This window comes from Perna viridis, chromosome 15 (genome assembly GCF_037379345.1).
Source record: "Perna viridis isolate PV_CMFRI_1.1 ecotype Kerala chromosome 15, ASM3737934v1, whole genome shotgun sequence".
Lineage (NCBI taxonomy): Eukaryota > Metazoa > Mollusca > Bivalvia > Mytilida > Mytilidae > Perna > Perna viridis.
In genome coordinates, this window is record NC_142459.1 from 12,342,124 (window position 1) to 12,414,212 (window position 72,089).

Sequence of the window (72,089 nt, forward strand, 5' to 3'; positions counted from 1 at the left end):
TTTTTGAAAGCAAATTCATATTCCTTGAGTATTCTGCCTATTCAAGTCCTTCCATGTATGTTGTGTTTGTCTATATAAAAGCAGACAGAAGGTTGGGAGGAAAAGGAGGCAAGAAGAAGGGAAAATCAGTTAAAATAAACCTTCCACAAGGCTAGAAAAACCAAGGGAAGGCATGTGCAGCAGCAGACCTTATTCTGGTGTGGGACTCACATCATTCCAACAAGATAACCATATTTTCTTTACTATTCTATCAGGTCTAAATATCTAGCAAGATCTTCTACACATTCTAACAAGCTAGTAAAATCATTTTCATCGCTAAAACAAGCTAGCCAGGTCATTTACACAGTTTCAACAACCTAGCCAGGTCACTTAAACTGTTCAAATAAGCTAGCCAGGTCACTTAAACTGTTCAAATAAGCTAGCCAGGTCACTTTAACCGTTCAAATAAGCAAGCCATTGTCAATGTCATTTAAAATATAATACAGTTAATACGGTTGACTAAGATGAGCTCTGTTCAAAAAAGTATACACTATATGTTACAATTCTTTCAGCGTTCAACCATTGTTTAACATTTTCTGTACTGTATATTGTTTTCAATATAGTTAATAAATAGTTTTGTTCTATTGTTGCAAGGATAAAAGATACATGTACATGTAGATGTTGTCTTTTACAGTTTGGTATTTTAAAACAAAAATAGATCAAGACAGAAATTTCCATTTTTTTTTTTCAACAGGAAGTGGATGTCCCACAGCTTAAACAGGAAGTGATTGTCTCACAGGCCTGAAATCAGATCCTATACCTGATGCTGGATACCAAATATTAAGTGTTAAAAATTCATTCCCCGCCCTTCCTATCAACATTCACCATACTATAACTATTCTCACTATGTAATATTCAGCCAGAAATAGCATTTAGGTCAGGCCACTCCTACTTAATTTCGGTGTCTTTTTTTTCAACTCCTCTCATACAACCAATTCATATTTACATGTATATGTGGATATTTACCAACATTTTTTTCCGGTTTGAAGGCATTACTACATACTCCATTGATAGACTGTCCATGGCTTGTCAGTAGTCCAAAGGTTGCAGTTCAAAAAGTTGGAAGATCCGATATTAAAAATATAATCGGCAATTTATTTAAAAATAAATCACTAAATAATTTGTTGTATAATGCGTATGTGTTAACTAAGTCAGGAGCAGTGAAGTAGTGAAGTTTATGCTGAAATGTTATTCTTACAGCAGCTAGACTACAAAATGTGGGTACATGTGTACTTAACAAAGTAATTTGTCATAAAAGTGGAAGTCTGTTGCCTACTTCAATCATGCTTGATGAATGTTCTAAAAAAGTTGCATCATATTCAAATTTCAGGAATGCATTCATTGTCCTATATTTAAGTTACTATTTAACTTTGGACCATGATATTGCTTTTTGGTATTAATTGAAAATTTGGTCCATGTACATGTATTTAAATAGCAGTCTCTGTAAGAATCATACAAATTCCATATATTATTCATTAATTATATGCTACAATTTTTATTTTAGTTTTTAAGTTGCATCATGAGTATGTCATGTCTATGATGAAATATATTATTCATTCAAATCAAATTGTTCTTGAGAGATATTCACATTGAAAATCCAATAGCTTTTATTGTCTTTTAAGGTCTTTTACAGAGTTAGATCCCTAAATTTTGAATTCAACAGCACATTTTATATGTACATACAGTTACAGTTTGTTTGCGTCTACAAAAAACATATGTCTCCCCGTCTCACCAACTGTCTGAGCATTTTTGGTAAAATAGTTTCAGAGGAGTTGTGCTGATGAGGTAATTTATGAAAATTTTTGGCAAATTTCTAAGTTCAAAGGGGCATTACTGCTACAAAATTAGGGGATCAAAATTTCTTGGTAATATGCGCAATAACATATGATGTTATTGCTACATACAAAGTTTCGTAAAATTTGAATTACGAACAAGCCACAAACAATTTGTCTCGACAACAAAGTGGGGGGAGACATAATGAACTTGTAATTTCTATCTCCTAAGAACAAGGCTTATATGATTGATTGATTGATTGTTGGGGTTTAACGTCCGAGCAGCATTATTTCAGCTATATAAAAGTCACAAAACGATAATCGGTATATGCAAAGTATAGGTATTAGAATAAATAAACTTTTCCAAGAATACCTAATCATTGATGTAGAATATACAAATATGGTTTCATGATTCACAAAAAAAATGCTGCATCGTAATACGTCCACTGAACAAATCATAAAGTATAACTCACTAGAAAAAAGGTCATGACTAAAATTTTCCCTGATCTGAGCATAGCTTTGACCCTTAGTTCAAATGTCAAGGACGAACCATGCTTACCTTTCAACTATCCAAACATAAGTCAAGCTACTTAAATATGTGACAAGGATAACTTTGGATCGGAAGATGACATTCATGAGGTATAAAATGTTATGCCCCTTTTTTCTCATTCATCTCGACATTTATAATGCTATAAAAGGAACAGAAATCATATTAAATTGTGTACAAAAGAAATACTAAATCTTAAATGTCTCAGAACATTTTTTTCGTCGGTAAAGTATACGTACAGTTTCATGTGACCAACGTATTGTAAACGGAATCATGGACGTATCGTCAACTAAACAACTTAGCTGGACGCTGCTTCCTGGTGCAACTATTTCACTGAGTATATGTCAATTAAACTGGTTTAGCTAAAATTAATAGAAAAGGAAATTTAGATATTAAGTGTAAGTGATTGTAAGAGTCAGGCAAAATGGGAAAATTCAGAAACCCCACTGATCTGACAATGTAACGTCACTCGATATCTTCCTTATTTGAAAAGACCATTATTTAATCTCTGCATCACTGGCTTTGCACGAATATTATTCAATATATTTTTTGAAAAACGAGTTTTGTCAGAGTTATCTCCCATTATATGATTGATTGATTGTTGGGGTTTAACGCCCGAGATGCAATTTTTAGCTATATTCAGGTGATGAAAATGAAATGATGATGATGATGATGAAATGAAAAATTGGATGAGACTAAAGATGATAGGGTCGACAAATTTTGATGGCCACTAGAAGTGGGTAGGGATGAGTAGGGTCAGGCAATTTAGCTCAAGGCGGAACGCAAGGGTTCCTACTCCAATCGAATAACACTTTGTTTGCTTGTTTGCCGGGGTTTAACGTCCGAGCAGCAATATTTGGCGTTAAACCCCAACAAACAAACAAACAAACGCAAGGGGTGGAAAGTAACTAAGAGAAATAAGTTTGTTTCAAACAAAGGACAAGTCATTATGCAATCAGTTTTCTGAAAAGGTGAGTATTGTTATGCGTAGGAAGCATCTGAAGCGCCTATGACTATCCTCGATCTACGCGAGGAAGCGATTATGTGGTCTGAAGAAGAGAAGGTCAATGAAGAGTTACCTGAGATGATAGTCAGGGAAGAAAAGAGTACATTGGAACTAAAGTGTTCTGATACAAATGTAGTTGTGATCAAATGAAGCAGCTTTTTGAAATAATGAGGAAACAAATTGAGCAGATTGGTGCGTTAACAGAGATCGTTAAATCCAAGTCAATTTAAAAAAAAAACAATTTAAAGCTTGCATTAAAGATGAACATTGGAACACTATTGACTATGCCAAAGTATTATCGTTCTCCTGCACGTAAGCCTGCTTCGTCTGTCGTTGAATAGCACAGGACCTAATCATTCGAGACAATATGATGCCTAAATAGAACCATTTAAATCTACAGCCAAAAATGGTAATTTTTCATTTCGAGTCGAAAACCTAGGAAGTGATCATATTTATATTGCATCAAAAACTAGAGGTATTCTTTTGAAAGGAAAATTTGAGCAAAGTATTTGTTAACATATCGAATTTGCTCTAAATTATTCTGTTGAAGAAATTATTGTCAATAGTGAAATACCATATTCTGGTGTTCTTAATTTTGTCAGGGTTATTGATTATGAACAATTTAAAATGCCGGTTGATTCAAGTCATCTTTCTGTTGACAAAATTGAATTGAACGCGGTTAAAAATTTGTTCTATAGACACAGATGTTTTCCCGAAATATGATTGTTGGGGTTTAACGTCCGAGCAGCAATATTTCAGCTATATTCAGACAATGAACATGAAATGGATGATATAATGAACATGAAATGAAAAAAAAAAGGATGGGTCACAAGGATAATAGGGTCGACAAATTTTGATTGCCACTGGAAAAAGGGGGATGGGTAAGGTCGGGCAATTTAGCCTCCTGTGGCGGAGCGCAAAGGTTCCTACTCCTATCGAATACCACAGCAGGGTTCTTTAACGTGCAAGGAACGTGGCATCTTTCCCAACACGGTGCACCACTATGGTTTGCGGTCAGGTTTTCCGTATTATAGCCTGACAACCCCAGCATGTAACACGCCAGGGGTACCCCATTCCACCACCTGGGGCACACATCCCAGTTGCTCTGTGGGCAGATCGCCTAGCCCCCGGCTAGGTTTCTGAGCACTATTTAGTCGCCTTTTACGACAAGCTTAGCGCTGCTGCATGCCTATTCTTTTAACACCCGGACCTGCACGGGGCTCCCGAAATATGATAATGATTTTAGTTTCACTACTACTGTCAAACATAACATTCGATTGCAAGATGATACACCGATAGTACAACCATACAGGCATATACCGCCAACACATTACGAGGAAATTGAGAAAAATATCAAAAAAATGCACGAAAATCAGATAGTTCGTGACAGCATCGCCTATTGTTTTGGTCAGAAAAAAAAAGATAACTCTCTGAGGGTCTGTGTCGATTTCCGTTTACGTAACTCGAAAACTCAAAAAGACGCATTCCCTCTTCTGCGAGTTGAAGAATCTGTTGATTCTCTCAGGGGAGCTAAGCTGTTTTCCACTATAGATTAAATTTCAAATTACAACCATATCGCCACGAGTGACAATGGTATTGAGAAAACTGCATTTACTACTCCCATTGGTTTGTAAGAGTATATGCGTGTGCCTTCCGGACTTCAGGTCCGGTGTCAAAAGTTTGTTTGTTTGTTTGTTGGGGTTTAGCGTCCGAGCAGCAATATTTCAGCTATATTCAGATAATGAACATGAAATAGATGGTGTCAAAAGAAAAGGCCCACAGCAGTGTTAAGCTTGTCCGTAAAATGCGACTAAATAATGCTCAGAAGCCTTTCGGTGCAACCGGGTTGTGTGCCTCAGGTGGTGGAATTGGGTATCCCCATCCCCGGCGTGTTAAATGCTTCGGTCGTCAGGCTATAATACAGAATACATGAACGCAAACCATTGTAGTGCAACGTGTTCCTCGCACGCTAAATAACCCTGCTGTGATATTCGAAAGGTTTGTTTGTTTGTTTGTTTGTTTGTTGGGGTTAACATCCGTGCAGCAATATTTCAGCTATATTCTGACGATGAACATGAAATTGATGATAAAATGAACATGAAATGATGAAAGGAACAAAGGATGGGACACAAGGAGAATGGGGTCGACAAATTTTGATTGCCACTGGAAATAGGGAGAGGTGGGCAGGGTCGGGCAATTTAGCCTCCTGTGGCGGAGCCCTATGGTTCCTATTCCGGGAGAATACCACAGTAGGGTTCTTTAACGTGGAGGAACGTGGCATCTTTCCAAACATGGTGCACCACTATGGCTTGCGGTCAGGTTTTCCCTATTATAGCCTGGCAACCCCAGCATGTAACACGCCAGGGGTACCTCATTCCACCACCTGGGGCACACATCCAAGTTGCTCTGTGGGCAGAGCGCCCTAGCCCCTGGCTAGTGTTCTGAGCACTATTTAGTCGCCTTTTATGACAAGCTTAGCGCTGCTTCAGTTTGTTTGTTTGTTTGTTGGGGTTTAACGTCCGAGCAGCAATATTTTAGCCATATTCAGACGATGAACATGAAAAGGATGATAAAATGAACATGAAATGAAAGAAAAAGGATGGAACACAAGGATAATAGGGTCGACAAATTTTGATTGCCACTGGAAAAAGGGGGGATGGGTAAGGTCGGGCAATTTAGCTTCATGCGGCGGAGCGCAAAGGTTCCTTCTCCTATCGAATACCACAGCAGGGTTCTTTAACGTGCGAGGAACGTGGCATCTTTCGCAACACGGTGCACCAGTATGGTTTGCGGTCAGGTTTTACGTATTAAAGCCTGACAACCCCAGCATGTAAAATGCCAAGGGTACCCAATTCCACCACCTGGGGCACACATCCCAGTTGCTCTGTGGGCAGAGCGCCTGGCCCCCGGCTAGGTTTCTGAACACTATTTAGTCGCCTTTTACGACAAGCTTAGCGCTGCTGCAGGCCTATTCTTTTGACACCCGAACCTGCACAGGGCATTGATGATAAAATGAACGAGGGATGGGACACAAGGACAATGGGGTCGACAAATTTTGATTGCCATTGGAAATAGGGAGAGGTGGGTATGGTCGGGCAATTTTGCCTTCTGTGGCGGAGCCCTATGGTTCCTACTCCGGGAGAATATCACAGGAGGGTTCTTTAACGTGGAGGAACGTGGCATCTTTCCCAACACGGTGCACCACTATGGTTTGCGATCAGTTTTTCCCTATTATAGCCTGACAACCCCAGCATGTAACACACCTGGGGTATCCCATTCCACCAGCATGGGCACACGTCCCAGTTGCTGTGTGGGCAGAGCGCCCTAGCCCCCGGCTAAGGTTCTGAGCACTATTTAGTCGCCTTTTACGATAAGCTTAGCGCTTCTGCAGGCCTATTCTTTTAGCACCCGGATCTGCACGGGGCGCTTATAAAAGGCAGGGGTTCTCGGTTTGGAAATCAGTATCAGCATACGACGGTAAACGAATACGTTTAGCCATATCTAAATGAAGCCCAACGAAACAATGTCATCGGTTAGAAGCATTGGAATCACAGACAGATGTACCCACACCCTTTTATGTGTCCCAAAGGTACAAGTTTCGAAAACATCGATCATCCTGCGACCCTGCAAGGTCAGGGTCGACCACGGGTGGCAACTGCAGCTCAGGATCGCTAGATCAGAGTACGGTATTTGCGTGATCGCTTCATCATAGCATCTTCTACTGCTTCATCAATTTCTGGAATAAGTAGAATATCAGATCAAACAGTCCGAAACCGTCTACAAGATGCTGGGAAAAAAACTAGACGTCCTGTTCGAGCTGTCATTTTGAACCAACGGTATTGCAAAAAAAGACTCCAATGGGCTCAGGCACATGTAGTATGGCCACATCAGCGCATGAGATCAGTCTTAGTTAAGCGATGAATCCAGATTCCTGTTACAACGTGCAGGTGGAAGAGCAAGAGTTACAGGAGACGAATAAAAGTTTTGCTGCTATCTGTGCCCAGGAACTCGACTGATTCGGTGACGGAAGCGTAATGATGTGGGTAACCATATCCCATACTGGAAAGACCAACTTGGTACACATTAATGACAATCTGACAGCTCAACAGCATTGTGACAAAATTGTGATGTCAAATACCTTTCCAATTATGCAGAATTATGGCAGAACCTTCCTACTTGACAAAGTCAAACTGCATGCAGCTCGGATAACTGCGAAAAAAAAAACAACCTTCCATGGCCATCCAAATGTGCAATGACCTGTGAAGAACTGAACATTTTAATGCTCCCAGATTTTAGTGGAGTCCGAGTTGCTCATTTGCTTTTGTTACTTTGTATGTATGATTTACTTTATGTTCTTTGTTGTGTATGTCTATTTTCCTTGTCTGGTCGTTGTCCCAGGATTGCATTATTTTGATTACTGATATAAGCTTGATTACCCTTTCAATAGATCAGAGATGGATTGATTGATTAAATGCTGGGGTTTAACGCCCGAGCAGCAATATTTCAGCTATATTCAGGCGATGAACATTAAATGGATGATAAAATTAACATGGGACACAAGGACAATAGGGTCGACAAATTTTGGTTGCCACTAGAAAAAGGGTAGGTGTTACGTAGAGTCAGGCAATTTATCCTCCTGTGGTGGCGCGCAAAGGTTCCTACTCCTACCGAATACCACAGCAGGGTTCTTTAACGTGCGAGGAACGTGGCATCTTTCCCAACACGGTGCACCATTATGGTTTGCGGTCAGGTTTTCCGTATTATAGCCTATTTTCCCAGAATAGGAACCATAGAGCTCCGCCACAGGAGGCTAAATTGCCCGACCCTACCCACTTCTCCCTATTTCCAGTTGCAATCAAAATTCGTCGACCCCATTATCCTTGTGTCCAATCCCATTTTTCATTTAATCATCATTTCATGTTCATTTTATCATCCACTTCATGTTCATCGCCTGAATATAGCTGAACTATTGCTGCTCAGGCGTTAAACCCCAACAATCAATCAATCATGTTCATTTTGTCATCCATTTCATGTTCATCCAGGGTTTTTTTAATGTTCACCTTTATGGTCATATTTTCCGTATTCACTCCAGCACGTAGCATGACAGTGGTACGCCATTCAACCACCTCAAACACAAACCTAGTTGCTTCGTAGTCAGAGTGTCTAACCTTGACCGGATTTCTAAGCGCTATTTAGTCACCTTTTACAATAAGCTTATCGCTCCTCATGTTTTATTCTTTTGACACATGGACCTTAACAGGGCAATACCGGTAGACAATAAAGAACGAGTGTCTTAATATAGATACTGAATAGCAAATTTATAATTGACACAATTCGACAGAATCGAAGAATGAAAAATTTAGCACGTAAAGGCAAGAAATTCATATTCCTGGGCTGAGAACTAGTCTTAGATAACAGCAACCGTACAATAAAAACACCCCCCAAAAACTACTTAAAATCTAACGAAAAGAATCACTTAACTCTGAAGTTTGAACAAGATTACTAACAAACACCAGACGCGTTGTTTCAACCAATTAATAAATAAGTAGAATGTTTTTATTTAAATCCTTGACCTGCACTAAAAGATTGTTTCTATTGAGCTAATAATGAATCTGAACAATATGGAAGTCTAAATATCTTTATATTATGCATTAGAAATCGTCCGTGACTGGACAGGAGTAATTACCCAAAACCTACAAAATAGGAATAAAATAGTTATGTTTCGACCCTAGTCTTTTTTTTTGTATTTGATTTTAGTCTATATGTATATAATCAGTTACATCAAGTGCTAATGTTCGCAATCTAGATTTACTTAAGAGGAAGAATCACTCATTTAACGAGTTATCTTTTTATAGCCTAGTTGGTTGAGTGGTCTAGAGTGTTGGACATATAGCAGGCGGTGTTGCCATAGAGGTCAGATAATAGGGGTTAGAATCCCGCTGAGGGCGCGACCAAATTAGCATCGATTCTAGACGAATTTTCGCAGGTTTAAAAAAGGCTAAAACATCAATTTCGTGGTATTTTTCTTCCCGAAAATAGCAAATATTGATACACCGCGGAAATACTTTTACATCATAGATCTGCATGGTGGTTGTCTTTTACAAATCATCCTATGGTAAAATTTTTGCGTTATCTATTTTTCGACAAAATGTGACATACTAGGAACAGGAGGGGTAATGATTGCTGTTTCTGACACTTCCCCATTAATGTTCCTGACATTACACTTCCAGTATCCATAGTGATCCTTTGTTATAACCATAGTAACCATCTGGTGTTCATTTGAGTATGTAACATGAGGGTATGTTGTAGTATGATAAACCTAGATTAATAACATTCTAATATAACAAGGTGTAAAACAAAGAAATGTCATTTGACGACTCACTGTAGAATAATTAAATAAATTATTGCGCAACGTATGTATAAAGAAGTGAAAGAAATCTACTTTAATTGTTAGTATTTCATAACATCATTAATTTGACTATAATTATGGAAAGCGGGTGGTTGTATACCGTGCTAGAGTGTAATTATAAGTCTATGCAAATACATTTCGTATTCGTACTTCGTAAAATCTTGCAAAGGAATGCTTTGATTCTTAAACGTGCAGTTTCATACATCAATACATGAGCACTTATACACTTGCTATATATCATTCTAACTAGATTTCAATTATTTTATATACATCGAATTCGGGTATAAAAACTAACAATGGTATTCGAATCTTCTGAATATATAAAAAAAATTAAAAATCAAATTGACACCCCGCTTTGGAGAGCATATTTGTTTACATTGCTTATGTTAGAAACACCAAATTAGTGTTCTTTTTTGTTTTTGTTTCTGTTTTTTTTCTCCATCGCCTTTAACCTTTAATAGCACTCTAGGTAAGAATTATGCAACATGTGAATCATGGTTTGAAAGCTTGCATATTTTAATTTTTGATACTTTGTGTAAAATGTTATAGTAAACAGAAATTAACATGTAGTTTTTTTTATATAACCCTTGTTCTTAAGAGATAAACATGATGATAGAATGTACCTTAGAATTAAAATTAATTAAGATAGTTATTTTAATGACACTAAAATACAATAGAAACTTGGTTTTCAGTGTGGATTATCTCCTTCAAAAACAGACGGATTGGAATGAATAATACATTTCATCATACACAACATAATAACAAAAATAAAATTGTGTATCCTTCTTTGGGGGTGTATCAGAATTTGCAAGATTCTTGTATTAAAATACATACATTCTCGTGAGACCATTGTACTGTAAACGGAAGATTACTAATATGAGCAACTTCACAATGTAAATGGACAGTACTTCCCAATGGTGCAGTCTGATTCTGAGGATATGATAGTAAAAGCGGTAGTGCTGAAACTGTGAAGGAGTTTGATTATAAAATATCAACAGAAAATTCTAACATTATATTAAAAAAAAACTGTAAATTAAAAAGCTACAGTACTTCAAGCAGAACAGTAGATGATCTTTTATAAGGTACAGGTACTTGTTCCTTTTTCAGAGTACACACCGATATTTTGTTTGGTTTGTTCTGTATTGTTTAAGGTTTTTTCTGATGAACGATTTAATCTTTTTCGAAATTTTATAAACTACCTAAAAATGCTTCAAAGAAAAAGAACTCTGAATAAATAGGGCAAGTATACACACACATTTCAAGCTTGACACAAGACTGAACTTTAATTGCCATAAATGTTTGATCCAGGATTAAATATGATCAATATCCAATACGTGACCTTTTTGCCCCAAACTCCTTAACAGTTCAAATCAACTCCAGTCTTTTTTTTTAAAAACATCTTTTGATGCACTGTCAACGAGCTCTGTTTACACTTTATCAAATAATTGTCAATATATAATAAAAATGCTATTTTTTTGTCCCATCAACCTGATCAAGGACGATAACGTCTGCAAAGTGCAACAAATGCCCAACATCTGATTTGATTAAAAGGTCTGTTATTGTTTCAGAGTCAGAGACAAAAAGTGATTTTTTTCTGTTGGTGTTTGAAATGAAAGCATGATTCATTCCAGTCTAATACTTATAAAGACAGCTGCTTCCGTACATTCACATTTGTTCATTACTCCTTCATTTAAGGAGGTAGACCTAGGGTAAGGGATAGAATTCTTGAAACCAATGGTGTTTGTATCATATTCAATTTCACCAAAGCCTACCAAGCTTTTATTTCAAATAGAAGGAAATTAGTCCAAGTTACTTTGATGCTTACACAAGATTGATGTAAAATGCTGACTACGAACGTTCCAATGATTTGTAAGATTTGTGTCATTTACCCAAGGTCTACTTCCTTATTTACTAACCTGCTTCTTTACAAAGTTTGTTGTTACATCGACTTTCATTGCAACATTTGGTACAAAATGAAGAACTATTTGAAGTTAATGGAAAAATATCACATGCCTGAAACAAACACGTTTGTAAACATCGTAAATGCATTTTACATTCCTATATGATCAAAGATATATTTTAATAACGACCACCTCAAAAAAGCTGGTAGGGCAATCAAGTATTTTTGTGCAGCAATGACTTTGTTGTCCTAATCTTTTCACTTTATATTCGGAAAAAATGAAAGAAAATCATCAATTTTGTGAAATAGACGATGGTATATCAAAAGTATGGTATTGCGATAAAAGGATTTACAGCTTACTCGAGTCTGCAGTAACTGTATATGACAAACAAGCTTTTAATGTTACGTCTACTAAACAGCATTCATGATTATTGCGGTACGATCTGACTTATAACTACATGTAAACAAATTTAAGAAAGAAAGCAAGAAATTAAACCAATGATAAAATGCAAATGTGCAGTAACAAATAAAAGCACAGCACTAGACGCCACTAAAGCGTACCACTGTTGTGCTCTTATCCGTCTACGTCATAAACGTTAGTGCACCGGCGTATGCGTTTTACTCTATCAATTTGTATTTCCTTGACACTAAATGTTATTGTTGTTTTTCACCTAAAAGGTTCAGTTTTGTTTGTTTGTTGGGCTTTAACGCCCGAGCAGCAATATTTCAGCTATATACAGATGATGAACATGAAATGGATGATAAAATGAACATGAAATGATGATGAAATGAAAATGGGATGGGACACACGGAGAATGGGGTCGACAAATTTTGATTGCAACTGGAAATTGTTTGTTTGTTTGGGTTTAACGTCCGAGCAGCAATATTTCAGCTATATTCAGAGGATGAACATGAAATTGATGATAAAATGAACATGAAATGATGATGAAATGAAAAAGGGATGGGACACAAGGACAATGGGGTCGCCACTGGAAATAGGGAGAGGTGGGTAGGATCGGGCAATTTAGCCTCCTGTGGCGGAGCGCTATGGTTCCTACTCCGGGAGAATACCACAGTAGGGTTCTTTAACGTGCGAGGAACGAGGCATCTTTCCCAACACGGTGCACCACTATGGTTTGCAGTCAGGTTTTCCGTATTATAGCCTAGCAGAGCGCCCTAGCCCCCGGGTAAGGTTCTGAGCACTATTTAGTCGCCTTTTACGACAAGCTTAGCGCTACTGCAGGCCTATTCTTTTTACACCCGGAACTGCACGGGGCCACTGGAAATAGGGAGAGGTAGGTAGGGTCGGGCAATTTAGCCTCCTGTGGCGGAGTCCTATGGTTCCTACTCCGGGAGAAAACCACATTAGGTTTCTTCAACGTGCCAGGAACGTGGCAACTTTCCCAACACGGTGCACTACTATGGTTTGCGGTCAGGTTTTCCGTATTATAGCCTGACAACCCCAACATGTAACACGCCAGGGGTACCCCATTCCACCACCTGGGGTACACATCCCAGTTGCTCTGTGGGCAGAGCGCCCTAGTCCCCGGCTAGGTTTCTGAGCACTATTTAATCGCCTTTTACGACAAGCTTAGCGCTGCTGCAGGCCTATTCTTTTTACACCCGGACCTGCACGGGGCCATTGGAAATAGGGAGAGGTAGGTAGGGTCGGGCAATTTAGCCTCCTGTGGCGGAGCCCTATGGTTCCTACTCCGGGAGAATACCACACTAGGTTTCTTCAACGTGCCAGGAACGTGGCAACTTTCCCAACACGGTGCACCACTATGGTTTGCGGTCAGGTTTTCCGTATTATAGCCTGACAACCCCAACATGTAACACGCCAGGGGTACCCCATTCCACCACCTGGGGTACACATCCCAGTTGCTCTGTGGGCAGAGCGCCCTAGTCCCCGGCTAGGTTTCTGAGCACTATTTAATCGCCTTTTACGACAAGCTTAGCGCTGCTGCAGGCCTATTCTTTTTACACCCGGACCTGCACGGGGCCATTGGAAATAGGGAGAGGTAGGTAGGGTCGGGCAATTTAGCCTCCTGTGGCGGAGTCCTATGGTTCCTACTCCGGGAGAATACCACACTAGGTTTCTTCAACGTGCCAGGAACGTGGCAACTTTCCCAACACGGTGCACCACTATGGTTTGCGGTCAGGTTTTCCGTATTATAGCCTGACAACCCCAACATGTAACACGCCAGGGGTACCCCATTCCACCACCTGGGGTACACATCCCAGTTGCTCTGTGGGCAGAGCGCCTTAGCCAGGTTTCTGAGCACTATTTAATCGCCTTTTATGACAAGCTTAGCGCTGCTGCAGGCCTATTCTTTTAACACCTGAACCTGCACGGGGCTAAAATGTTCAGAGACCTACCACTTTACGTGTACATCCAAGCTCGTACCACAGTGAGAAATCTGATGGATGTTGTTTTTCTATCGTGCTGCATTCCTAAGCAGATAGAAATATATTTTGCATAAATACAAACTGCAATTAATCTGATTTTACAAATAGTCCTGTATTTTCCAAACCGCATTTCAAATCATAGGGCCATGAAACATGACATTCACATATTGAATGAAATTCATTAATTGCCACGATAAGTCTATCTATGCGTTTTTAACACCTGGTCGCAATCGCTAAAATTCCATGCATGAGATAGAAGAGAAAATCAGTTTGAAGTATTTTCTTTAAGCGTTACTCGTGTGCGCTAAAAACAGTAATTACAATTGGCTCTTCTTTTGGCCTAATAGGATCAAGTCTATCTCGATTTTCAAGTGTTGCAAAATAATGGAATCAGTTATTACATAGATAGCAGTGATTTACCGAATGTTCTTAATATAAAAAATCGATAATTCACACTGTGAAATAAATTCGGTAATTTCTCACTCGCACTTTCACCCGCTAAATCTTCTAAACACGAATATCAATCCGCCTTTCAAAAATATTTAATTCATATTGAAAACAGCAATGTATAATGAAGGAAATCTATATAATAAATAGAATAATCAATTGGTTATCTACTTTTTGCAATTAAAAATCATATTATTATCGAATGTAACAACTTGATTATAAATCCATATACAATTCAGGCACTTCTTCTGGAATTTTAAGGCTATATTTCAAATAATTCGCATGATTCAACTAACCACACTATTCCCAATCTTCGGCAGTCCAACTAAATTATTCTGCTGAATTAAAACGAAAGATATGATCCATTTCGCATGGAATTTAAACTAGGTACCCCACAAAAAATAATAGACCCACGGTAGTAAAAAAGTAAAAAAAAAAGGTAGAGCAGTTTGGTTACACGTACATGATCCAATCCACAAGCCTCGGTTGTTGTACAATCGTCCGGGTGCTTTACAATATCACATTTAAAGCACTCTAAATACCGCGGACTCACAGCTGAAAAAATGAACAATATAAATTTTACTAAATAACCACTGATATCCGTTGTACACTAGGATTGGATTTTTGCTGATAGTGTAGTTTACTTTATAAATAAATAGAACGCCTTCCAGTCAAAATAACTTGGTCTCTATTACACGCCTGTGGTTGGTGTATAATTCTGGGAGGTACGTCCGTCTATCACTAGTATCTTACTTTAATGGTAGACGAAGGGACAAGGTGGTTCCAAGAGACCATCTTCTCAATTGCTGGAGATTGATGTGTGCATAATTCATTATTTTTAGCGGATTTTGACAATGGACAAAAATGCCCTTTATGATTTTCAGATTACAGAAATAATGAGTTTTGTTCTATCGTTGAATTAATAATTTTCTGAGTATCATTCGTTCAGTTTATTTGTTTTTCGCAAATTTCCAAAAATTTAAAGTCATGAATTAAAACTTGCCTTGATTTTTGCAAAGATTTCTATTACACATATGCTCATTACAACACTTGAAACAGTCTGGAGAAGAACGTTTAATATTCTCAATTTTTCTCCCAGTTAGAGCTGCTCCTAACTGCTGACAAACCTAAACAAAGTGTGGAAGAACACATGAATCAATATGGTGTCTACTGGAATATTTGATTTTATTAACAATGTTGACTTACCATGACTACATTACGAGAAATAATTTTGTTCTTATAGAAGGTCAAGTGGTCCAATTCTTAAGTTACTGTAAATATATTATGTTTCGCAAATTCTGTTAGTGAACATATTTGCGGGTATCAATTTTCGTGGATTTAAAAAATGATATGCGTTATTTCGTATTAAAAATCGGGTGTACTATTTTATGCTGTTTTCTGTCCACCGCGAAAATTTACAGTACCTCTTATGTTAAATCAAGCAAACATTTGAAGTAAATCTTCGCCTTTCACTGAATCGTAAACTGCCCTACAGTATATGTATATCATCCCAGCATTACAAAGATTAAAAACAATATATAATTTTTTAATTAATTTGGTATTTGACGTTACAGTACCAGATTATCCTATGTTACCATAAATTAAGACTTATTCTAATATGACGTGCTTCAGAGTTCTATAAACACAGCCATGGTAAAAAAAGATATACATATGACCAACATTTCGTGCAACTCATAGGCTGCGTAAATTCAAAAATATGAATAAGCAAGTTCTATTAGAATCGAAATAAATCACGGAAACTCCAATTTATTACGCGCTTGTCATTCAGGTTATTTACCCCGTCGCCATTGCTCGGGTAAAACATTGCGACATAAATGGCCAGCCCGATGTGAAAATATGATTCGAGTTTCTGTATTTTTTCTTAATCACAATTCAATTTGAATTAAGGGTAGATCAAACCTAATAATACTAGTAAATACGTTACTCAAAAATTTTAATATAAAAACATTGGTCACCGAATTTGATTTTGATATAATTTAGCCATATTAAGGAGGTAAGGGAAACAACTCTTAAAAATCACTGGAACGTTTGTATTAAGCATTTTACATCAATCTTATATAAGCATCTAATTAACTTAGAATCATTTTATTCTGCTTCAAATGAAAACTTGAGAGGCTTAGGTGAAATTGTGTATGATGCAAACATATTACTGATTTCATGAGTTATGTCCCTTACCCTAGGTCTACCTCCTTAAAGTAGAATTTACTACATTTTATATAGATTCTGTAGGAAATTTTCAATCTTTCGCAAAGTTCTAAAGACTGGTGGAAAACAATCACCAAGTATCTACCCTTGAAAGAAGCCTTCGGAAAATAATGTATGTATAAATATAAATGGATTATGTTTCATCCTTTCAATCATTATTACTAAATACTCTCTCGAAGGGAGCATAAAAGCTTTTATTATCAACTGGGTCCAGCATACTTAAGGGCAGAAAAAGCATTAAAATCTATTTTGTGCATGTAAACTCGGGAGCTTAAGACAGTGTAATGGTAGCTTCATGAAAGTATACTCGGCAAATGCGATTGAAGACCACACCAGTCTAGGAAATATAACCTTGCTTCGATGATTAAATACAAATCGAATCTAAGCTTTTTCTATGATAAGGTTGGTCAAAACATGGCACCCAAATGTTTACGATTGGTTGATGGCGTTTAAAGCCCGAACAGCAATATTTCAGCCACATTCAGACGATTAACATGTTTGTTTGTTGGGGTTTAACGTCCGAGCAGCAATATTTCAGCTATATTCAGACAATGAACATGAAATGGATGATAAAATTAACATGAAATGAAAAAAAAAAAGGATAGGTCACAAGGATATTAGGGTCGACAAATTTTGATTGCCACTGGAAAAAGGGGGGATGGGTAAGGTCGGGCAATTTAGCCTCCAGTGGCGGAGCGCAAAGGTTCCTACTCCTATCGAATACCACAGCAGGGTTTTTTAACGTGCGAGGAACGTGGCATCTTTCCCAACACGGTGCACCACTATGGTTTGCGGTCAGGTTTTCCGTATTATAGCCTGACAACCCCAGCATGTAACATGCCAGGGGTACCCCATTCCACCACCTGGGGCACACATCCCAGTTACTCTGTGGGCAGAGCGCCTGACCCCCGGCTAGGTTTCTGAGCACTATTTAGTCGCCTTTTACGACAAGCTTAGCGCTGCTGCAGGCCTATTCTTTTAAACACCCGGACCTGCACGGGGAGACGATTAACATGAAATGGATGATAAAATGAACATGAAATGATGATGATGAAATAAAAAAAGAGTTGGGACACAAGGATAGTAGGGTTGACAAATTTGGATTGCCACAAGAAAACAGAAGAGGGATAGGTAGGGTCGGGCAATTTAGCCTCCTGTGGCGGAGTGCAAAGGTTCCTTCTCCTATCGAATACCACAGCAGGGTTTTTTTAACGTGCGAGGAACGTGGCATTTTTCCCAACACGATGCACCACTATGGTTTGCGGTCAGGTTTTTCGTATTATAGCCTGACAACCCCAGCGTGTAACATGCCAGGGGTACCCCATTCCACCACCTGGGGCACACATCCCAGTTGCGCTGTGGGCAGAGCGCCTAGCCCACGGCTAGGTTTCTGAGCACTATTTTCTCGCCTTTTACGACAAACTTAGCGCTGCTGCAGACCTATTCTTTTCACACCCGGACCTGCACGGGACCTAATGTTTACGAAAATGACTTAATCATTACCGGACAACTCGACCAAAAGACATTTCGGACCATGACAAGCAACAGTTCCTGACACTTCGGCTCATACATGTTTCAGGCCAAAACTATAGGAAAATGCATAAGGACAATAAAAAATTGTATATCATGACATCTTTAACCAATTTGGAAGTTATTAATAACAGGATTGACAACAATTATGAAAAGACTTTGGTTATTGAATTCATATATTCCATTGGGAGCGTTTAAGGTTTCACCTTCCTCATATTAGAAAACATATATGTCAGTTAGATTTTGAAAAATGAAAGAAAAAAATGCTCGGTGCACTAGGTCTCCCTTATAAACAATAATGTAAATTTGTAATATTATTATATGTAAAGAGATTCTAGAATATGCTTACAAATTTCGCCATACAACCAGATTCGTAAACGTCATAACCTGTTCTTTTCGTTGTTCGTCTTGTGTAGCATTCCTACATGAAACAAAATGAACTTGTTACGAATGCTATGTTGTTGTTAGTGACACTAGTACACGTAAGGAATTTAAAAAAATGTCGTTGAGGTGTACATACACAGAAAGCACGAATAAGTAAAATTGTGCGTTGCTTGATTTGACTATTGTTTTTGTAAGTTATACATGACTGATCGAGCCCCTTGCAGGTCCGGGTGTGAAAAGAATAGGCCTGCAGCAGCGATAAGCTTGTCGTATAAGGCGAGAAAATAGTGCTCAGAAACCTAGCCGGGGGGCTAGGCGCTCTGCCCACAGAGCAACTGGGATGTGTGGCCCAGGTGGTGGAATGGGGTACCCCTGGCGTGTTACATGCTGGGGTTGTCAGGCTATAATACGGAAAACCTGACCGCAAACCATAGTGCTCCACCGTGTTGGGAAAGATGCCACGTTCCTCGCACGTTAAAGAACACTGCTGTGGTATTCGATAGGAGTAGGAACCTTTGCGCTCCGCCACAGCAGGCCAAATTGCCCTACCTTACCCATCCCCCCTTTTCCCAGTGGTAATCAAAATTTGTCGACCCTATTATCCTTGTGACCCATCCCCATTCCACCACCTGGGGCACACATCCCAGTTGCTCTGTGGGTAGAGCGCCTAGCCCCCGGCTAGGGTTCTGAGCATTATTTAGTCGTCTTTTACGACAAGCTTAGCGCTGCTGCAGGCTTATTCTTTTAACACCCGGACCTGCACGGGGCGGGAAATCCTGACCGCAAACCATAGTGGTGCACCGTGTTGGGAAAGATGTCACGTTCCTCGCACGTTAGAAAAACCCTACTATGCTATTCTCGCAGGTTTTCCGTATTATAGCCTGACAACCTCAGCATGTAACACGCCAGGGGTACCCCATTCCACCACCTGGGGCACACATCCCAGTTGCTCTGTGGGCAGAGCGGCCTAACCCCCGGCTAGGGTTCTGAGCACTATTTAGTCGCCTTTTACGACAAGCATAGCGCTGCTGCGGGTCTATTCTTTTAACACCCGGACCTGCACGGGGCACGGAATAAGTAATTATTTCACAAAATAAATTATTTTACATGACGAATTTCATGTAAATTTTACGTGAAAAAGTAAAAAAAGTGCATTGCTTGATTTGACTAACCTAATTATTTCACACCACTTTTAGACGAAGTTCACCTAAATTTGTCTAATGAAAATTGTAACCGAGTTCATGTGAAATTCGGGCGAATCACGCTTTTATACGAAATCCATATAAACTTTTCAATGAAATTCATGTAGAGTGATTTCACATGAAAATCACGTCAATTTCTTTTGAAGTTCGCGTGAATTTTACGCGAACATAAGCCTTCGTAGTTTACATGCACTGTCCACTGATATCTACTGACAACAATGTAACTCACCTCATTTTCAGCACAACGTATCACGTGATTGCATTCCGCAATATTGGTAAAATTATTACACTGATAACAAGAAGTGAGACCAGCACCTTAAAAATGAAATGTAGATACAAATCAAGGAAAATATCGCTACAAAAATAATACATAATATATTTCAAGTCAATATGCTTTTACTAAGACAAAAGGTTTGCAAAGTAGTACATGTAATATTTCAGTTAACAAAATTTGTCTCATGATTGGTCGATTAGTGGGGTTTAACGCCCGAGATAACATGAACATGATTGCTTGATCATTGAGGTTTAACGCCAGAGCAGAAATATTCCTTTGACACCCGGACTTGCACGGGCCACATTCGTGTCAAAAACTATATCATATGACTCTCGTAAGTCCGTAATCTAATGATTGATTGTTGAGGTTTAACGCTGGAGTAGCAATATTTCAGTTATATTCAGCGGATGAACATGGAATGGATGATAATGAAATGGAAAATGGGATGGGACACAAGGATAATAGGATTGACAAATTTTGATTGCCACAGAATACAGGAGGGATGGGAAGGGTCGGACAATTTAGCCTCCTGTGGCGGAACGCAAAGGTTCCTACTCGTATATCACAGCAGGGTTCAACAATGTTCGAGGAACGTGGCTTCTATCCAAAAACGGTGCATCACTATGGTTTTCGTATTATAGCCTGACAACCCCAGCATGTAACACAACAGGGGTACTCAATTCCACCACCTTAGGCACACATCGCCTGAGCACTATTTAGTCGCCCTTTACGGTAAGCTTAGAGCTGCTGCAGGCCTATTCTTTTCACACCCGGATCTGCACGAGGCAATAGGGTCGAGAAGTGTGCCACAAGAAATATGGAGGGATGGGTAAGTCGGGTAATTTAGTCTCCTGTGGCGGAACGCAAAGGTTCCTACTCCTATCGAATACCACAGTAGGCATTTTAACGTGTGAACAACGTAGCCTTTTTTCCTAACACCGTGAACCACTATGGTTTGCGGATAGGTTTTCCGTATTATAGCCTGGCCACCCCATCATATCAAACGCCTGGGGTACCCCATTCCACCACCTGGGACACACATCACAGTTTAGATGTGCGTAGAGAAAATTACAAATACTGCATTAAGATGCTCAGGAATATTTACTGATTATTGGGGTTTATTACCCGAGCAGCAATATTTAAGTTTATTCTGACGATGAACATGAAATGACGTTGAAATAAATAAATGTGAAGGGACACAAGAACAATGAGGTCGACAAATTTTGATTGCCACTGGAAATATGTTTGTTTGTTTGTTGGGGTTTAACGTCCGAGCAGCAATATTTCAGCTATATTCAGACAATGAACATGAAATGGATGATAAAATGAACATGAAATGAAAAAAAAAAGAATAGGTCACAAGGATAATAGGGTCGACAAATTTTGATTGGCACTGGAAAAAGGGGGGATGGGTAAGGTAGGGCAATTTAGCTTCCTGTGGCGGAGCGCAAAGGTTCCTACTCCTATCGAATACCACAGCAGGGTTCTTTAACGTGCGAGGAACGTGGCATCTTTCCCAACACGGTGCACCACTATAGCCTGACAATCCCAGCATATAACACGCCAGGGGTACCCCATTCCAACTCCTCGGGCACACATCTTAGTTGCTCTGTGGGCAGAGCGCCTAGCCCACGGCTAGGTTTTTGAGCACTATTTAGTCGCCTTATACGACAAGCTTAGCGCTGCTGCAGGCCTATTCTTTTAACACCCCGACCTGCACGGGGCGCCACTGGAAATATGGATAGGTGGGTAAGGTCGGGCAATTGTGGTGCAGCCCAATGGTTCCTACTCCGTAAAAATACCAAAAAAGGATTCTTTAACGTGCGAGGAACGTGACACCTTTCCCAACACGTTGCTCTACTATGGTTTGCGGTCAAGTTTTCCGTATAATGGCCTTACAATTCCATCATGTAACATGCCACAGTTGCTTTGTGGCAGAACGCCCTATCACCGGCAAGGGTTCTGAGTACTATTTATTCGCCTTTTACGACAAGGTTAGCGCTGCTGCAAGTCTATTCTTTTGACACCCGGACCTGCATGGGGCGTGACATTAAATGGGTAAAAAAAAATTGAATACAAAATTATTCATGTGCAACCCACTGCCTAATTTTTAATAGACTTTCTCTTAAATCATAAATGTGGATATCAACTAATATTATATACCTGGTGATAGAGGAGTGACAATTCAAAGCATGTTGACCAAGCATATTCCATATTGGACGTTATATATAAAATGCGTGTATGATTTCATTTATCCAAAGTTTTAAGTTTATTAAAGGTATTTCATTTAACCTACCTGAATGGAATTCGACAGTTCGTGAGCAAATGCGTAGGAATACCGCCACGAATAATGTGCTTAAACCCTTCATAACAAGTTATGGATGTTTGATCACAGCAACCTACAATTAGAAATGCCCAGTCATGTTTTGGAAAGAAAAACTGTTGTTTGCTTTTTAATATTTCAGTAAATTTCCGAAGGCTTATTTTCTATTTATGAAAGCAACATTGTTTACAGAGTAATCAGGGGAACCAAGGTTATAGCGGTAATCAAAAGAATGTAATCCAGGGACAAAGACCAGACATGGAAAACAGACAATCACAACAGACATAAAGTAACTAAAATCATACATACAAAGCAACAAAATCAAATTAGTAACACGGACTGCACTAAAAACTGGAAGCATGGACCAGGTGCACCGGTAGAGTTCAAAGTCTTTACAACACACTTTTGGTTATCATATAACCGCTAGATTTATGTTATTCTATTAATATAGTATCTCAAACTACACAAAATTATTACACAGCATTCAATATGAACACAATTGTTCAGTCCAATCACTCAAAGTAGGATTACTCCAGAAACATCGTTGTATCCGGGAGATACTGATGATGCCCCGGCAGATAAAATATTTGTCTAATACATTTTAAGCTACACCATGAGTAAGTCACTTTTGACTAAGATGCTAATAAGATTTTCGACCGATTCTCAATAAAAATATACATGAGCGTGAAGAAAAACACGTGACGATAATAATTGTATAAGGCTTAAGCGTACAAAGTAACAATTATTTTACCTTGCTGAGCTTGATAAACTATTACGATTGATTGATTGCGGGTGTTGAACGCCCAAGCAGCAATATTCAGCTATATCAAGTCAATGAACTAATTCTAATTGGTCCAAGCGTTCTTGGTTTATTGTGCGATAACTAGCAAATACTATTCTATTTTAAGAATAAATAAAAATACAAAAATGAAAGGACCTTTTCACCATCGATATATATATTTTCCCAATAGTTCAATTTCTACAGGTACAGACGTTTATTTATTACTGCAGATCTTATTTTTCTTGAAATCCATAGTAAAATTTCTGGCCAATAAAAATAACCTTGGTTGTTCTGTTTAGATTAACAGGTCGTACAAAGCATTGCCGTGTTGACAAGTGTGGAAATTATGTGACTGATAAGGAGAGATCCAAATAAAACGAAAATAGAACATATTTTCAACCTGCATTTCAGAAAACATTTTTGTCTTTACAGACGCTCTGATCTCTGTTTCGTTGGGTTGAATACTTCATCTTCAAATTGGACACAACCTAGCATAACAAAAGATATACACTAAATGAGTGTCAGTCAAACCTGCTTTTAAAGTCTTAGTTGTTAACTCCTGTTCTTCGTGTATTGTATTCACTTATCTTTCTCCAAGAACGTGATTTTCTTCTCCTACGAAGATAATCGGTGCAAGTTTGTAACTACGGTGACTAGTAGGCTATTTTGACTTCGTTGGAACCGGTGATTGATACATGTTTATGAAGATTAATCCGTTTCACATGCAGGAAACAGTGAATAAACCATTCTATAGGCCAAATTGTCTCTTACAGGTCCGAGTGTCAAAGGAAAAGGCCTGCAGTAGCGCTAAATTTGTCATAAAAGGCGACAAAATATAGCTCAGAAACCTAGCAGGGGGCTAGGCTCTCTGCTCACAGACCAACTGGGATGTTGGGGTTATCAGGCTATAATACGGAAAACCTGACCGCAAACCATAGTGGTACACCGTGTTGGGAAAGATGCCACGTTCCTCGCACGTTACAAAAACTCTTCTGTGATATTCTCCAAGAGTATAAACCTGAGGGCTCCGCAAAAGAAGGCTAAATTGCCGGACCCTACCCACCTCTCTTTATTTCCATTGGCAGTCAAAATTTGTCGACCAAATTATCCATGTGTCCATTTCCAATTTTATTTAATCATCTATTTCCTGTTCACCACCAGAAAAGCCCCGTGCAGGTCTGGGTGTCAAAAGAATAGGCCTGCAGCAGCGCTAAGATTGTCGTAAAAGGCGACTTAATAGTGCTCAGAACCTTAGCCGGGGCTAGGGCTCTCTGCCCAAAGAGCAACTGGGATGTGTGCCCCAGGTGGTGGAATGGGGTACCCCTGGTGTGTTACATGCTGGGGTTGTCAGGCTATAATACGGAAAACCTGACCGCAAACCATAGTGGTACACCGTGTTGGGAAAGATGCCACGTTCCTCGCACGTTAAAGAACACTACTGTGGTATTCTCCTGGAGTAGGAACCATAGGGCTCCGCCACAGGAGGCTAAATTGTCCGACCCTAACCATCTCTCCCAATTTCCAGTGGCAATCAAAATTTGTCGACCCCATTGTCCTTGTGTCCCATCCCTTTTTCATTTCATCATCATTTCATGTTCATTTTATCATCAATTTCATGTTCATCGTCTGAATATAGCTGAAATATTGCTGCTCGGACGTTAAACCCCAACAAACAAACAAACAAACACCGCCAGAATATAACTGAAATATTGCTGCTCGGGCGTTTAATCCAACAATCAATCAAAGCAGAGCGCCTAACCCCCTGCCAAGGTTTCTGATCACTATTTAATCGGTTTTTCGATAAGCTTAGCGCTGCTTCGGGGCTATTCTTTTGACAATCGGACCACAGAGCAACTGATTATTGTCCCAGGTCGTCGGGTTATAATGCGGAAATCCTGAAAACAAACCATAGTGGTGTACTGCGTAGGAAAAGATGCCACATTCCTCATAAAGAACCCTGGTGTAGTATTCAATAGAAGGTACCTTTGGGTTCCCTACCAGAAGGTTAAATTGCCCGACCCTACCCACCCCTTCCTATTTCTAATGGCAATCCAAATTTTTCCACCCTATTACCCTTGTGTCCCATCCCATTTTATGTTTACCGCCTGACTACAGCTGAAACATTGCTCCTCGGGTGTTAAACCCGAACAATCAATCATTGTGCACCATTTTCAAAATGTTCCGTATCGATTGCAAAGCTGTGGTGATTGTCTTGAAATCTATCGATAGTGAAACTGTTAAATTATTAAATAATCCGAGCAACAGCCGGTTAATGTATGTTTATGTGCTCATGATTATGACTATATGACATGACATTAATATTATCATGTTGATTTGCTGTGTTATCATCGTTCAAGGAGACGTGACACCAAATAAAATCATAAGAGCATGAAATGAAAAAAGGGATGGGACACAAGTATATTAGGGTCGACAAATTTTGAGTTTGTTTGTAGGGGTTTAACGTCCGAGCAGCAATATTTCAGCTATATTCAGACGATGAACATGAAATTGATGATAAAATGAACATGAAATGATGATGAAATGAAAACTGGGATGGGACACAAGGAAAATGGGTCGACAAATTTTGATTGCCACTGGAAATAGGGAGAGGTGGGTAGGGTCGGGCAATTTAGCCTCCTGTTGCGGAGCGCTATGGTTCCTACTCCAGGAGAATACCACAGTAGGGTTCTTTAACGTGCGAGGAACGTGGCATATTTCCCAACACGGTGCACCACTATGGTTTGCGGTCAGTTTTTCCGTATTATAGCTTGACAACCACAGCATGTAACACGCCAGGGGTATCCCATTCCACCATCTGGGGCACACAACCCAGTTGCTCTATGAGCCGAGCGCCCTAGCCCTCGGCTAGGGTTCTGAGCATTATTTAGTCGCCTTTTACGCCTTCCCACCGTGTTGGGAAAGATGCCACGTTCCTCGCACGTTAAAGAACCCTACTGTGGTATTCTCCCGGAGTAGGAACCATAGGGCTCCGCCACAAGAGGCTAAATTCCCCGACCCTACCCACCTCTCCCTATTTCCAGTGGCAATCAAAATTTGTCGACCCCATTGTCCTTGTGTCCCATCCCGGTTTTCATTTCATCATCATTTCATGTTCATTTTATCATCAGTTTCATGTTCATCGTCTGAATATAGCTGAAATATTGCTGCTCGGACGTTAATCCCCAACAAACAAAAACAAACGCAATGGGGTACCCCTGGCGTGTTACAGGCTGGGGTTCACAGGCTATAATACGGAAAACCTGATCACAAACCATAGTGGTGCATCGTGTTGGGAAAGATGTCACGGGGGCTAGGCGCAAGGGGTACCCAATTCCACCACATGGGGCACACATCCAAGCCCCGGCTAGATTTCTGAGCACTATTTAGTCGCCTTTTACGACAAGCTCAGCGCTACTGTAGGCCTATTCTTTAGACACCCGGACCTGCACGGGGCTCTCACGTGCGAGGAACGTGGCATATTTCCCAACACGGTGCACCACTATGGTTTGCGGTCAGGTTTTCCGTATTATAGCCTGACAACCCCAGCATGTAACACGCCAGGGGTACCCCGTTCCACCACCTGGGGCACACATCCTAGTTGGTCTATGGGCAGAGCGCCCTAGCCCCCGGCTAGGGTTGTGAGCACTATATAGTCGCCTTTCACGTCAAGCTTGGCGCTGCTGCAGGCCTATTCTTTTAACACCCGGACCTGCACGGGGAAAAGGAACGGTTTAACCACCTCCGCATGTGTTTTAATATGTTAATGTTGTTGAGCGTATAACCGTTGCATGGAGACACAACACTACGCTTTTAAGCAAGTCAAACTTTATATAATACATAAAGTAACATGTCTACTTGTATTGGAAACAAGGCTATATACATAGTGATTAACTAGTAGATTTACACTTTTTTCCTCTTTTCCAATTTTTAGAGTGCTGACCTTAATCCAATTGAAATGGTTTGGAGCCAGCTTAAGCGTAACCTTTCAAAAAAAGACCCTCTTCACTAAAGAGGACTTGGTGGGTTCTATTGAGGAGTTCTGGGCTACCCACATGACAGTGGAGCAGTGCACGACCTATATCTATCATGTCTTCAAAGTGGTTCCCGTTTGTTTGTTAATGAATGGACAGGCAACTGGTAGTATGCCCGACAGACTTTTCCGTAAGGAGCCTTCTCGTGGAAAAAACATCCGCTATTTCCAGGATTTACTGTGGTCACCTGCTTACGACGTGCAGAGGAGGATGTGTAGGGTTTGAATCGACTCAAACCGTGAATAATTGCAATACACCATCTTGATGAATTATCCAACATACATGTATAAATTGTTATAGAGACTGTTTAATATTTTGATTACATTCACGTGTGGATCAAAGTGAAATACTACATGTATGTGTTTTCATTAGGACAAAATGTGCATGACATACTTGTATGATTATGCCCCAGTTACTGGAAAGTATGTGTTCGTGTATAGCGTACATTGGAACCACTTTGTACATACTGTAAAATTTTCATTGTTTCTTCTGGACAGATTGACTACGAATTTTGTATAATTTTATATGGATGGGACATTCTACATGTACTGTATGTGTTGCATTCTTAACATAGGCTATGTTTATAAATAATGTGCCTGATATTGTCCATTGTTGAATGTTGAATTTCCACAACATGCAACTTAATATTATAAACTAAATACCCATTTATATGGAGTTATGTTTGTACAAGTTTGTTACTACTTATAATTTTATATTAAATAATATGATATCTTTTCGCCTTTATTAACTTTATGTTGATCACAATATATACTCAAGAAATACGGAATTACCTGGTTTCAAAGGAAATTCGTGAAACACGGAATATACTTGTATCGTCATATTCAATCCTCTTCTCAGGGACAAAAACTCTTGCACCTATGATTCCTTTTCCATAATAAAAAAATCGGTACATACTATGTAGCTAAAATAGACCTAGGCCCCGTGCAGGTCCGGTTGTTAAAAGAATAGACCTGCAGCAGCGCTAAGCTTGTCGTAAAAGGCAATTAAATAGTGCTCAGAACCCTAGCCGGGGGCTAGGGCGCTCTGTCTACAGGGCAACTGGGATGTGTGCCCCAGGTGGTGGAATGGGGTACCCGTGGCGTGTTTTATGCTGGGATTGGCAGGCTATAATACGGCAAACCATAGTGGTGCACCGTGTTGGGAAAGATGCCACGTTTCTCGCACGTTAAAGAACCCTACTGTGGTATTCTCCCGGACTAGGAACCTTAGGGCTCCGCCACAGGAGGCTTAATTGTCTGACCCTACCCACCTCTCCCTATTTCCAGTGGCAATCAAAATTTGTCGACCCCATTGTCCTTGTGTCCCATCCCTTTTTCATTTCATCATCGTTTCATGTTCATTTTATCATTGATTACATGTTCATCGTCTGAATATAGCTGCACTAGATGTATCGAGCTCTTGGTTAATGATTTGAAAACTGTTTTTCCAACTTAAATATCTTTCTGGTTTGTTATCGAAATGAGTAAATCTAGACAACAATAGACCCTTTTTCATAATATAATTTGTCAATTCATTGACCGGTGTTGTCTGTGTATTGTCAGTTTTATTGTCCATTTGTGAAATGAAATTTTCAGATTTATCTACATTTCCTATTAGATTTCACTTCGTTGTCATGATTGTTGTTCAGGTCCAATATACCTCTCGGATTGAATTCATTCACATCAGGCCCCGTGCAGGTCCGGGTGTCAAAAGAATAGGCCTGCAGCAGCGCTAAGCTTGTCGTAAAAGGCGACTAAATAGTGCTCAGAAACCTAGCCGGGGGCTAGGCGCTCTGCCCACAGAGCAACTGGGATGTGTGCCCCAGGTGGTGGAATGGGGTACCCCTGGCGTGTTACATGCTGGGGTTGTCAGGCTATAATACGGAAAACCTGACCGCAAACCATAGTGGTGCACCGTGTTGGGAAAGATGCCACGTTCCTCGCACGTTAAAGAACCCTGCTGTGGTATTCGATAGGAGTAGGAACCTTTGCGCTCCGCCACAAGAGGCTAAATTGCCCAACCTTACCCATCCCTCCCTTTTGCTAGTGGAAATCAAAATTTGTCGACCCTACTGTCCTTGTGTCCCATCCCGTTTTCCATTTCATCATCATTTCATGTTCATTTTATCATCCGTTTCATGTTCATCGTCTGAAGCCCCGTGCAGGTCCGGGTGTTAAAAGAATAGGCCTGCAGCAGCGCTAAGCTTGTCGTATAAGGCGACTAAATAGTGCTCAGAATCCTAGCCGGGGGCTAGGCGCTCTGCCCACAGAGCAACTGGGATGTGTGCACTAGGTGGTGGAATGGGATACCCCTGGCGTGTAACATGCTGGAGTTGTCAGGCTATAATACGGAAAACCTGACCGCAAACCATAGTGGTGCACCGTGTTGGGAAAGATGCCACGTTCTTCGCACGTTAAAGAACCCTGCTGTGGTATTCGATAGGAGTAGGAACCTTTGCGCTCCGCCACAGGAGGCTAAATTGCCCGACCTTACCCACCCACCCCCTTTTTCCAGTGGCAATCAAAATTTGTCGACCCTATTGTCCTTGTGACCCATCCTTTTTTTTTTCATTTCATGTTCATTTCATCATCATTTCATGAATATAGCTGAAATATTGCTGCTCGGACGTTAAACCCCAATAAACAAACAAACAAAAATCATCGTCTGAATATAGCTGAAACATTGCTGCTCAGACGTTAAACCCCAACAATCAATCAATCAATCATAACGGGTGTACGTCAAAACATGGATGCTATAAAAATATAGTGCATTTTTTTTTGCCTCTCTACAAACTAATGGTTTGTCAAAAGATATGAACAATGACTTATAAAATAGAGCAAACATCACACTGTAAGATGAAGAACTTTTTTAAAAGAAAATCTAATATAATATCATAAAAATGTTCCACTGAAAAGGTTGGTTTGGTGAGTGCAAAACGAAAGTGAAAGTAGGGAAAATGGCTATTTATAGTTCAAGACTACTTTTCCGTCCGATCTTCGTGGACTCCCCCTATTTTCATTGCGGGAAATTATTTTTTCACATGTCCTTAGAAATGCTACATCAGTGAAAGTTTTATTGAATCAATTTGCATATTTTTTTTAAATCCTAAAAATATGCACTTCACTATAGAAGTCTATGGGAAAATTAATACGATACTGAGACCTTAAAGGTCAACCAATCGTGTGTAATCGGTTAAGTTCTACCAGGAAGTAAAAAGATAACATTCCATACCGTAACAACAGGGCGTTATCCTCGTTGACGTTCAAAGAAGTTAACTTCGTGCTAATTGGGAATACTGACCAGTAAAGAGTAAGATTTACTTTTCCATTCAGCTTTTACTTCAGTTCATTGTACAATCTTCCTATATTGTCCGTACTTAATTATTTCATAACTGTCGATAAATGTCAAGGGTCAAACTTTAAGACTGTACTAAGACTAGGATTTTTTTTTTTTTTTTTTTTGGGGGGGGGGTATCAAAACAAAATAAGTTCTGCCACATACATTCGTCTATAAACAAGTATATTCAAGTACCAGTCCACATAGAATTCAGACACTGCCTATCAATGGTATAGTTGATTCATGTTGTAGAATCAAAGTAATCATGTACTGAATCAATTTATATCGATCGTTTGTATGCCTCAAATAATCGTCGTATTGCAAACTTTGCAAGAGTTTTCGTTCTCGATTTGGCTTCATCTGGTTGATTTTAGTGGGAGATAAATGTTTGATTTTCTATAAAGTGCAAATCTGTATGCAGAAAAGGTTGTTGTGTAAAAATATAGGATATGTAGACTAGAAAAGCATCGTTTTTTTGCTGGTTTTTTCTTGACCATGAATCACTTTACCATTGGTAGTGTCTGAATTTTATGCGGACTGATACTTAATGAATGAAAAAATGTAGCAACATGCATTGTTATAGAAGAACTTAGTTCAAAATACTGAATACGTAATATAATCATGTATTAAGAAAAACCTACGTATTAACTACTACTTGGCTTTGGGCAATGTGCATCGGTATGAGAAAGCGCATAAAGGTAGACCGAGACCAATCATAGCTCGATTTCTATACATGAAAGATCTAGAAACTGTCTTGTCAAATGCATATAGACTGAAAGGTACTCCCTTTGGAATTAACCGCCAATTTTCAGAAGAAATTAAACAGGCCAGGCGTAGTTTATACCCAATACTTAAAGAGAAGCGAAAGCAAGGATGCCGAGTAAGACTTGTGCGTGACGTGTTATACGTAGACGGAGTAGTGTATGAGGATCAACCATCGGATGACTCAATGTATACTAGACCAAAAACTCACGGGGATGCGACAAGATCCACGCCTGATACCCGCAACTCTAAGCGCCGACGCATTTCATCAACGCCAAGTCGGTATTTGGACACCCGAAGAAATTCAAATAATGACTGTGGAACCTCTTTGATTGATGAACATGCAAATATTAAAATATTAACTATAAATTGTGATGGCATATTGAAAAAAAGCTAACTATCCTGAATTTATAGATTTAGTAAACTGTTATGGTTTTATCATCATTTTGGAATCTAAGACTGATGATTTAGATAAAACAAACATACCAGGGTATAATTTTGTTCTTAAAACAGAAAACCGTTTAAGAGAGTTAAATCCGGAGGTATTACCTTTGAATAGAAAACTGAATATGATAATTTTATTTAAACTGTAGAATCTGAAAGTAAGCTTATGTCATGGTTTAAAGCCTTAAAAACTTTGTTTAATATAAACGATGATGTTATTATTGGAAATGTTTATAGAACTCCTGAAAATTCTTTGTACAGGGCAGAAAATTCCTTTAATGAATTAGAACAAGAATTTTTGAAATTTTCTCAAAATTTTCTCCTAAATGGATATTCCAATGGAAGAACTGGTACAGATCGTGATTTTATGGAAGTTGTGAATGATAACCATAGTCCTTTTGATAATACAGTAAACTACGCTAACATGTTACCTCAGTATGATATTTGTACATTCGAAATAGTATGGACTCTGTAAAAACAAATTATGGAAATCAATTGTTGGAGTTTTGCAAAAATAATAACTTATTTATTCTAAATGGTAGAGTTAATGGTGACAAAAACGCAATTTTTACTTGTAGACAATCAAGTGTTGTAGATTATTGTATTTATTCTGTTTATTTTCTACCTTATGTTGGTACTTTACATGTACTAGATTTCTCATCATTGTACTCTGATGCCCATTGTCCCATTTCTTTAGCTCAATATTTTACACCTGCTTATGACCTTTACAAAGAGGGTACTGTAAGTGTTGACTGTAATTATAAGACAATTTTTTAAAAATGGGATAATGATAAAGCAGAGGAATATAAAGCATGCATAGATGTGTCAAAAGTAAATAGTATGATTCTGCATTTGAGTCGGGTTGATACAGTTGCTTTGACTCGAAATGACGTCAACGAATTAGTGTATGATATTAATAATATTTTGATTGAACCTGCAGAACCTTTTATTTGGTTCATACTATCCTCAACATTCTACTGATGAACGCGACAACCGCAAAGAAAGTAAGCCTTTGCTTAGTCAAGAGTGTTGGGAAAAGAGAAAAGCTTTCCTTGTAGCTAAGAGACGTCACAAGTGTAATAGATCTTCTTTACACATGCCTGATCTGAAGACAAAGGAAAAAGAATACAAGTATAAAATAAACAAGGCAATGATTACACATCGACGTCAAATGAGAAAAAAAGCTTAAAGCTCTCAGAAGTTGAAAGGAATATTAGGAATATATTAAACTCAAATCGCACCAGAAAAGCTCCGGAAATTTCCATTGATTCCTTGTTTAACTTTTTCAAAGATTTAAATAGCGCCGATGACGACAAGGTTCAAACTCCGAATCCGCATAGCGATGATGAAGATTCAAATTCAGTTATCAGTGATGAGATGTCTGGAAATGAAATTTTAAAATGTGTTTAAAATTTAAAAAATGGTAAAGCCTGTGGCGATGATTTAATAATTATTGAGTATACTACAAATACTTGTCATATTCTTATGCCCCTATACATAAATTTTTTAATATTGCATTTAATTCTGGTATAGTACCAGAAAGTTGGCTAGATGGCAATATTATTCCATTTTATAAAAATAGGGGAGACAAATCAGATAAAAAACTATAAACCCATAACTATTTTAAGCTGTATGGGAAAATTAGTCGCATCAGCTTTGAATTTAGGCTAAATGCCTTTTTAGAAAATTATCTTTTACTTAATGAGAACTAATTTGGCTTCAGACATGGTTATTCAACTATTGACAAAATTTTTACTTTACATTTGTTGAATGAATTGCTTCAAAAGACAAAAGAAGAAAAAACTCTGCCTTGATTGAGTTTGCTAAGGCCTTTGACACGGTTTGGCGTCCTGGTTTATAGACACAACTGCTAAACTCATCAATTAATGGTAAGATATTTTATGTTATTGTTAACATGTATAGAAATGTAAAATCTCGTATTTTTAATGGTAGAGAACATTCAGATTATTTCCCTGTATTATAGGTGTTAGACAAGGAGAAAATTTGTCCCCTGCACTATTTTCATTATATGTAAATGACTTGGAAGATTTATGTATAGTAAAAACATTATTGGTCTGAAAAGTATATCAGTTGAAATAGAAATATTTAACGACTTCACATACTTAGGCTTTTTTTTCTCTAAATCTAGTATAGCTTTCTCAAAGCCAAAAAAATATATTGCAGAGAAGGCCACCCGTGCAATGTATGACATTTTTCGTAAAGGGAGATTACATTACTTATATATTGATTGTCAGCTAGATATGTATGATAAAGTTATTAAATCCATATTACTCTATGGTTGTGAGGTGTGGGGGCAGGGAATAATTCCGTGATAGAGAGAGTTCACCTTAAATTTTGTACACTTCTGCTAAATGCAAGTAATTCGACGCCAGATTTCATGATTTATGGGTAGCTAGGGAAATACCCGCTTGATATATGCATTAAACTAAGAGTTGTCAAATATTGGGCAAAACTTATTAAAGGGAAGGAAAGTAAATTACATTTCATTTTATATAGACTTTGTCATAAGAATTTCAATAATAATTATATGTGGCTTAATTATGTGAAATCCATCGTAGATAATTGTGGTAAATCAAATGTATGGAATAACCAATATTTTACTAGAATATCTTGGTTAGTTATCTCATTAAAACTAACACTTATAGATCAATTTAAACAACATTGACAATCTGACATTCAAGAGTCGCCGAAAGCTCTGAATTATAGACTTTATAAAAATAGTTTTGAGTTTGAGAATTATCTAATGATTTTACGAGATAGCAATTGTATCACTCTTTTTAGATTCCGAACCACAAACCATAAGCTGCCTATAGCATCTGGCAGATGGCGCCGCATTTCTGGAGAAAAGAGAAAATGCAATATATGCAACTCTTAAGAAATTGGTGAAGGATATCACTATGTTTTACATGTACATCTCTTAATGAGGAGAGAAAACTTTATTTGAAATAAAAATCTAGAAAGATATGATAACTTGAAAAAAATATGGTTTATGGTTTTATTATCAACTTGGTTCTGTATACTTATGGCAAGAAAAAGCATCAATATCCGGTTTGTACCTGCATTTTCAGGAGCTGAAAAACAGCATAATGGCAGCTGCATTTGCGTATACTTGTAAATGTGTGATTGAGAGCTAAACCAGTCTCGGAAAATATTTGCTAGTTTCGATAATTAAATACAAATCGAATCATAGATTTTCCAAGATATGGTTGGCATTATAGTCTGCAGTATGGCGTCCAGATGTTTACGAAAACTACGTAATCAATATTACCCATAATTCTCGGGTCATAAAAATTGCGAAACAAAAACGGACCAAAACGAAACGAAAATAATCGATAAAAGAAAGAATCGAAACGAATCAATTCAAAAATGAATCAAATCGTTATAAAAACATAATTTAACTAGACCAAATAGAACAGAATGAAGCGAAACTAAATGAAACAAAAGAAATCCTTGAAGACGTTTCGCAAATATAAGGACCATAATGTTAACCAGTTTCGGACAATTCGACCTAAAGACATTTCGGACTATGACAACCAAAAATTCCTCATGAATGCCGGACATTTCGCCTAATAGACATATCAGACCACGACAATCAGTAAAATGCTTTAGGACAAATATATATCATTACAAAATTTGCCATACTTGAAGGTTATAAGTATAAAATATCAAATCAGAGTTTATAAAAATTATCAAAGTTGTTTTTAATTAATGTTTCTTCGGGAGCGTTAAAAGGTTTCACCTTCATCATATTACCAAGATAAGCAATATGCCTTATTCTAAAAAAATGGGAATATATATATATAACATTGGGGTTTTGGGGTTGTTGTTTTTGGTTTTTTTTTTTTTTTGTTTTTTGTTGTTTTTTTGTCAAACCACTGACACAAGGCGTATAGTTGTAATTAGTTTTACCGGTAACTCGATATTGTGTTAAATTTCAAACAACCTTGCTTTTTAAATATTTTCTTGTTTACATGTTAGCATTTTAATTTACACAAACAATTCCCTGTCATTGTTATCTTCATTATGTCTTTTTATATTCAATGAATCTTAATGACATATTTTGAAGTCAGTTTTCTTGTAACTCTATTGATTTATTTCTTTCTGTTTAATTATTTTTCTTTAATGAAAAATGAAAATATTTTATACAACCTTTTATCTTCACATTATTGCCTGAAAAATAAACAATTGTATTGCTGTTTTTAAATAAAAACAATAATGTCTTGGCGCTATTCGACTAGTTGTTTCTTGTCGCTTTTTGTCACTTCTTGTCGCAAATTATTGAGACCCGCAGGCATACGTCATCAATAGCTGAGTCCGCGTCTCGTCTGTCTGATAGGTACGTATATACAGGACCACCGCTGATTTAAATCCCATACTGTGCTGCATCATGTCTGTAAGTCATACGAACATTTGTTCTTCAATAACTTGTTGAGTTACAAACTTGATATACATGACGGTTGTGCCGAATCAAGACATGTCATGATAGTACTTAATTTTGAGATTCCTGAGAGTTTAAACCTGTGTCCCGTGTTATCACAACTAAGAATTAGTTTTTGTAACGAAGAACGCGACCATGGGCTTGATATGCATGTACATGTACGTAACTAAGGCAAGGTCTAGAAGCTTAGTATTTTGACCATCAGTATGGAGTAACTTAGCTGCGAAATCGTAGCTCTTGATCTTTTTTTTTGATTTTGCGATCTAACGTTAAGAAAATACAAATAAATAGTTAGAGCTACGTTTCGCAGCTAGGAGTAACTAGATACGCTAATGTAACCCCTACACTACACTCCGTGACTGGCGTGAGGCTTAACGCACTGTATGGAAAGTCTAAACTCATTCAAAAGTATGGATTCGGCGCAGGAAAAATTCTTTTTTTTTTTTTGCTTTGACCACCAATGGCAATGTCAACACAAAAAAATATCCCCAGTGCCCAAATCCCAAAAGATATTATAATATGAAGGTCTAGAGGCTTAATATTTTGACCACCAGTATGGGCTTAAACTGGATACGATAATTTAACCCCCCACCAATACACTACGCTCCGTGAGGGTTAACACACTATGAAAGGTCTGAACTCATTCAAAAGTCTATTAAGAGAAAAACATTTGGTAACAAGCTTAATCCATTCTGGGATTCGGCGCTGGAGATTTATCCACCACCATAAAAAAAAAATTATAACCATTGCCAAATCCCAAAAGGGATTATAGTAAGCTATATGTATCTGATTTTAAGAAGTAAGAATTAAATCTTATACTTCTCTATTTATATTACAGTAAAATGGCATCTGAAAGCTGCAGCATCTGCCTGTTATTAGAAAAGACCAGCACTCCTGAAGTATGGTGTCCACAATGTGAGGATTCCCTCTGTTCAACATGTAGTGAGCAACACAGAGTACAAAAAACAACAAGGGACCACAGCATCATACCTTATGAAGATTACCTAAAATTACCATCTTTTATCCACAAAGTTCAACTTGACTGTGAAGAACACAAGCAAAAATATCAATATTACTGTAGGTCTCACGATTGCGTTGTCTGTTATAAATGTTTATTGCAATATAATAAAAAATGTGAGGACGCTCTACCTATCGACGATGTGATCCGCAATGTAAAATCTTCAGCCATTTTTGAAGATGTTTGGATATCATTAAAAACGACTCATCAAACTTTTTTGACCGCAATCATTGAAAGAGAAGAAAATGTGAAAATACTGAAAACTAAGAAGGAAGAATTATCAACAAATATAAAAAAGAGAACACAAAGTCTTATTGATCAAATAAAGAAACTAGAAAACAAAACACTGTCAGAGTTAGAGTCAGTTGTAAATGCAAACATAAATGAAATCAAAGCCACCACAAAAATCCTGGAATCAAATGAAAGAAAACTTGGTGAATTATTGGAACAGGAGGAACTCATTAAGAACCACGCATCAAATTTTCAAACATTCATCGCAACAAAACAAAATTGAGAAAAAAGTTCAAGAATCAGAAGAAATCTTACACAAATTATCTGAAAAAGGAGCCATGGATAATACAGACATAGAAATGAATGAAAACATCACAGCAGACGACACAATTTTTGGAATAAAAACTCTGTGTGACATTAAAGTATCAAAAGAAAAAAATGCAACCTCCATAGACATAAACAAACCAAACAAAGGTCTGGCAGAGGTGAAGACAAGATTCCCCAGACAACTGACACTTAAACAACAGTTTACAGTAGATCAAGGTCGGTGTCCTGGTTGTTGTATGCTGCCTAATGGACTCCTGGTGTTGACTGATTATCTCAATGGTGTAGTAAACATACTACACAGTAATGGTCAACACAAATCATCAGTCAGATTTAATGGAGGACAAGGAGCAGTATAGGATGTAACAGTCATCAATGAGAACCATGTTGCTGTTTCTAATCCTCACCATAAAACAATCTCCATCATAGATGTAGACAGGAGTAAAATCATTAAAACACTTCAGATAAAGAGTGATGTCTGGGGAATTACACATAGTGATGGACATTTATACTTCTGTGTACATCAGGTAGGAATCCGAAAAATTAATATAGATACAGAAAAAATAGACAAACTCCATGATGACCAGACTGTTAGTGGTAATTCATATATAGACACAGATGGCAACAGAATATGTTATACCTGTCCTTACACAGTTACTGTCCTAGATTCTGATCTCAGAGTTATCTTTACATTCAAGGATCACAATACAATGTCACGGCCTCGTGGAATATCAATGGATGAAAAGAACAATGTTTTTGTGTGTGATTTTAACAAACATAATTTATTACTAATTTCAAGGGATGGAGATAAACATGAAGTTGTAGTCAGTGGAGGTGATGGGTTGTGTAACCCTCTGTGTGTACATTATGATAAAGTGACCCATCTCCTCACTGTTGTTGATTTGAATAATGTGGTCAGGATATTTACTGTATATTGACTTTTGATGGAGAATCAAAACTGAGATAAACAAATTATTGAGATTAATTCGATTTCAAGGTAAGTAAACATGTTTTATTTTTTACATGTAGGCTTTGTTTATCTATATAAAATTAATAATAAATAAATTTTAAAAATATTTTAAATATCAGACATTTCTACATTCTTTCTAAATTATCAGATGTAAGTAAACATACATTTGTTCATATGATAATTAACTCGATTAAAAGAAAAGAAACACGTTTCATTTTTTGGGGCTTCATTTTCAGAAATCTTAACAATATCTGACAGAGTTTTCTACTTTTATCCTGGTATAAGATTACAAAAATATGATCATTATTAACTTATTAAAAAATCTTTCAAATGGTACAGAAATTTCATATTGAATACAGGGTAAAATGAATATTTTTTTACAAAATTATTTTATAATTTTTTTTATCAGTCAGTTTTGGTCTTCATCAAGATTGTCAAATACATGTACATCTATCTAGATGTGTCATCATTGAAAATACATGTAATTTTAGCTTTTGTTGTATATAATTGCATTTTCATTTTCTAAATAAATGGATTTTTCTTATTTAAAAACCGAAAATAATTAGCACATTATATTTTTTATAAATCAAAAATTCTTATACTACATGTAGTATTACTTTATGTAAATATCTACCACCAGACATGTACAAAATCAAAATATTAATGTGGTAAAAATTAAGTAAATGTATTAGTGATTTATTCATACCCAGTATTTAGGTCTTTAAAAAATTACTTTCTTAAAACAGCAATAAAAAAGTATAGTCATGGAATCTATTTTTTTAAGCATGGTTTGAATTAATTAATTTTTTGGCAACATGTGATCTCCTTAAAATGACCTTATACATGTAAGGCTTCCTTGCTTCGACTTAAATGGATTTTTTTTAAAGATTGATATATTTCTGAACTTTTATTATCTTTTTTCGTGAAATATGAATTACATGTATATTATTGAAAGATACTACAAAGGACATTAAATTACCTTCAACAGTGATTACATGTACTTGCAACTTCAATATTATTGAACAGAAATATCTCCAGTTCATTGATTTAGGTATAAAATGTTGATTTTTTTTGGGGCAGTTGTTTTAAATATATATGTATGTGTATTTGATTTTATATATTTAGCACTAACGGGGGGGGGGGGGGTTGAAAAAGGGGAGGGGTGCCAGGTTATTATTTGCTCATTAAGGTCCATAGAATGCAAAAATTTTAAAAATATTCAGGGAGCGGGGTTACACCCTGAACCCCGGGATCCGCCACTGCAATTATGTTAACACTTATACATGTATTTTGTAATTAGTTCAAATCTAATGAAATCTGACAATTTGATAGGAAAATCTTATGTTGAATGATACGTGTGATGAACAATGCCAGTTTGTATCTTTATGGCTAACCAGACTATAACATGTACATGTAGTTTGAATGGTGCATGTAGAATGATTTTTTTTTCTTGATGGACTAGGATAATATTAATTTATTAAACAAATTCATTTTAAAGGTAAATAAAATATGTTTAATTTATAACAATTTAATTTATCAGAAATCTTTATAACAACATCAGAAATTTTCCCCTTTTTTTGTAAGAAGTACTTTCACAAACATGTTTTAATTGACTGACTTTATTAATTATATTTAATAACTTTTTACTTTTTTATTTACATGTACATATACAAACATGTAATACATTTTGTAATTAACTTAATTAAAAATCTTTAAAAAAAAAAAAAAAACATTATATGTTTATTTAGTAAAATGAATGATTTTTTGGAAATTATTTTATATTTCTTTATTAATAAGTGTTGGTCTTCATCAAGTTTTTCAAATACATGTATCTAGATGTGTCATCAGTGAAAATATGTTCACTTAATTGTTTTTGATCATGTATATACTTGTAGTTGTATTTATCATTTTCATGTTTCTAAATTGGATTTAGTCATACTCAAATGATGTAGAAAGTATTTGTTATTTTGTCATGAATATCATACATACATGTACATTATACATGTATATTCTTTTAAAAGACTCTTTAAAACAATGAACATGTTAGAAACTGTAAACAAATATTACTTATTTTAGTTATGAATATTATGAATACATGTACATGTATGTATCCTTTTAGTGACTTTTTATAAAAAAAAATTACTTTAAAAATTTTAAAGTGAAACTGTAAAAGAAGTAATGTGAAAACATGTACTATATTTTATTTTTATCTACATGTATGATTTAAATTGTTTTACAAGACATTTCACCTTCAACTTTTACAATTTGTGATATCCTTGTACATGTACAAATTTGTACATGCAAGTCAAATGTAATTTTTTAAACTTTTTAAATACATTTCTTTATGTACTGTACGTGTTTAAATCCTTCTGAAGTTACATGAATATTCATATTTTTTTCTTCAAGTTTGAAATATTTTCTACTTTAACTGGAACTTATGTTCACTAATTGTAAATACTAGACTATTTGGATTCTTTTTTTATTTAAATGGAATTATTTTCTCTAGTGAGAACTTTTTGTTTATGTAGAACTAAGCTATCAAAGGTTTTTCATCTGTACATGTATTATACTATATTGTGTTTTGATTATTTGTATGAACTTACTCTTCAGCATGTTGAAGAGTGAAATTAATAACACTTTTAAAATACATGTACATGCAGTATTCATTTGTAAATATTCATTCAGTTTTGGAGAATTCAAAATTTAAAAATATTATTGGTAATTGGCTAAAATTGGGAAAATGAGGCCAAACAAAATAAATCAATATGTCGGAAAATTATTTCATTTAACAATAGGGTTTGACCGAGTCTGGAAACAAGACTGATTTGTTTGGCCTGAATTAAGTATAACATAAAATGTTTGTTTTCTCAATTCACTTTTTAAGGTGAAAGAGAGTTTTTTTATTTCAAAGTTAAAATTTTAGAAATCACATGCATGTACATTGTACTGAAGGAACTGTAAGTAATTATAGAATGCTTAGGTTTGTAAAAAAAATGTAATAAAAATAACAAAACTGAAATACTAGTGAGTTGTAATTCACTATCTATTACCGTTTTCATGAATGTAAATTTTCAATTTGGTATTTTCAGGAGCAGAAATGAACCTTCATGTATAATGTAAACAAATTGCCAAAAATGTGCTTTTAATTTTATATTTTTTTTTATATATTTTATTTACAATGTAGCTTTTTTCGTTGATGTATAGAAGGATTATACATGTATATATGTATATGTATTTGTTTTGTTTTGTTTTACTTCTGTGGAGAGGGGGTATACACATGTTGGAATATGTCATATGTCAATATTGCTTGTTTTTTTTTATTTGAACACCACACCACAGGGCACTTGAATAGTGGTATATACATGTACAAATGTACATAATGTATTTAGTGATCATGGTGTCCTTTCGTCAGTTCTGTTCTAATCTACAACTCCCTTGAAACCGCTGAATGGAAAATTTAATGGAACTATCACAGGTGGGGGTGGCTCTTAAAATCCGCAACACCTCTGAAACCGCTAAATGGAAGTTGATGTTACTCTCCCAGATTATTTGTTAATGTATGCCATTGTGCATCTCCTTCTTTGTTTTTCCATCCGAATGTTTAAACCCTAGTATCCTAGATAGTTTCTGGGGGGGGGGGGGTACTACCAAGTGAGATTTTTTTTTACATGTACATACATGTACATTTTTTCATCTTTTTCTTTTCAGAATTATGTAATGAATGTATTAAGTGGCAGTCTCTGTAAGAATCAGGCAGTAGTTTTGCAAGTGTAATTTGACTATTTGTACTGTCAGGATCAAAGAAAAAAAGTTAACATTTTTCATATTATTTTGGTAAGGTGCGTTATAATCTCACTAAAATGCACACAAAATTTCCTGAGCAGCTAATTCTGTCAAAAATTGCTTTTTCAAACATTCTCTTAAAAAATAATTCTGAACAAATCCATTGATATAGAGGTCAAAGTATAGTCTTTTCAAATAAAGTATCCTTGAGTAAAATTATATTGTCAGATTTGTGGGGTTTGGAAATGCATTTTTCATGATTATTTTAAAAACTTACAGCTAATTATTTAGTTTAAATAGAGATCCAGTCCAATAATATTAATAATTCTAAAGTACATTGTATTACATGGTAGTTCTAAGGGAGATAATCCATTTTGCTTCCATGTCAATGTTGTCCACCATTCATCAGTAGTAGGATTTTCTTTTAGTTTGAATCATCAAGTTTTTTTTCATAGTGGGGACTTATGTTGTTTTTTTTTTCTCGTTTTGTTTTTGTTTGTTTGTTCTTTTTTGTAGACTTTATTACAATATTTTATCAACATTTACCACTTGAATGTTTTGTAATTTTGTTTATTGCTATAGAAGTTAAAAGTTCTAATGTTATAAATGCAATAACTTAATAATACATGTATGTCAATTTTGATCATGTATCAGTTAGATATGCTTTCAATTCAAAATTACTGTGAAACATTATCAAGCCATTGCAGTCCTCCATAATTAGTCTGATTTTATTTAACTTATCTATAGAAGAGAAGAGTTATTGCTTTTGAATTTTTCATGTATCCAGAATTTTAGTTCTAATCCAAGTAAATCTGAAATTGTTTTGTGTAAATAGACTTGTAATAGTATTCACACTGCTCATGTAAAAAAATAAAACATATTTTACGTAAATCTCTTTTTGTTTGCCCTTAGGGGCTAATTTTAATGTCCTTGCCTGTCTCTGGCCAGATGTCTTCCTAATTGTATCTTCATGTACTAAAGAGGTCATGTCTTCCTGATTGTATCTACTAAAGAGGTCCGTGTTGGAGACCTTATAAAAGAGGGTTCCTTTCAATTTCACTAGTATAACAACATTTTACACTAGGAAAGTTGGTAACAGATAATTAACTGCGGTGGAATAATGGTATCACGCTGTCGTCGGTTCATTTTTGTCGTCTGCCGTTGAATAATGGTATCATGCTGTTGTCAGTTTCTTCATTTTCGTCTGCCATGTTAATAATGGTATCTTGCTATAGTCAGTTTCATCATTGTTGATTGCGGTGGAATAATTGTATCAGGCTGTCATTAGTTCGTCAGTGCCATCAGCCGTTTAGTAATGGTATCATGATGTCGTCAGTTTCGTCATTGTCTTCTTCGGTGGAATAATGGTATAATGTTATAGTCAGCTTTGTCATCTGTGGTGGAATAATGGTACCACACTGTCGTTAGTTTAGTCATTGTTGTTTGTTGTGGTATAATGGTATCACGCTGTCTTCAGTTCGTCATCGTCGTCTGTGGTGGAATAATGGAATCATGATGTCGTTTCGTCATTGTCCTCTGCGTTGGAATAATGGTTTAAGCTATAGTCAGTTTTGTCATTGTTATCTGTGGTGGAATAATGGTACCACACTTTCATCAGTGTCGTAATTGTCGTTTGCGGTGGAATAATGGTATCACACTGTCGTCTGTTCGTCATTGCTGTCTGCGGTGAACTAATGGTATCATGCTATATTCAATTTCGTCATTGTTGTCTGTATTGAAATAATAGTACCACACTGTGGTCAGTTTCGTCATTGTCGACTGCCATGGAATAATGGTAGCATGCTATAGTCAGTTGCGTCATTGTTGTCTGTGGTGGAATAATGGTACCACACTTACATCCGTGTCGTAATTGTCATCTGCTGTGGAATAATGGTATCACACTGTCGTCAGTTCGACTTTGCTGTCTGCGGTGGAATAATGGTATCATGCTATAGTCAATTTTGTCATTGTTGTCTGCGATGGAATAATGGTACCACGCTGTGGTCAGTTTCGTCATTGTCGACTGCCGTGGAATAATGGTATCATGCCGTTGTTGTCGCCGTCTGTGGTGGAATAATGGTATCATGCTGTCGTCAGTTTCGTTATTGTCGTCTGTAGATATTTCATGTTTGAACAATAACTTGAGTATACATTGATTTTATGGATCTTCATGAAATTAAACCACTAAAGAAAGCCTGGGATTGATTTTAGGGGTTTTAACTTGAACTTATTACGAATGAGGGATCAGAAACAAACATTTTCCCGTTTTGCAGATAAAAGCTTGAGTAAAGATGAATGGATCTTATAAATGTACCTCAAGGTGATATACCCATCCTTAAAAGAAAGGCTTGGATTGATTGTGGGGGTTGTGCTTATTGAGGAATAAAGGGCAAAACAGGGACTTTAGTCAAGTTCTTTTCCTATCTAATAGCTATTAAAATTGCGATCTGTATCAAGCTTGAAAAGCGTGTAAAATTTTGGCCCAACTGTTCATGAGTAGACCTCTGCATTCTAATCAAGCATTGCCCTGTGAAGCATTTCTTTTGCTTAGTATGAAAATAAGACACAGGCCATTTTCTTTTTGAGAGGGGCTCGGATTTAATGTTGAGTTATTTTTTGCCCTGGCACGAAAAGTATTTCTTTTTTCAGCAGCAGTAGTTAAAAATTGTACTTGAATATCTACATTATTAAAGGATTGTGGAAATATTAAACAATATTAATATTTTTTATTAAATCAATGACTGAGTAAAATACTTTTGGCTAAAATTTGAGTAATCTTTATTTTATTATAACAAACCAAGCCTCCCCCCTCAGTACAAAAATGGTATGTGCCACACAATTTGTACAAGGAACGTGAACCTATAGCATGAGAGCTGAGATAACCCGGTCCACCCCCCCCCCCACTAATCAACCAAACTTTGATTTTCAGGTACCCTTATACCTTCTATTTCGGAATATTTTTGTTGCCAAGAAATAAACTGAAGCATTTTTGTATTTTTTGGCTACTTTTTATACCTCATTGAGGCAAAATTCAATTTTTCATAGTTTTTTTTTTTGTTTTTTTTTTTTCTACGCACTACTTCTTTCTTCTTCATTTTATGCTGAATTGGTGATAAACAATAATCACCTGTCATAATGAAGAGTAATTCTGCTATAAACACAGAGAAAAGTCAAATGCAGTAAAAACATAATAGAATAGACCACATGATTTATCTGCTAGTCTTTTATAATTTATAATAAGAAAAATTGATAAATAACCCATTACTGGTAAAAAAAAAGTATGCGATAAACAGTATATGTACAGCCATTTTAATATTGCCCTTGTTATCAGCCCTTGATTGATATTGTCTGACCAGCCGATATCAAGATCTCGGGTTGAAAAAAAAAGGCAATTCACAAGGCCATGTTTTGATATTTGTAAATATTCATTGTAAACTAATAGGGAAATATTGATTTATAATTTTTTTCTGTCAATGCTTGAGAAAATGAAGAGAAAAAATGGCTAAAATTTGGAAAATTACTTTTCTCCAAATTATCCGACCCCACCCACTTTCCCTTCAGTATTAAAAAAAGATTCAGTACCTAACCTGCATACAGTGTTGGACTTAAGTTTTCCTTGGGTTGTAAAAGAAGTTTTCAATTATAATCATTATAAATATTAAAAGCAATTTGGAGAGAAGATAAAGAATGGTCTAAGGGAGGTAATTCAAGAAAGTTTTCACTTCACATTAAAAAAAAATTTTATTTGACACAAAACTAAGATGGTTTCATATACAGTGAAACCTGTCTAAACCAAACACTTTTTAAAGGATCTTTATATCAGTGTAAATGTACGTTTTGGAACCTTAGAAAACCAACCACCGATATAAGTCTTAACCGAGCCAATTTTAAATTTGAAATATATAGATTTAGATAGATTTCTCATTAAGTAATTTTAACAAATAATGCTCATATATAAATAAATATTGTGGCATTCCTTCGTCAATTCAGTTTGTGCCTTAAGCAGTTTGCCCAAGACCTGAAAGTAGTATAAACTGTCTCAGGTTAGTGAAACACGTGAGAATTTCAGTTCAGTATTCTAAAGAAAAGTTACTGAAATTGACTGTTCATTTAGTAGCTAATTGAATTAATGGGACAGATTGTTAGTTAGTACCACTGTTTGTTTGTGTTATATGTGAATTGTAATGCAAATTGTCATATCAAATAGTCTAAACCCTACAGATTTGGAAAGCCTTAATCACTTCTGAGTTTATTACACTAAAAAAATACATCAGAAATGTAACAAGATGATCCTCACTGGTTATACTTTAACCAAAAAAGAGGGTCAGACTGGTCTTAAAAAAAGATGGTTAAGCTGTTCGTAAAAAAGGAGGGTTAGGCTGGTCTTAAAAAAAAGAGGGTTAGGCTGGTCTGAAAAACTAAGGGTTAGGCCGGTCTAAAAAAGGAGGAGCTAAATATATTTAAGAATACTCAAGAGGTCGAGCTGGTCTTACATTTGTCTTTAGAAAGGGAGAGTCGAAATCCATTTTGGAAGATTGAAGAGAAAAAATTCTATGGTAGGTCCCCAGTTGCTGAATTTACCGATGATGATGAAATGCCATAATCTCAAACAGCCCCATGCACATAGTACTAGAAGATGATATATACACAGTCAAGATGAACATGGAACAATTGAGATGAAAGCAGACTTTGATTCCATCTGACAAATTCTTCAACGCCACTAGATATACAAATGTCCTGAAAAAGAAGAACAAGAATAAGAACGCTGTACTTCCATGCATAAAATCTGTAACAAGTGAACGAATGACCTTAATATCTAATACTAAACAGTGAACTAATGATCTTAAATTTTGATTCTTATATCTAAAACAGAACACTAAACCCTGTCTTAACTGAACCTGAATAACCTGAATACCTATCTATAACAGACACGTTTTAATATAAAGAACCTTATCTCAACTTAACATAAACTTGATCTGTAACTGATCATGATACATTATAAACTCACATACCAAACATCAGCTCGATATCTGAGAGTTTTGAGAAAAAAAGTCCTGAAAACTATTGATTTAAAGAAATGGCTAATTCTAAGGCCTGTTATTTTGGTACAAGTCAGCGGAGCAGAAAAAAAAAAAAACTTTAGATACTCATCATGGTAGAGGTACATACCAAATATCAGCTCGATATCTGTAAGCATTTAGAAAAAAAAGTCCCAAAACCAAATTTCGGTAAAAATCAACTAAAACTAAACATAATCTGTTTATTATGATGGTAGTCTCGCATACATCAGCTTAATATCTGCAAGTGTTTAGAAAAAAAAGTCTGGAAAACTAATGATGGACTAACAGGCAAAAAATATTATACCCTTCACAACTTGGTTGCATGGGGTATACATATCATCATATCTGTTTAATTGTACCAAACAACTGTCTATATGGAACTAATTTTGAAGTCTAAATTCTGTTAATACACTAAACTAATTAACAAGAGGTATAAAGACTACCTCCAAACCCAACGTAACACAGACAGATAGACTAACATGAGATGCACATGACTAATTAACAGAATGTATAAAAACTACCTTCAAACCTTAAGAGTGACAGACAAATAGACAGACTAACATGAGATCATTTTATACACATGACCAAACAACCTAATGTATACAAACTATCTCCAAACCTAACATGTAACAGACAGACAGACTGCCATGATATCACTGTTCACACATGACAAATTAATCAAATGTACAAAACCAACCTACAAATATTAAGTGTGACAGACAGACAGACTGACTAACATGAGATCATTTTATACACATGACCAAACAACCTAATGTATACAAACTATCTCCAAACCTAACATGTAACAGACAGACAGACTGCCATGATATCACTGTTCACACATGACAAATTAATCAAATGTACAAAGCCAACCTACAAACATTAAGTGTGACAGACAGACAGACTGACTAACATGAGATCATTTTATACACATGACCAAACAACCTAATGTATACAAACTATCTCCAAACCTAACATGTAACAGACAGACAGACTGCCATGATATCACTGTTCACACATGACAAATTAATCAAATGTACAAAGCCAACCTACAAACATTAAGTGTGACAGACAGACAGACTGACATGAGATCACTCCTTACACTTAACTATAAACCAAAGGCATCAACATACCTCAAAACCTAACTTGTAACAGACAGTCAACAAAACAAACATGAAATCACTGACAAACGACAGACACGAGATCACTATACATACTTAACAAATTAACAAGAGTCATAGAGGTATAATAACCTACCCAGTGACAGACAGACAGACAGAAGATCACTATACATAGTTGACAATTTAACAAGAGCCATAGAGGTATAATAACCTAATGTGAGACAGACAGACAGACACAAGATCACTATACATACTTGGCAAATTAACAAAAGCCATAGAGGTATAATAACCTAACGTGCGACAGACAGACAGACAGACACGAAATCACTATAGATACTTGACAAATAACAAGAGCCAAAGGGGTATAATAACCTAACGTGCAACAGACAGACAGACTAGAAATCACTATACATACTTGACAAATTAACGAGAGCCGTAGAGGTATAATAACCTAACCTAACGTGCAACAGACTGACTGACAAACTCGAGATCACTATACATACCACAGAGGTATAATAACCTAACGTGCAACAGACAGACAGGTCCCTGCAAAGCAGTGTAGCAGATTCCTAAAATAAAATAATAGTCATCAAGAGTTTTGAATAGTGCTAAATAACATATTTTTCAAGTATTTGTCAACAATTTATTTTAAAAGGCATATAATTACATGTACATCATAACTCTATTGACCAAAACTACATTTACCCTGACCTAGGATTAAAACAGGAAGACAGCATGAATATGCATATTATGCTGAGAGGGTTGTTGTCTTACAATTGGCCTCAAGTTAGATTAATTTATTTCTTATATTGGTTTTATCCATGTACAGTTTAAGATAAATCTTTTCAATGGCTGACTGAGTGTTTGAATGTTCTGTTATGGTACATGTATAAATCATGCATACATTTAGAAATTCTCCTGGCTTACATCTTTATATTCTGAGATTTAATTTGGTGCTATGTGACATGGTTATATAAAATTATCCAACTATGCTAATTTTCACCAAAATGACCACCAAACAATTGTAAATACAACTGTGTATAGTTTGAAGAAAATCAAACACACCATTTCCTAAATATTGAGTAATTTAGTTGTGCTTAAAGGATATGTTGACTGACAAGTAGATAGACAGACAGGGAGAGAGTGATTCCAATACACCAGCCCAAACTTTAAATATCACAATAATACGATTAATTTAACTACTAACTTCTCAAACTGCCATTGATATTTAAACACAGCTACATGTAGGTTCATCCTCTTCTGTCAAGTCCCATGGCCACAAATGATGGACCAATCCATATTCAAACCTGCAAAAGTTTGACAAAATTCACAAAAATATTGTAAAAGAATGACCACCAGAATCTAAAGTGTATTATCATGATTATAGCATATTCAGTACTGTACATATATTACAATTAATTAAATGAATAAAATCCTTCACAGTGCACTGCTTAATACAACTACAAAGACTGAACGCTGAACACTTTGGACAAAAATTTAACAAATCACTCAAGCTTGATATACATGTAGCTTTTTAATTTAATTGTGATTAGATATTTACATATGGATGAAAAATTGACCAAAATCCAATTGGCCCTTTTTTGGCCGTAAATTTGTGATCTGTTCTAGTCACGACCTCCAAAATATTTGGGGCATAAACCCCATAATCAATACCAATCTTCCTGTTGTGGTTTGGCGCCTTGTTGTAAAATTAAAAAAAAAAGATCAATTACCTCATATTTAAGTTAATTGCATAACCAACCCCCCAAAAGAAGATGTCTATGGACAACCACAATAATAACATTACTACAAGTTTTTTTTCAGTCCTATAAGAAAGGAATGACACCACAGATTAATGTGGTTTATTAATAATTTTCTCTTGCTGATTTATGTTACCTTCTGTCAGAAATTATCATAGGCCACATCTACCATTGATCTTTGTTTAAAACACACATGGATGTTAAATACAGGTATAAGAAATATGTCAAAGCATATTTATTTCTTGCACTACAAAATAAAGAAAAAAAATAATATCAATATTCTACATATCAAAATATATATGAAATGTTTGTATACAAACAACAAATATGAAAAAAAACTTCCTTTATAGGAAAAAAAAGCATCCATCTGTAATGTAAAACAAGTCATACAGTAATTGTGTACTTTATAGCCAGTGCATATACAAGTACATTGCAGGGTATGATGTTATCATTTTATTAACCTTATCCTATTGGACAAAGTGATGAAAATTCTACTTGCCCAAACCTAGGTTGTCCTTCAGTAAATGCATGTTAAAAAATTAAAGCAATTTGGTTGTCCTCGGGGCAGGTATAATATAACTTTTACTTGTCTGATTGGGTGTTTTACTTGTCCCAGGCAATAGGAAACCTTTAACGTCATTAACTGCATTGTATAAGCATATCACTTTAAATCCATAATGATACTAAAAGGGCACTTTAAAAATCAAATTTTAACTCCAATATGAAATAACAGGTGTTATATTGCAATACTATGTATTTTGGGTAATATACATGTAATTGTACGTGCATCCTTGTATTGATATACATTGTACATGTACATATGTTCCCTAGCCTGTGACATAGTGCAATATTGTTGGATTTATCTATGTTTTCCATATTGGCTCAGTATTTTGTGCAACGACAGTCGTATTGGACTGAGGCAAGGATACATATAATTGCAAATCACAAATTATAAGACACTTTTATTAACCAGTTATGTAGAATGAGGAAAATTTACATGTATATAATGCTAAAAATTAAAATTTTTATTTTCTTACTTCAGATAACTGCCATAAGGAAATTTATTCCAAGAAATAAAAGCTATAGTCGCCAGAAGTAAAAAATCCATAATGAGGCAATATATTATGCCCAATCCCCCATATTGGGCCTGTTTTTTTTGGTTAGGTACTTTATTTCAACTCGGTAACCGCCTTGATAGTCCGAGATTGCTCTAAGTTTGCCAAAGGAACAGGGACCGTGGGATGTCAGACTTGTCTCATATAAAAAACACCGGGTTTGGGTTGATACTTTAAGTTATGTAAATTCAAAGAAAGACAGTTACTCGTTGTTGCATGAACAGAAAACACTATTGAATGGTTTTCATTCTGTATGTAATCTGTACACTGCTTAGTTTAAAAAAAAACTATTAATAAAGTTCAAGATCATGATATTTTGTTATTTTCTTATTCAATTTTCATCTTCATAGCACCAATTACTGCTGAAAAGCATCCACATAACATTGTTAAAAGTATAAACTTTTATTACATACCTAGTTAAAACTTTTCAAGAGACAATAATGTACATATAGTAAATTATTGCCTTCAAACACATACAAAAACGGTGTGCAAAATCCTGAGTTTTTGATATGGGACAAGCTCTGACTTTACAATGCCCTAGCCTGTCTGGCAAATCAGCCTTTGGATGTCAGAGCAAACTCGGAGTACCATCTTGATTGTAGGAGGTCCTGTATTTGATTAAATCCTGACCAGATAACACAACAGACTCTAATGTTGGTAGATGTGCTTTTCTGCTACATTGTTTATAAATGTAAGAGATACTGGACAATTGGTTGGCTTTAAATTAGAATAATGTGTCTGAATTGGGTAGGATGCCTCTTGCTGGTTGTTGTTTCTGTTCGCTAGCATATTGTAAGATTTCAGTTTTGTGATTTGGACTAGTACAATTAAGGTCTATTTGAGAAACTTCCATCCTAAGTTCATGAAATACATGTATATGCCAAAACATTTAACTACAATCACACATTCAATCCAATTCTCATATCCAATGTAATTGTACATACATGTATGTATATGAAAAAATGTACATGAACACTGCAGAAGTATTGCATTGAGAAACATTTGTGATCAAATCTAGAAGTTTTATTGTGGGGTCTGATTCTTTAATTAACATACATGTGCATGCAGAATTAAGTTGCTATTACCCATGCAGCAAAACAAACAACGCTATTTAATAATGATGTATGTTACTGTAAACAGTAAATGTATGTCTGAAAAACAATTTAAAACTTTACGCTCAAAACTATTTTGGCAAAACCAAAAATAGTTTTTGGTTACAACACACCCATAGACGTGTACATGTATAAAAAAAATCACAATGGTACATTATTCACATGTTAAGTATCAGTGAATATTTTAAAAATAAATATTCACTTCATCAATTATTATTTTGGCCAGTCACAAAGTTGTTTATCCAGTTAAAAAGTGAGTAGTGATAGGAGATCGGCCTTAAATAAGATTATTGTTAAAAGTGAAACAACTTACTTCAGCAGCGACGTTCTCATACCACCGGAAGTAAACACATTCTTGAAAGTGCAGTAATTACTTGCACAAACGTGGAAAATCTATAAGTAAAATTTCCGTATTTCATTACACTATACAGAAATTTAACCCACTGCATCAATAGTAGGTAATATAACATATGAAAAATATAGTGTCAAGCAAAACATGTTTCAACTTTACATGTTTTTTTCACATTACCTATAAGACTACAGGCATGTAATTAAAGGTATTGTTAATACATTAGTATCTACTTGTAAATAAACTTTACATATACAGCATATGAACATGTGCTGATCTGGAGATCTAAGAACAGTGTGTGAGGTCAGAGAAAAAAAGTTTGGGTTCAAGGCTATGATATGTTCCTTTTTGCTTATCAATTTTGCTAAAATATAAAACATTTTCTTATTAAAATGGGAAGGGGGTGGGGGGGGGGGGCAAATACCCAACTCGTCTGCATATCCATTCCATGTACATGTACATACATGTATGTGAATCAATATAGTTCTCAAACCTTACATGTTAAAAATCAAAAATTGATATTTTTTATTTGTAAGACTTAAAATATGGAAAGAGAAACACCCTATGTACTGACTCCTTATTGCTAAAAATGTATTAAGTTGCTCTACACATACATGCAATACTAATAAACAGTGGTTGTGTCTGTGTCCAACTTCAATAGGTCTAGATTGAAAAACAAGGAAAAAGACCAGATATGTTGATGACTATGTTAAAAAATAAGTTGATTCAATCACAGATACATGTAATAGTGTTTTCCACAGTAATTTGTAAAGGCATGGTTATTTAAGTATTTTGAGGGAATTCAACAGTCCCAGAGGGTTTCACTGGGGGTACCCCACCTTGACACTAGTGCAATTTATTTACTGACACCTGCAATAAACATCCTTCACCCTAGTATGGTATTGTAAAATTGAATACATGTAAATGGGTGAAAAGGAGTACATGTTAATATGCAAATTAGTGGAAAATGATCAAATTAATCTTGAAAGTTGGGTTTGGCCGCCTGGGGGCACATTGTAAAATTCATGATGAGGGCAGCATGGTGCTAGAAGATAAAGGCATGGTGCAGCGCAATGCTAAATTGGTTTAGGGAAACATCTGTGTAACAGCATAGGTTTACAAACATGCCACTAACATGACTAATGTAAACATGTTAACACAGAAGAGAAAAAAATGTTTTAAATATTTTTGTCATTTGAGGAGGGGGCATGACTTAAATAACTTAGAAGTTACATCTACATACAAGTCAAATGTACAGTTGGCAGTTTGCTTGGTCATGCAGGACAAGCCAAGGTCTTGTTGCTTTGAATATAACATTCAGAGCATTGTAGGGAAGTTTCATTTATTGTTGTTGAGTATATGCACAAATGTGTCACAATTCATACAAGCGGTGTTGAGCTTCCAAATGGCAGTGAGAATGTTTGCAAAATATGTCGATGAGCTTTTTGCATGGTCTCTAAGCTACATGTATACATGAGGAATGCCTGAAAGCTGGAAAATTGGAAATTCCAGGGCTTAGCTTGTAAAAAGTATACAGACTTGTTTCTATCACTGGCCAAATACTATAAAGTATTTACCCATACTTGATACTAATTGGCAATACTTATAGTCACCCCCTTTTTTCTCTCCCATAAAAAAAATCTCTCGAATACCATAACATTTTGGGTTAACAAACAATGGTTGTGGAAATTGAAAATAATTGTGTGTATAAAATAAGTCAAATATTGAAATAATTCCACTGTTATTTACACAGAAATCAATAATAAACATTGACCACGTGCATACACTCCTAAACAGCTGAAGTTAGTGAACAACAAACTACAAAGACAAAAAAACTACATTTAGCACCTTTTCCTAGTCCATTTATGGGTAAATTGATGGAAACTAAAATAGTTACAATCATTACTTACTCACTGAAATTGTTGGTATCTTCCAGATTTCCTAGAAATTTTTGAAAATCTACGATAATTTGTTGATGCTGTTGCTGTCCATTTCGGTGTCAAGCATTGAATTGATATCGATTTGCAATTATAGAATTTGATTGGACGATTGTCAAAAGAAGGCGGAGCTTTACCACGACCTGTGTTCATGATTTTACACAAATAAAATGTTTGCTTTTTTAATAAAGTAATCATTAAGTCAAAGAATGACAATTTGATCATATTAACTATTAGTTGAGATATTTTCATCATACGGGTAAACTGTTATCGGCAAAAGTGTTTAGGGACGCCCTAGTGATAACGTCATTTCAAAGATAAGGTCTCACTGACCACTTCTAACGTTTCCATTACTTTACATGTTAAAAAAGTAATTTTCAAAGTCTCACTGTGAATTCCCAGGACAAATGACATCTTAAAGTTGCATACCGTTGCGAAGCTTGGAAATAAGGCTTCCACAATCATTATGCTAATGGTACGACGATAGTAGAAATTCTTCACAAAATTTACTTGAATAAATAATACTGAAAATCCACATTTTTACCTGTTCTGCTAACTGACAGCATGGAGGCAAATTACTCACACATGTAAACAATATGCATACACTTTTGTAGTTAATTACACATATGATTTTAAAGTACACATTCTCAACTTCATTTTGACTACTTTTAATCATAATACACACAAATAATGCACTTACAATGCATATGTCTAGGTTCAGTGTGTTTTGGTACTACATGGGTGGGGGTGGCCATTTGACCCGGAAGTGATTAGTGACACCAAAAGTCAATGAGTTATCTGCCCCTTACAATATCCTCGCGAAAAAGGTCCTTAACACCGCAGCACAAATTGCTACATACAGACAGACACGAGATCACAGACACGAGATCACTATACATACTTGATAAATTAACAAGAGCCAAAAGAGGTATAATAACATACTGAGCTACAGATATACAGAGACACGAGATCACTATACATACGTGACAAATTAACAACAGCCATAGAGGTATTATAACAAAAAGTGACAGACAGACACCATGAGATCACTATACATACTGGACAAATTAACAAAAGCCATAGAGGTATTATAACATAAAGTGTGACGGACAGACAGTCACACACGAGATCACTATGCAAACTTGACAAATTAACAAGGGCTGTAGAGGTATAATAACCTAACGTGCGACAGAGAGACAGACACGAGATCACTGTGCATACTTGACAAATCAAGATGAGCCGTAGAGATATAAAAACATCAAGTGTGACAAACAGACAGACACGAGATCACTATAAATTTTTGACAAATTAACAAGACCCATAGAGGTATAATAACCTAAGGTGCGACAGAGAGACAGAGAGACACAAGATCATTATAACATACTTGACAAATTAACAAGAGCCATAGAGGTATTATAACATAAAGTGTGACAGACAGACACCATGAGATCACTATACATACTTGACAAATCAATCAGACCAATAGAGGTATAATAACCTAACGTGAGACAGACAGAGAGAGAGACAAGAGTTCACTATACACTCTTGACAATTAACAAGAGTATGTGAGGTATAATAATAAAAAGTGCGACAGACGGTGAAAACACGAGATCACTGTATATACTTGATAAATTAACAAGAGCCATAGAAGTATAATAACCTAAAGTGTGACAGACAGACACACCGGAGTTCAATATACATAGTTGACAAATTAACAAGAGCCATAGAGGTATAATCACCTAACGTGAGACAGACAGACACAAGATCACAATACATACCTGACAAATTAACGAGAGCCATAGAGATATAATAACCTAATGTGCTACAGACAGACAGACAGACACAAGATCACTATACATACTCGACAAATCAACGAGAGCAATAGAGGTATAATAACTAACGTGCGACAGACAGACAGACACGAGATCACTATGCATACTTGACAAATTAACAAGGGCCGTAGAGGTATAATAACCTAACGTGCGATAGAGAGACAGACACAAGATCACTATGCATACTTGACTAATTAAAAACCAAAAAAAATTGTATCGCAAATGTGACAGTTCTAACATCGTTGGGAATTTTAGACCCGTCTAGAAATTAACGCTATCTTGCCTGTATCAATTTGATCCGATGGAGCAGTGTAGCGAATAGAGTCTTCACATTCTGAGACTGAGATATATAATTTAATTTTTACCCAATTTAAAGACACCTTTCTCTTTGACTTCACTATTATTTGTGGTCAAATTTTCGTTAAAATCTATTAAGCCATGTTGGATATATTGCCCTTTTTCAACATTTTTTTGCTATTTTTAGCTCACCTTGTTGAAGGCCATGTGAGCTATTACCATCACATGGCGTCTGTCGTCGTCCGTCGTTGTCTTCCGTTGTCTTCGTTAGCAATTTTTCAAAACTCTTCTCCTCTGAAACTACTTGGCCAATTGGAACCAAACTTGGTATGAATGTTTCCTGGGTTATCCTGCAGAGAACTAATGTGGGGATTTTTGATCCGTCATAAAACATGGCCGCCGTTACTAAAAATAGAAGATAGGGGTCAGACATTAGTTTTTCGCATATATCTCCAAAACCATTAGGTTTAGCCAAATTCTGACATGGGGTAAATATGTTCAGCATGAAGAGATCAATTTGTGGTCAAATTTTCATTTTAATCCGTTCAGCCATGTTGGAGTTAATGCCCTTTTTTGATTTTTTTTTTTTTGCTATTTTTAATGTTGATTCTTTCAAAAATCTTCTCCTATGACACTACTTGACCAATTGGAACCAAACTTGGTATGACTATTCCTTGGGTATCCCGCAGAGAACCGATGTGGGGATTTTTGATCCGTCAAAAAACATGGCCGCCGTTACTAAAATTAGAACATAGGAATCAGACAGTAGTTTTTTGCATATATCTCCAAAACCGTTAGGTTTAGCCAAATTATTTTAATAGCTGAAATAATCAATTAATCAACCTTTTACATTTGTAACTACCTCATCTTTTTTTTAATTGAGAAAATATGCCTCATTTTTCAAAATTGAGAAATTTGAATTAACCATACACAAACTAGGATTTTTCATTACAATAATTAATTTTATAGAGAATTTCAAGTAAAAGATATATGCCAAATTCTACCCTTTGACTACCAATTCGTAAATAGTTAATTTTAGTTTGGGTTGTTTAAGCCATTTTTTAAACCCCAACAATTAATAAATCAATAAAAAAAGATTTATTTATTACTAAAATGTGAACAAACTGTATCATGATAAACATGATAAAGTATTTTGGCTTTATATAACTTTTTTCATAGGCAAATATATATCATCGGTATAGAAATGGAAGAGTAGTCAAGAGACCAGAAATTCTAGCGGTATAAAAAACTGAACATTCGACTAATACATTTTCTCGAGTTTATTATTGATTACAAAGTAAGCATAAATTCATATAACATTTGTTTAAGACGAATTTATATAACCAAAGCACAAGAAAATGCACACTGTTTGTTGTTAAAAACCCAAAGGGAAAACATTACAGAAAGGAATAATAACCAAAGTACAATTTGTAAAAATCTAATTCCATGGAAAAACATAAATTATTTTGCAATGTATCCATCTTTAATATTGTATCTGCCTCTGTCTGTTTATCACGCTTTTGATGTAGACACATATCATGGCAATGCACGAAGAAATATTCCTCTTAAATGAATTGAATTTGTATAAGCCATAAACAGTTATTAAATACATGAACTTACCATTTCCCTCTGAATTAACAAGTCAAGAATGGTTTGAAATATTCAAGAACAGGCAACATTTTGTCTAATTTTTGAATTGATCAGCGTCAGTCAATAATGTCCCTTGAGTTTATCTTTAATTAACCTTGTCTGAAAAAAAAAAACTGTATAATTTTGTTCATGTATATGAACAATCTATTTATATATAATGTATACTGAGAGCCGACGAAAACGCAACACTAATATTTCTTTAAATATACATATTTAACAACAGACAATAAATATTGAAAATTAAACGTCTTTAGCAACTAATCACAGTCCGCTTGCTTTGAAAATAAATGACGGACACGGCATCAGCAATATACAGATGCAAACTCACAGTGTCAATATTTGATGTGTCCACCGTGTGATCCAACACCAGCCCTGCATTTTCGCGTCATTGACCTTATTAGGCGTTGAATACGAGCCTGAGTATTGTTCTCCCACTTATTAAGTGCAGCCTTAAGTTGGCGCAACGTGATTGGCTGTATCTGACGGCGCCTTACAGCACGTCCAAGATGGTCAAACAAGTGTTCGATGGGACTCAAATATGGGGAATACGCTTGCAACGGAATTGTTCGTACATTCCAATTCAGACAGTTCGAAGTTATGCGTGCTACGTTCGCATGTGCTTTTTCCTACTTTTAAATGATCATATCCTGATGCCTACGGAAGAACAGTATAATTGTAGTTTGTAACACCTCATCAATATAGCGCTGAGTTGTTAAATTGCCATTTATCGCTACAAGGGGGTTCTGTGGTTCAAGGAAATGCCACTCCACACCAAGACACTGCCACCACTCCAACAATCAGTCTCAACAATTGTTGAAGGCGAGCAGCTCATTCGTCGGGCAATCTCTGGAAAGTCCTCTTGCAACTGTATCCCAAAGTTCAGGGCGCTAGTTGTCTGAAACCCTGATAGTTGATAAGATAAGCAAGAAGGCGGCTGAATGCAATGATGTGTGGAAAATTTTAAACCTTCGTCAAGCTTTTAAAAACATCAGTTACAAAATCAGTCGTGCTTGCATTCGCGCCAAATTGCCTTGCTCATGCATAATATAGAGTATGGAATTAAACAGTTGTTTTTAAGAATCATTATCGATATGGAATTTTGTCTTAAGTTCTGAACAAATACACTTAACTCTTTCTTAAATCAGAACTTTTTGGGCAAAATATTAGATGTAATCCAGGGACAACGACCAGACGTACACATCAGCGAACATAAAGTAACTAAAATTATACATACAAAGTAACAAAAGCAAATGAGCAACTCGGACTCCACTAAAAACTGGGAGCATGGACCAGGTGCACCAGTAGGGTAAGTGTCCTCTGCCTGCTTTTCTATAAACACCCGCCGAGTTGCTCATAAAAAGTCATGTCAGGGGTAGACAAACGAGGAAAGGAAAACTATGTTTTATTTTTAGATAGACAATGTTCTTTGTTATTTATGGCTTAATATTTTTGCGATTAAAGTTAATATATGTGGTTCTTTGTTTCAAACTGAACTAGAGCTGATAACCTTTTCCTGGTAATCTTATTATTTCCTATCAAGTTTGTTTTCATATTTTCATTTTAACCCGCGCTTTTTAAAATGTACCAAAGCCTGCAATCTGACATTTGATACTGGCGGTGTTCAATTAACCATGCATAACAATTTAACAAAATAAGGCGATGTTTTATACAAGAAGGAAAATTCAAATACTTGTTCGCCACATCACTATGCTAATTTTCATCTGTGTCAGGTTCATGTAACGATGACGTCAATAGTGTACAAATAGCCGGGACAAGAAGAATGGTACTGCAATTGATATTGAGTTGTTATTATTCGCCTACTCTTTATTTGTGCGTTTTGTATTGATTATTTCAGGTTTTTATTTTTTTGTGTGTGTGGATATTTCCATCTATAACGGAAATAGGTTTGGTCTATATGTCAAAGAAAAAACAACCCTACCGGGATGAAAATATCAGACCAAGGCAATACATTACAATATAAATAATAGAAAATGTGTTCAATTAAATTGAAAAGGATTTTTACCGATCTCATTTCTAACATTTTGAAAGATGATGATAAAACATTTTAAGGTATCGTTGGATATTGGCAAACATGTGACTTTTTTAACATTGCATGCTGTGTAGTATCGACCAGTAGAATTATCACTTTACTAGCATTCACGTAAACATCGCAACATTATTTTTATTTTAGTTATAAGGTCCCAAAAAGGCGTCCGCAAAAAATAAAACATTTTTCTGTCCGATTTGAACTTTTGTATCGGATTCCGTATGAAATACCGTGAAAATGCCTGTCTGCTTATTTTAATCAGATTTAAGATATCTCTTACAGTTTTTGAATTATGAAGGACCAAATACGGTCGGTCAAAGACATATTTTATTAGGGGTTCCAGCAGTTCCTTTTTTTCAATCAGATTAACATTTCTTAGAAATCGAAGGCAAAGGCCTCTGATTAGCATCCTTAAATCATCTTTTTTAATTCACCTGAATTTCAAATGTTTTGCCTATATTAGGCGCGAATGAGTGAATGAGTCAATGATATGCTATCTTATCAATGTATTATTTATCGTTTATACTAATGTAAATAACTTTTAGCCCTTATTAGTAACAACTCAGGATTCTCACTTCTACTACTTCCAAAGGTAAAAAAGGTAGGTGAGAACCCCTTTAGGTCTCATAATTTTGTGCATATCTAAATATTTGATTAAAGCTGATTTCCAAGTAGTGGTGGTATCAAAAAATGGTCACAAACACTGAATACAAACTTTTTTTCTGACAAGATTTAAGACGTTATTAAGAAAGATAGTATGCATTTATGAAACTTTTACAAAAACCTTAAACTTAAATATTTCTGCAATTTTCTCGGCGGGTGTTTCTAGAAAAGCAGAGGACGCTTACCCTACTGGTGCACCCGGTCCATTCTCCCAGTTTTTAGTGGAGCCTAAGTTGCTCATTTACCTTTGTTACTTTGTATGTATGATTTTAGTTACTGTATGTTCTTTGTTGTGTATGTCTGTTTTCCATGTCTGGTCGTTGTCCCTGGATTACATTCTTTTGATTACCGCTATAACCTTGGTTCCCTTGATTACTCTTTCACACGTTGCTATTACTAGCTCCTTAAATGGATAATAACTCTAGGTATCCAATATCATTGTTTTGTAAATTTGCTTTACCTTAAACTATAGCAATTTGTTTATCATGTGTAAAGTGCAAACAATGGGCTAATATATTACAAGCATGGGAAGAATAATAAAGCCGTAATTTCGTTAAAAAATAATACTGCCGAGAGTATTTCGATGCATTGTTAAGGGAATGGAAGTATATACAAAGTGTCAAAAGCAAATGAGCAACGCGGACTCCACTAAAAACTGGGAGCATGGACCAGATCCACTGGCAGGGTAAGTGTCCTCTGCTTTTCTAGAAACTTTCGCCGATTTGCTCATAAAAAGACAAGTCCGGGGTAGTCAAATGAGGAAAAGAAAACTATGCAACGTTGAACAAATCAGTTTTCATATCACAGATGTATACACCGTAACGATCAACGAGTTCATGATGACAACCATTAAACTTCTGTAGTGATGACTTTAATTTTGTAGCAACATAACCTTGTTCCAGAAGCCTAATTCTGCGTAGTTTCGGCAAGCTCTGGCATAACGTATGAGTTGTGATATAAACACTCCATACGCAGGTGCTGAAAGGATGCTGCCACCGATGAAAGGAAAGTTGACAATTCTGAATGTAAAGTCATCTCGTTTGTCGTAAAGTTTGGTCAATAGTTTTCCTTTACCGTCGATTTCTAAGTGAAGGTCAAGATATCAGGCTCACTTCACAGTGTATGTAGTATCCTTTATCTCATTTTCTCTTTGGAAAAGACGATGTATCAAATCCCAAAAAATTTGGATTGTTTAAAGATAATACGTCATCTATATAGCGGAAACTGAGATTAAAGGAACTAGGTAAACAGTATTTTTTTTTCGGATCAGATCAGTTTTAAAGTCAGCCGCATAAGAGTGAAGGAAAAGGTAAGCAAGTAGAGGAGCGCAATTTGTTCCCATTGGAATGCCGACTGTTTGTTGAAAAACGCGTCAATCACACTGTACAAATATGTTGTCGATTAAAAATTCCAACATTTTGTAAATATCTTCTTCTGTATATTTGGAAGATGATTTGAATTATTTCTTACAAAGTATGAGAAACCTCTACCAAAAACTATATACTTGTATCTATGTGTACCATCGTTTTTGAAAAGGTTTTAAATCGGGATTTTAACTGAGTATACGGAATAGAAGTATACAGTGTTGACAAATGCGATTAACTTCTGAAATTAGTCCCGAACTGATTGACTTCGAAAAATCTTTCGAATTTTTCAGGTTTGGTGATACATTTTGCAGATCCAGCTATGTAACGTTGTTTGTATGGGTTCTTGTTTTGAGTTTAAGAATACAGTACATAGACGGTAAATCACAACCATCGTCTTTGGTAGAGAGACCGAAAGAGGATAGCACAGATTTACGATTTTCTACAATTTCTTCTTTGGAGAGTGTGGTAGCATTTTAGATCTTATCACTGCTATTATTTTCTACGTCTACCTTTAGGCCCAACCACGAAATTTGGTTCACAACGAAAAGGAGTTTTCCTTTGATGTGTATACCAAACCCCTCAAAACCACGAATTTAAGATTCTACGAACATGTGTTTCTGCCCTAATCAACAAAAATTGGTATCCACGAATTAGAGTACTCTCGCTGTAGTAACTTCAACTGATGTTTTTAACACTTCCAGTAATTCACTCTTTTAAATAGAAAATGAAATATATATATGAAATGTAATAATATTGCAAAACATTTAATTAGAAAAAAACAAAGCAAAACACGAGTAGAATGTATGAATCTTTAATTCGCAAGAAGAAGGGGATTCTTTATTTGGAAAACAAGCATTAGGATTTAATGCTAAATAGTTGAAAAAGTAGTACATTGCAAATATCTGGAATTTGGTGGTACCCATTTCATGGCATCTCCTATTTTATTCTATTCATTCTACCCCGGACTTGACTTTTTATGAGCAACTCGGCGGGTGTTTCTAGAAAAGAAGAGGACGCTTACCCTTGGTTCCCTTGATTACTCTTAAACAGAAATGTATAGATACTTATTCTCGTTAACTAAAGGTCGTAATTTTCTAAAATTCTAAATTCTAAATTGTTTGCACCGTTGTAGTTTTATCTTAATAAGGCCTCTCGAACATGTATGTTGCTGCAAGATGAAAGTCGTAACCAGAAGTTTTATGAACTTGTGGATTGTTGTTGTCCATCTATTCATTCACTGATTTGTTCACCATGTGATAGATTTACTTCCCTACATTGACTACGGTTTGACAAAATATTTTAAAGGCAACACGGTTGGCGTTTATAAAAAAGGAGAAGACGCCTACTCTTCCGGTGCACCTGGTCCATTATGTCAGTGTTTAGTGATATCCGGATTGTACATTGTTTATATGTACGTGTTGTTATGGTTATTTCATGTTGTTTAATGTGTGTTTCCATATATTCTTTTGATTATCGCTTTAACCTGGGTATCATTTATTGCTCAATCATTTGCACATTGATCATGATGCAAGGTATCATGAATTGGTAGAATGTTTCACATAGTGTATATACTGTACTTTACGGTTTAATGTTTCATATGTACACTGTATTATTGCCTTATGCTGAGTATGACATGTCAACCCGGAAGAGCAGTTTATTTGAATTTAAGGTAAGTTTTTATCTTATTCCATACTGTAACGTTGCCTTCTAATTTTATTCTGAACTATTATAGTAATACGCTGCAAATCAAATTATTCCAAAAGATTAAATAAAACTAATCATGAATCATGAACAATTTTCACCAAAGCTAGGTAAACAACGTTTCATCAACGTTTTGATGAGGGACACATCATCATTGGTGCAGGAAAATAAAAAATAAAAATTAAATAATGCATCGATAGCACATAATTTATTTTGATGTAGTTAAGATATTCAAACTAATGTAATACCAACTAAAATACTAACTGTGTTTAAAGGAGAATTGCTTTTTTTTTTCATATGAAACATGTCGTTATTAATTATACTTGGTACATTGCAAAAACATGTGAATTGGTCTAGGAAGTATTGAAATTTTGAAAAGTATCGGTGAAACTTCGAAAAATATTGGTAAAATGTACTTTATTTTTTTTTTTTTTTTATGAAATTCAGACTTTTTGGATATCATCTAACTGCTCTAATTATGAAATGTCACAAATATTAATTAGTAAAATTTCCATATTTTTTTATACATAAATATGCCTTTGATTAACACTTTATCTTTGGTCAATGCCATAACATTTTCAATAGTATTTGTAAAATACAGTCTATATTGATTTAATTAAGCTATTGAAACTAGTGTGGAACCACTTTATTAGTCTGAAAAAAAAAGAAAAAAAGAAAACATTGCATTTTAGATATGAAAAAAAAATCATTTAATCTCAGTTTCCGCTATATAGATAACGTATTATCCTTAAACAAACCTAGTTTCGGGGATTTGATACATTGTATTTAACCCCAAAGAACTTGAGATGAAGGATACTACAAACACTGTGAAGTCAGTCTTGACCTACACTTAGATATTCCTATGGTAAAGGAAAACTACTGACCAAACTATACGACAAACACAATGACTTTCTTTCCTTGTTGTCAATTTTCCTTTCATCTGTGGAAACATCCTTTCAGGATTTGCGTATGCAAATTACAACTCATACATTATACCAGAGTTTGTCGTTACTACGTAGACTTTTTATTTTATGCTATACTTCTTACAATGAGGCTTTTGGAACAGGGTTATGTTGCTACAAGATTGAAGTCATCACTACAGAGGTTTTATGGTCGTCATCATGAACTCGTGGATCATTATGTTGTATCCATCTGCACAATGGAAACTGAATTGATTGTGTAACGTGTCATAGTTTTCCTTTCCTGTGCAATCTACCAAGAACTTGACTTTTATGAGCAACTTGGGTGTTTCTGGTAAAGCAGAGAATGCTTACAATACCGGTGCACCTGTTCCATACTCCCAGGTTTTCTCGTTTACCTTTGTTACATTGTATGTTGTATTTTTGGTTATCTATGTTCTTCACTGTGTGTGTGCTTTCCATGTCGTGTATTTGTACCTGAATTGTATCGTTTTGATTTCCGCTAGAATCTTGGTTCCCTTAGAGTCTGTTTCATTTTAAACGGAACATTTGCATTGCTCTGGGAGAATGAACATATTGAAATTTCATGAAGTTGCGGTAAATATTCTCTATTTTGATGTAATTATGATATTTAAAAAAAGCGGTATTATCGTTTTTGTTTACACAAATAATGCATTGCATTTAATTAAAAATATCATCTATTATTATACATGGTACGTGGCAAAAACATTTTTTATTCTCTGGAAGTATGCATATATTCAAACTTCAAAAGCTTGGGGTAAAATATACTCATTTTTTATGAGAGTCAGTATTTTTTACTTGTGCGATACCATCAAATGGCTCTGAGCATGACAATAATGGGATTTTAATTGACAAATGTCCATATTTGATTAATGTGGATCAGGAAACGTACATTTGCACTGGTCCAGTAGAATAAGAATATCTAAATGTTTAAAATATTGATAACATATATTCTATTTTGATGAATTATGCCAATTATACTAATGCGATACCTTCTTGTTTGTCTTGAAAAATGCCATGATACATTTCGAAAACATTATCACTGCTCTTGATTTGCTCTTGTATAATACAAACTATCGTGATTTCAGAGCGTATTGGTAAAATATACTTTATTCGATGTAATTAAGATATTTAAAAATATATAATATCATATAATTTGTCTAGAAAAGAAAACGTTGCAATTTTATAAGAAAAAATGTCATTTTTTAATTATCATACACGATATATTGCAAACACATTTGAGTTGCTCTAGGAGTGTACAAATATTGAATTTTCATGAAGTTGAGGTAAAATATATTAACTTTTTTTTTAAATTCAGTATTTTTGACTGATGTAATATCATATAATTGCCCTTTGCATGAACAAAACATATTTTTCAGTGTACAATATCCAAATTTGTTATATATGGATCACGCGGAACACATTATCTTTGGTCGTGGAGAATAAAAATATCATAATTTCATAAAGTTTCGGTAAAACATACTATTTTGATGTAATTAAACCATAAAATCTAATGAGATATCATTTTAATTTAAAAAAAAAATCATTACTGAGATTTATGAGACACAAAAACAAATGTGTTTGCTAGATAAGTTAAATTATAAGAGTATGCGTAAACATTACACTATCTTGTTTCACAACACATGCACATACTTTTTATTATTTTATCTACCATTACCGCTTAAGATTGATATCAGATTGTGAACATACGATATTCTTGCATACGGTTGAGACTTTAGGAAAAAAACACATGCACGGTTCAATCACAGTGGATATAAATAGAAGATATGTGGTATACGATACTATTTTATTACAGTTTCTTTTCGAATGTATCTTCGTGGCAGATAAAGTCTTTTGTGCACTTAATCACTCATTATTTTTTCTTGTCAGAGTTACTTAATGATTTCCGAGATGATAACAGAGTACGTCCTGTTGTATCCCTTTCTAACGTGTACCGTTTAAACATTTTATGATTGAAAGTTACAATCAACACCGGATTAACTGCGCTGTTCAAGGGAGCAAATGCGTTTGGAATGTAGAAAGACGCACAACTACGGGACTTTCGAACGATAAATCTATTGAAGACTATGGAAAAGCTATATGGTACCCAGCAAATAATGAATGCTACAAATAGAGAAAAGTTGGCAATCATTTATTATTTGTTAAGTTCCTGCCTATATAGTTCAAATTCAGTGATATCAGCGATAACTACCACTTTTCCTGCACGAGTTTAAGATAAACACATCTTAATGGAGAATGAAAAAGGGCTAATATATTGTATTGTCAGGTTGGTATAACTGTATCAGTATACGTTTATGATATTTGTACAGACTTATGTGGTTTTAATTTTTGTAACATTGATTAAACATTAAGGAAAATTGATCTTAGAATCGAACATATATCGCATTGTATATATTTATTATATTTCTTTGGCTGGGGTTTTGTATTGTAATTATTGTAATACGTACCAAGTCCAACCACTACAGCTACAAGTATACTTCGTCTTTCTGCCTTCCGAAGGGAATGAAACTGGTTGTGGTTTACTAACAAACGGAAGTGTACAATAAAATGTAAATGATTGACTTATCATACAGTTTAACGCAATGCCTTATTTAAAGTGTTGAAAGAGTGGCGCTGCATCATGCCATTGAAAGAGCAATTTGTTTCCATGTGTCAAAAAAATCAACTATCAGACTTGAATTCAATGAATAATTTATTACCACTTATGACGACAAAACGCAAATGTTGAGATAATAGGATATTCTAATAAGAAAACACATTGCTCCTGAAATTATAAATCATTTCTTTGGTAACTGGTATTCTATTATTTGAATTTTGGAATCATAACTCCTTTTTAACTGGAACAAGATTATGTTGCTACAAGACTGAAGTCATCACTACAGAGGTTTTATGGTCGTCATCATGAACTCGTTGGTCGTTATGGTGTATCCATCTGCACCATGAAAACTGATTTATTCAACGGGTCATAGTTTTCCTTTCCTCGCTTGTCTACTCCGGACTTGACTTTTTCTGAGTAAATCGGCGGGTGTTTCTAGAAAAGCAGAGGACGCTTACCCTACCTGGTCCATGCTCCAAGTTTTAGTGGAGTCCGCGTTGCTCATTTGCTTTTGTTACTTTGTATGTATGGTTTTAGTTACTTTATGTTCTTTGTTTTACATGTCTGGTCTTTGTCCATAAATCACGTTCTTTTGATTACTGCTATAACCTTGGTTTCCTTGATTACTCATAACTGATTATTCATCAAGAAAGAAAACGTACATTACCTTTAGTGTCTTCAGATTTAGTACTTGTACGATTGTCAAAAATTTTTGGACCCTTTATCCCTGTCCTGATGATGTTAACTATAAAACTATACACTATTATTAAAATTACGGCGGGTATAAATGTCATCAAAGTCATCTGTATAGGTAGATAAATCTGAAAATAGAGGTGAATCATGTTTTTATCAGTACAAGTGCAGTAAAAAGACATTTCTGATTAGCAAGTTAGTAAGTACTTTTTTTCGTATTTAAAGTCGGGTCAATGTGTTACATATAACAAATAAGATAAGCTCCCAGAAGCTTTTCTACCGACCAAATATTAGTACTGAATATTTTGATGAAATTATGTCATTGATCATGGGGATTAATAATTCAAAATTAGAAAAAAAAACAGTTAATGCATATACAAAGATTTGGGGGTATCGATTAAAAGGATATTTGTTTTCTATATGATTAACAACCAATTGTCCTTTTTCATTGCACAAAAAAAAAAAACAAGTTGCTTGAAATTCTCAAACTAAAGTAAAATGATTTGAATTTTGTTTAAAATCTCACTTGTCTTTATGCACAGGTCAAAAGTAAAACTCCATTAGTTTCAAATTTTAATCGAATAAAACAGCATATCACTTCATAACCACGACAAATACGATTATATCTGCGTTTATAGAGACTTGGATTATTCAGCATAAAGTTTGTTACAGGGCCCGTTGGAACCGTAATGTTTGAAGCAAAAAAAATAAGATTTTAACACTTCTACTGGTCCATGGTTCCTAGTTCTACGTGGAGTCCGAGTTGCTTATTTACTTTTGTGACTTCGTATGTATTAGTTTAGTTACTTGATGTTTTGTGTGTGTTTGTCTGGTTTTCATGTCTGATCTATGTCCCTGGATAACATTTGTTTTATTTCTGCTTGATCATTGTTTTCTTGATTACGATATCATTATCTGCAATTTTGTAGGATTTATTAAAATGATGTTCCTTTGTTGTTTTATATCTAAAATTTGCCTTTTAAGTACATTTTTAAATATATATTGCAAAATATATTAATTTTCCTATTGTTCAAATTTTCGCTTCGTTCGCAGTGGAGGGAAAACCGCGAAAAGTTGTACCCGAGGAATGAATTTACCACTATTTTACCCCTATCATTATTTCAAACCACGAAAATTGATACCCGCGAATATGTTCATTTGACGGAAGTCGCGAAGATTAGCTACAGTGGAAATTAATACGTTTACATAATTTCCTTTCGTTTGTCCTCTCGTCATAACCATTGCGTTCAAACAAGACTGTAAAACCTGGAGTTTATAACACAATTTTAAATGGATTTTATTTCCTTAGATAATTACATACATCTCCATATTTTCCACTGAAGAACGGTGTGCACCAGACCTTCCCACTGTATACTATTATTCCACTTTTGAGATAGGGCAAGCTAAACAGAACAGCAAATATCCATGGAAATATTATCATTGCGTATCTGTTTCTTTTATTCGTTCTTCCAGGCCACAGTGGCTTCCATAGAGCAATAAGTCGGTCATAACACATGGACAAAAGAATGTAGGTTGATGCAAAGAGAGCCACTTGTTGTGAATAAAGAAATGCTCGGCAGGTGTGTTCTCCATACGTCCAATCTGTAAGAAGCTGAATTGTTCTTGTGAAATCGTGAAAAGTGGCTACAGCTAAATCTGTCATAAAATAAAAGTTAAAAAATACAATAAACCATTGTTGTATGTAAAAACATGAAAGCAACAATTTCAAAACTTTTACTATAATTTTCGGTCAAACAAGGTTTCTAGGTGTAGGAAATTTGATTCAAATTAACAAATTATGAATGTTGTTGTTAACAACTGAAGTCATCAATAAATACTTATGTAAATTAAAATAAATATATCTTATATTTATTGAGAGCAAAGGACGTTACACATGTTTGTGCTTATCATGTCCTACCAGTGACTGCTAGATGTAGAATAAGGAGAACTATATTGGTTTTCTTTCTTCGTCTGACTAACAAGACTATCACAGTTCCATTCAATATAAACGTTATGATCCCTTCAATAAGAGTGATCAGACCGGCAGCCCATATCTGTAAACAAATAGATTTGTGTATTGCCCATTCATATTGTATTATTTAAGCAGATTGTTTTGCCTCTAATACACATCGAAATACACGATTACGGAGTCATTACTATATCAATTAATTTTCCAACACGTTTTCATTCAGCTATTAGAAGTATGAAAAAATGTACTTAATTTTCTCAAAGTTAAAACCTATAAAAAATATATGTTCAAAAGATATCCTGCGTTAAAAAGCAATTTGTATCACATCGTTTTCAAATTCAATATATGACAAGTTAATTGTAGAGTGGTGGTAACAGGCAACATCTATTTTAATATCATAATTATATAATATAATAAAAGGAGGTCATAAGTCATTAAATCTATACCCGGAATGAATATCGTACAGAATTTGACAAATATAAAAAAAGAGAAAAACGACACATTAAACTTTAATGTATTTTATGAATGTTATTTCCAGGTCCAGGTAGCAAAAACACTGTCTACTATACATGACACATATGTTGTCGTACCAACAGACAAAGCCCAAAACAACATTGTTTTTGTCTGCAAAACGTTTTACATCCAATGTTTATTATCAGAGAGAGTAATCAAGGGAACCAAGGTTATAGCGGTAATCAAAATAATGTAATCCAGGGACAAAGACCAGACATGGAAAACAGACATACAAAAAAAAGAACATAAAGTAACTAAAATCATACATACAAAGTAACAAAAGTAAATGAGCAACTCGGACTCCACTAAAAACTTGGAGCATGGACCAGGTGCACCGGTAGGGTAAGCGTCCTCTGCTTTTCTAGAAACACGCGCCTTCTCGTATTGAAAAGAAGAATACCAAACAAAACACACCTGTTTCCAAGAATTTATATTTCTGGTTTATAACGTATAAAAGTTATATTAGATCGCCTCTTTCTAATAGCTGTTATTTGTCATATATAATTTCATAAAATATCTTTTTCAGAGTGAATTAAGTGGCACTACTGCTAAGAATCATGCAAATGTAATGGGTGAAAAGCCTACAGATTAAAGACCCATAAAACAACTTAATAACAAAACCAAAACAAAAAAAAAAACAAAACAAAACAAAAAAAAAACAAAAAACAAAACAAAAAAAAAACAAAAAAAAAAAAAAAGACAAAAAACTAAAGAACAAAAAAAAAAAAAAAAACCCAA

At 35.6% G+C, this 72,089-nt stretch overlaps 3 protein-coding genes and 1 long non-coding RNA gene across 8 annotated transcripts in view; 1 reads left to right on the plus strand and 3 right to left on the minus strand.

Moving 5' to 3' along the window:
• Positions 1-8,988: 8,988 nt before the first annotated feature.
• Positions 8,989-23,890, minus strand: LOC148596962 (uncharacterized). Of its 4 annotated transcripts, none has more exons than XM_088564246.1 (11): positions 23,781-23,889; positions 22,442-22,544; positions 20,101-20,186; positions 18,635-18,706; positions 15,533-15,656; positions 14,993-15,084; positions 14,053-14,127; positions 11,690-11,786; positions 10,608-10,738; positions 9,524-9,683; positions 8,989-9,057 (listed from the first exon to the last, which is right to left on the minus strand). In XM_088564246.1, exons 2-11 carry the CDS (start codon positions 22,512-22,514, stop codon positions 9,047-9,049), a joined length of 921 nt encoding a protein of 306 aa, XP_088420372.1. In that variant the 5' UTR covers positions 22,515-22,544; positions 23,781-23,889; the 3' UTR covers positions 8,989-9,046. The 4 variants fall into 4 exon arrangements, with proteins under 4 accessions (XP_088420372.1, XP_088420373.1, XP_088420374.1 ...); XM_088564247.1 differs by having other exon boundaries at positions 23,785-23,839; XM_088564248.1 differs by lacking the exon at positions 14,053-14,127.
• Positions 23,891-30,476: 6,586 nt separating this feature from the next.
• Positions 30,477-43,492, plus strand: LOC148596963 (uncharacterized). Of its 2 annotated transcripts, none has more exons than XM_088563269.1 (2): positions 30,477-30,589; positions 37,120-43,492. In XM_088563269.1, the coding sequence occupies exon 2, from the start codon at positions 37,683-37,685 to the stop codon at positions 38,211-38,213; it is 531 nt and encodes a 176-aa protein (XP_088419395.1). In that variant the 5' UTR covers positions 30,477-30,589; positions 37,120-37,682; the 3' UTR covers positions 38,214-43,492. The 2 variants fall into 2 exon arrangements, with proteins under 2 accessions (XP_088419395.1, XP_088419394.1); XM_088563268.1 differs by lacking the exon at positions 30,477-30,589 and adding an exon at positions 30,656-33,711.
• A 2,903-nt stretch (positions 43,493-46,395) lies between these two features.
• On the minus strand, positions 46,396-53,162 carry LOC148596964 (uncharacterized). The gene is made up of 5 exons (XR_015919091.1): positions 53,089-53,162; positions 50,685-50,795; positions 49,996-50,095; positions 49,292-49,357; positions 46,396-47,344 (listed from the first exon to the last, which is right to left on the minus strand). It is a non-coding gene; the product is annotated as an uncharacterized LOC148596964 (long non-coding RNA).
• Positions 53,163-67,347: 14,185 nt separating this feature from the next.
• The window catches only part of LOC148596965 (vasopressin V1b receptor-like), a 5,641-nt gene continuing 899 nt past the window's right edge, over positions 67,348-72,089 (minus strand). Inside the window, exons 2-6 of the mRNA XM_088564061.1 lie at positions 70,788-70,923; positions 70,191-70,525; positions 68,844-68,997; positions 68,028-68,102; positions 67,348-67,683 (exon numbers count right to left, since the gene is read on the minus strand). Of these exons, the coding sequence (XP_088420187.1) occupies positions 67,433-67,683; positions 68,028-68,102; positions 68,844-68,997; positions 70,191-70,525; positions 70,788-70,923 (951 nt within the window). The 3' untranslated portion in view covers positions 67,348-67,432. The remainder of the gene's footprint in view (positions 67,684-68,027; positions 68,103-68,843; positions 68,998-70,190; positions 70,526-70,787; positions 70,924-72,089) is intronic.

Bases quoted from the DNA above. Each gene is read 5' to 3' on its own strand.
- LOC148596962 (XM_088564246.1), bottom strand. From the start codon at position 22,514: ATGAAGGGTTTAAGCACATTATTCGTGGCGGTATTCCTACGCATTTGC. The intron at 15,657-18,634 runs GTAAGCATATTC...CACTTTGTTTAG, and splicing joins CTGGTTGTATGGCGAAATTT to GTTTGTCAGCAGTTAGGAGC. The intron at 9,684-10,607 runs GTATGTATTTTA...TTATTAATCTAG, and splicing joins TACAATGGTCTCACGAGAAT to GTTTATCATACTACAACATA.
- LOC148596963 (XM_088563269.1), top strand. From the start codon at position 37,683: ATGAAATCAAAGCCACCACAAAAATCCTGGAATCAAATGAAAGAAAAC.